The sequence below is a fragment of the Lontra canadensis genome, unplaced genomic scaffold (assembly GCF_010015895.1).
Source record: "Lontra canadensis isolate GAN:19392208 unplaced genomic scaffold, GSC_riverotter_1.0 scaffold19, whole genome shotgun sequence".
Taxonomy (NCBI): Eukaryota; Metazoa; Chordata; class Mammalia; order Carnivora; family Mustelidae; genus Lontra; species Lontra canadensis.
Genome location: NW_022631013.1, coordinates 6,816,391 through 6,888,479, shown reverse-complemented (window position 1 = coordinate 6,888,479; position 72,089 = coordinate 6,816,391).

Sequence of the window (72,089 nt, the reverse complement as noted above, 5' to 3'; positions counted from 1 at the left end):
GATCATCCATACAATGTTGCTGGAGAAGGCTCTTGTCCTTCTTGTCTGAGGGAATTCCTATGACATATATAGGACACAGAGTTCTGGAGCATGTAATACCAGAAAAAAACAGTCCTCTTGGACTGAAGGAGATAGCTTGGGAATATGGCAATGGAAGCAGAGGGAAAGAACCCAGTGGGATAACAGAAGCAGAGGTCAGAGCCATGAGAGATCACAAGACAAAGAACTTGGGCAGTCTCTCAAACCAGAGAAGGGCAAGGACACAAATGCTCCTGTAGAAGTTCAGGGAGGAACCAAGTGGCAGCTTAATTTTAGACCTACAGTCATTGTGAATTCATGACCTGCCGAACTCTAGGATCATAAATGTGTTGTAAGTCACTAAGTTTGTGATCAGGAGTCTTTTGTTAGTCATTTTCCTTTAGGTTTTCCACAACTGCTTGTATCTACTGTGAACATGAACACTTGAACACAAGTGATCAGTAGTTTACTTTTCAGATGTTAAACCAACTTTATATTACTGGAATAGATACCACTTGTCCAACTAACATTTGTATGTGGCTGGATTTACCTTGCTGATTTTTAGGTAAAGATTTGTGTCCGGATTCTTAAACAGTATCTGTCTGTAGTTCTTGTTTGTTGTGATATCTTTGTCTGGTTTGGGTATTGAGTTGGGAAGTATTACCTGTGTTTCTTAGGAGAGTTTATGAATAATTGTTCAAAAATTATTTTTTTAAAGATCTGGTAGATGATAGCCCTGAAGCCTTCTGGGTCTGAGATTCTCTTTGTGGGTTCATGATGATGGTGATGATTGCTAATTCAATTTCTTCAGTTTTTTTAAGCCTATTTGGATTGTTACTACTTTGTAAGTCAGTTTTGGTAGTTAATGTCCTTTTTAAAAAGAAAACCCTTTCCCTGTAAGTTATCTAATATTTGGCATACAGCTGTTTCATGTTCCCTTCTAATCTTTGATTTCTCTATGGTCGGTAATAATGTTCCTTCATTCATTTCTGATAACAATCATTTGATACTTCACTTTTTCTTGATCAATCAAGCTAAAAGTTTGTCAATTTTGTTATGTTTTTTTCACTATAAGTTTTTGGACTCTTTAACTTTATTGTCCTTCTATTCTGTCTTTAGTATTTGTGCTGATCTTTATTATTTTCTTCCTTATGCTTGATTTTGTTTTAGTCTGTTCTTTTCCCCCATGTCTTCAGATGGAAGGTTAAGTTTTAATTTTTTTCAACTCAGGAGTGCCTGGGTGGCTCAGTGGGTTAAAGCCCCTACCTTCAGCTTGGGTCATGATCTCAGAGTCCTGGGATCAAGCCCCACATCGGAGCCTGCTTCCGCCTTTCTCTCTGCCTGCCTCTCTGCCTACTTGTGATCTCTGTCTGTCAAATAAAATTAAAAATATATACATTTAAAAAACAATTTTTTTCAACTCAATAGCAAAAAAGAAAGAAAAGAAAAAGATTAAAAATATGGGCAGAGGATCTGAATAGATATTTCTCCAAAGAAGACCTAACAGATGGCCAATAAGTACATGAAAAGATGTTTAACATCACTAATCATCAGGGAAATGAAAATCAATACCACAATAGAATATTAACTTACACCTGTCATTATGGTTATTATCAAAAAGACAAAAAATAATAAATGCTGACAAGGATGTGGAGAAAGGGAACAATTGCACACTGTTGGTGGAAATGTAAATGGACGCAGCCACTATGGTAAATAGTATTGAGGTTCCTCAAATTAAAATGAAACTACCCTATGTTTCAGCATTTTCTTTTCTGGGTATTTATTAAAAGGAAATGAAAAGAGTAGCTCAAAAGTACATCTACACCCCCATGCTCACTACAGCATTATTTAAATTAGTCTAGACATGGAAGCAACCTGTGTCCATTGACAGATGAGTAGATAAAGAACATGTAGTATATGTATATACAATGGAATATTAATCAGCTGTAGGAAAGAAGGAAATCTTGCCATTTGTAACAATATGCATGGAACTTGAGGGCAGTATGCTAGAAAAAAAAATTTAAAAACACATAGGGGTATAGCTATGAATTTCTCTGAAGATGTGTTACATTGCATTCTATTAAATTTTGGATATGTTCTGCCTTCATTTTTATATATTTTTTTAATTTTTATTAATTTAAATTGTAGTTAGTTGAGATACAATTCAGTATTGATTTTAGGAGTAGAGTTCAGTGGTTAATCATTTACATATAATACCCAGTACTTATCATAACAAGTGCCCTCCTTAATACCTATCCCCCATCTAGCCCATCCCCCACCCCTTCCCTCCCTCAACCCTCAGTTTGTTCTCTTTGAGTCTCTTATGGCTTGTTGCCCTCTTTTATCCCCTCTTCAATGTGTGCATCCATTTTGTTTATTATGTTCCACAAATGAGTGAAATCATATAGTATTTGTCTCTCTCTGACTTATTTTGCTTAGCATAATACACTCTAGCTCCTTCCATGTCATTGCAAATGGCAAGAGTTCATTCTTGCCTCTGCTGAGTAGTATTCCTGTGTGTGTGAAACATCACATCTTTATCCATCAGTTGTTGGGCATTGGGCTGAGTAGTATTCCATTTTATGTATATATGTATATAGACACATATACATGTATGTGTGTATGTATGTGTATTCATGCATATATGCATGTGTGTATGCGTGTGTGTATGTCTATGTACATGTGTGTATCTATACGTGTGTGTACATATACCACCTCTTCTTTATCCATTCATCAGTTGATGGACATTTGGGCTCTTTCCATAGTTTGCCTACTGTTATTGCTACTATAACATTGCAGTGCATGCACTCCTTCAAATCGGGTAAATACCTAGTAGGGCAATTGCTGGATGGTAGGGTAAGGTCTATTAACTTTCTGAGGAACCTGGGTACTGTTCTCCAGAGTGGCTGCACGAGCTTGCATTTCCCTCAACAGTGCAAGAGGGTCCCTCTTTCTCCACATACACAGCAATACCTGTTGTTTTGTATTGTTAATTTTAGCCATTCTGACAGGTGTAGGGTGGTATCTCACTATGGTTTTGATTTGTATTTCCCTCATAATGACTGATTTTGAGCATCTCTTCATATATCTGTTGGCCATTTGTATGTCTTCTTTGGAAAGGTATCTATTCATGTCTCTGTCCATTTCTTAACTGGATTATTTGTTTTTGGGGGGTTGAGTTTGATGAGTTCTTTGTATATTTTGGAAACTAACCCTTTAGCAAATATGTTTACAAATATCCTCTCCTATTCTATAGGTTGCCTTTTAGTTTTGTTGATTGTTTCCTTCATTGTGCAGAAGTTTTTAACTTGATGAAGTCCCATTACTTCATTTTTGCTGCTGTTTTCCCTGCCTCTGGTGAAGTGTCAAGTAAGAATTTGCTGTGGCTGAGGTCAAAGAGGTTTCTGCCAGGGCACCTGGGTGGCTCAGTGGGTTAAGCCTCTGCCTTCGGCTCAGGTCATGATCTCAGGGTCCTGGGATCGAGCCCCACATCGGGCTCTCTGCTCAGCAGGGAGCCTGATTCTCCCTCTCTCTCTGCCTGCCTCTCTGCCTCCTTGTGATCTCTGTTTAAAAAAAAAAAAAAAAAAAAAAAAAAAAAGGTTTCTGCCTGTGTTCTGTGGGATTTTGATTGTTTCCTGTCTCACATTTAGGTCTTTCATCCATTTTGAATTTATTTTTCTGCCTTCATTTTCATTCATCTCAAAGTTTTTTCTGATTTGTTTTTATTTGTTTCTCATTAGTTATTTAAATAACATTACTAACAGTATGTTCTTTAATATCCACATTTGTTAATTTCCCAAATCTTTTCTTTGTGGTTTGTAATTTCATTCCATTATGAACAAAGAACATACTTTGTATTTCTCTGCTTTTTAATTAATTGAATTTTGTTTTATGAAGGAAGATATGGTCAGTCCTGGAGAATGTTCTATGTGCACTTGAGAAGAATGTATATTTTATTCACTGGAGTATTTTATAAATGCCTATCAAGTCTATAAAAATGTTAAAAATGGAGCTTTGAAGTATGCAACCATTATTTCTGAATTGGTATCTCTATTTCTATCTGCTTTTTTGGTGTAAATTGGCATTCTGTTATAAGGTGCATGTACTTATAACTTCTTTCTTTTGTTGGCTTTACCCTATTTATCTTTCTATCATTACCCTCCTAATCTGTAATAAAAACTGGTTTTAACGTCTGTTTGGTATTTATATAGACACTTCACATTTCTTGTGTTTGCTATTTGTATATATATCTTATCCATCTTTTTACTTGAAATTTATTTATTTTTTAATATTTTTTATTAACATATAGTGTATTACTAGCCCCAGGGGTACAGGTCTGTGAATCACCAGGCTTACACACTTCACAGCACTCACCATAGCACATACCCTCCCCAATGTCCATAACCCCACCATCCTCTCCCTACGCCCCTCTCCCTGGCAACTCTCAGTTTGTTTTGTGAGATTAAGAGTCTCTTATGGTTTGTCTCCCTCCTGATCCCATCTTGTTTGATTTATTCTTTTCTATTTATATTTTTAAATCTGAATGTAGTAGAGAGCATATAGGTGAATTTTTTTAAAATTAGTGTTAAAATCTTTGCCTTTTGATTGGATTTTAGTCCATTTACATTTCATGATACTGCTATTATTGGATTTCTGTCTATTAAACATCATGCTTTCTGTGTGTCCCATTTCCTTTGTATTCCTCTATGCCTCCTTTAATGTTTTCTTTTGCATTAAGTGAATATTTTCCCATGACAAATTGTACCTTATATTTTTTACACTTTATGGAGTCATTAGTGGTTGTTTAAGGTTTATCATACATATCTTCACTGACTAGAATTAGCATCTGCTCACTAGCAAATTATCTGCTAATTAACTAATATCTGCTAATATAATAACTGCTAGAATTAGCATTTATATTACCTTAATTTTCAGTGAGAAATCTTATTTTTCATAATATTTTTGTGACTTATATATTATACCTATTAATATTATAAACTCCTCCCTGTTGTTTTTCACCACAACCTCCAATGTTCAGTGAGTATCCTTAGGCTTTAACATCTCTAGGTCCTATTGAAAATTAAACTTAATATATTTTTTTAATTAACATATATTGTATTATTTGCTTCAGGGGTACAGGTCTGTGAATAATCAGTCTTACACAATTCACAGCACTTACCGTAGCACATACCCTCCCCAATGTCCATAATCCATATCCCGTCCCTCCCACCCACCCCCCAGCAACCCTCAGTTTATTTCCTGAGATTAAGAGTCTCTTAGGGTTTGTCTCCCTCCCCAGTCCCATCTCATTTCATTTTTTTCCACTCCCTTCTCCCCACACCACCCCCACGTTGCCTCTAAAATTCCTCATATTGGAGAGATCATATGATAATTGTCTTTCTCTGATTGACTTATTTCACTTTTGGAAACATATTAGGAGCTATCTTGTTTTTGTCCTGCTTCTTACCCCGGGTGAAATCTCAGATCCAAGGCTGGGACTTTGGAATTAGGCACAATGGCATACTTTTCTTAGAGAGACAGACCCTCTTTAAATATTAAATGTTCAATTGAAAGGTGAACAAAAAAAAAAAAAAAAAAGAAAAAAAAGAAAGGTGAACAAAAGCCTGAGGTCTTTGTGGCTCACCTTTCCTGCCATGGAACTACTACTTTAGAAGTCAGGACAGGGTGCTTAGGGATCCAATATTCTCGTTGACATGAGTAAGATAGAGTATTCCATAAAGGGAGGCTGGGCAGGAGGAAAGAATTCCGTCTTTCAACCATGCTCACCTAGAAGTTAGCAACAGCAATAGGAAACAGAAGGCATGTTGAGAAATGCTGATGTTTGCTCTTCCCAGGAATAAAGCCCTATGTTTGGGAGTTGGCAGAATAGGGAGCCCTGCATTCTTGGATACACTAGTGTGAAGTCTCCACCTTGCTGAGCTGGGAGGTGGAAGGAGAAAGTTCTCTTGGTTTAAATACTACAGGTTCTCAAATATTACTGAATTTTCATGAAGTTTCTTGAACAGAGGTTTCTTCATTTGCTGTTTTAGAAGTATTTCTAAAGACCTTAAATCATTTTCTTTTGTTAAAAAAAGAACTTTCACCACTTAACTGTAGAGTTATCAGCTCTAAGTTGATGTAAGTAAAAGTTCTGAACTTCCATTTCTAAAACAATAAAACTGTTCCAAAGCCATTAGTTCCATATGTTTTTTGACCCACAGCTCATTTTCCAGCCTGGAGACCTAGTTCTCTATTATCTATTTGACTATGGTTTCATTTCCTTATTGACATTTATATTTCTATTAAGCCCTTGAGTAAGACAAATACTTGTATTAAAAGAAAATGAGAAAGTATAGAGTGACTCCAATTAAATTTAGTAAGGTTTTTCTATTTCCAATCGTATAAATCACTTGAGCTTTATACCATTTCTTGAATAAAGTAGGAAATAAGTCATTCCATTTGCCCTCATTTTTTCTTCATGAAATAATTCCATAATGAAAAAGAAACATATTATGTATCTGATTCATTAAATTAGGAAATCTGGTGTGGGTTTTTTGTTGTTGTTTTGTTTTGTTGTTTATTTTGTTTTGTTTTGTTTTAAACAGAGGTGAAAAATGTCTATATTACAGATAGGCTAAAAATGCCAGACTTCTCATGATGGACTTTTTTTCCTTACCCAGAGGCCTACCTCCAATGTACCCACTCATAGAACCATGATCTTCAGTACAGAGTTTTAGGATGGCAGCCAGTTTTCAGTTTAAATACTGAATTAAAGACAACTCAAAGATTTTCTAATCTCCTATGACTTGTTCTTGCCAAATTTGTTAAGGTGTTAATTTTGTTTTTTTTTTTTAATTTTAAGAGGCCAGGGTAGTTATTTTTTGTCGTTGCTGTTCTGCTTTTGAAAAACAATAAGGTATGCAATTCCAAATAGCTTTATCCAAAACAACATAGGACTTAATCACCCAAATAAGGAAATTGGGAAAGCTTTACTCTTTTGTAACAATAACTGAGAAGTATCAGGCTTTCCTTTTCCTTACTGGCTTTTGTTCTTAAAACTGTTAGTCATTAGGTTTAAAATGGTCAAAACATGATGTAAGATCAAGCAAAAGAATCACCAAAGAGAGAAGTGATAAACTTTATCTAGTTGTGAGTACTTTTTACATAATTATGCTTTCACTTTTGAAACAATTCTAAACAGAAATTCCATCAGAATAATAACTCCTAGATAAAGCTTACTAAGATACATCAATTTCATACCTTCTTACTTTTTCATACCTTCCTCCTCACCCCTCTTTGTGTTTGAGTATGCAATGCATACATCACCTTTTTACCCAAAAGTGAACACATGACCCTGAGAACAAAAGAAATCAAATTTATCAAATGTTCATTTATCAAATGAACAAGAATTGCAGCTATCAAATTCAGGAATTTAATACAGATGCCTTTTTTTAAATTTTATTTTATTTTATTTTATTTTTTTAAAGATTTTATTTATTTATTTGACAGACAGAGATCACAAGTAGGCAGAGAGGCAGGCAGAGAGAGAGGAGGAAGCAGGCTCCCCGCTGAGCAGAAGGCCAATGCGGGGCTCAATCCCAGGACACTGGGATCATGACCTGAGCCAAAGTCAGAGGCTTTAACCCACTGAGCCACCCAGGCACCCCCTGATGCCTTTTTTTTTAAACAAAATTATACCCTATATTCCAATTTGGTCACTTTTCCCAATAATGTTCCTTATCCTTCTTCTATTATAGGATCACTTACTTTTTTCCTCTAATGACATTGACCTTTGCCACATTTTTAAAGATTTGGTTATGAAATGGTGAATATAAATATTTGAAGACTTACTAGCTGCCAAGTCTGAACAATGAGTTCTAACTAACAGCACATGGTATAATGTATGGATTGTAAGGGCCTATTTAGCCAGAGTAGCTCCATCTGGTTAAACAGTGATTTTGTTGTTTATGCAGTAAAACTTAAACTGACCCTGCCACCCCTCAGGGAACTTACTTAAAAACAAGTGCCAGAGACCAGTCCCAGGTAACAAAGCCCAAATACAAGGGTGGGTCAGGCCAGGTGGAGGCATCCAATCAGTGGGGGTGCATACTGTCTCCCTAGCTACCAAGGAGTATGGGCCCCACCCTTTTGGTGACTTTTGGGCACAAATTCTGACCAAGGTGATGGGCTGGTTCAAATATCTACTACAGGGTAAATTGTAATTCAATTGGCCACACGTGTGTGACCTAGTAGGACTGTGCAGCTTTCTCTGTGTTACAATCTCATTGGCCACCTGTGTGTGGCCAGGCCCAACCACATGGCCCTTGCCCTTTAGAAGTTAGTCAGTAAGGCAGGGAGGGGTCGCCTCTTTGCAAGAGACAGCCAAACAGTTGGTTTGATTCTCGATGCTTGGTGCGAAATAAAGCTTTGCTTGACCTTTTGCTTTGTATCAGTCTTGTTCCTTTGATTACGGACCAAACATGGATAAGGTGACCAAACTAGACTTGGTTACTGCCTTGCCTTAATTAGATGTGTTTCTTCTCTATCAAGACCTCAGGAGATACAAAGGGAAATTTAGACAACAAAAATAAAAAACAAAATTAAGTGTATCCCTATTATGCAAATTTTGGCATGAATATAATTAAAAGACTTTATTAAAGTTACTGAAGCTACAATGACTGCATTTATCAAATGATAGTCATGACAAAGAACTTCCTTACAAACAAAATTACCATTATTTAAACCTGCTAATTTACCTGTTAACATTCTTGTCTCCTCAAATAGAAGAATCAGAATGTCTATACAGGAAACTTCCAATCTTGGTATTCAAACTTTGATTTGATACTGCATTTTACTTGGATTTTGTGTGTGAAGGATAGAAAGCTGCTTTTGTAAACAAATTGTGTGAGATTTAAAAAGCATTGTACATAAAAAGGTTATTGCTTGGTACTTAGTACTAAGTAGCACTTGATCTCTTTATCGTTACTTATTTTTTTTTTATATTCTGTCTTTATTTCTAAGAAGTTTTATCTTATTAATTGTCCTAAGTGGGTATTTATTTTCATTCCTTTTTCCATTGTTTGCCCATAAGACCAGTCCTATTTTGCAAAAGATGCCCTGTTTTACCATAAAACTGGTAATTTATCACAGGGCATTCCTTTTATCTGTCTGACCCTTCCACTCAGTTTAGGAAGCAGAAAATTATTGATAAGGTTAAATTAAGATGTCCTTTTAAAAAACCTGTCACAGTATATCCAGCTGGAATTAAGCTTCCCCCAATCCTTCTACCCCAACTGCACTTCTAAAATAGTTTTGATCTGTCAAGCAGTAAATCTTTTGGTATCAATGTTCTTCTAAAATCACACATATTTAGGAATAAATGATTCATTTCTATGTTCGTCTTCCTCACTCTGGTTTTGTTTCTTGAGAGAAGGAACTTTGTATCCTCCATGGTGTTACTCAGGTCTATACATTGTAGCCATACATATATACATACCTGTGTACATAAATAAATATATATTGAACTCTATTTGCTAGTGTTTTACCTACACAAGAATAGGAGACTGCAATGCTTGCCTCCTTGAAAGAATTAGCTATACTTACAGACCTATTGACCTAGGCAGTCAGGGGGTTCGAGTCCCCCTAGGCAGCCAGGGAGTTCAAGTTCCCCCAGGTGGTCACTGGGGGTTTGAGACCCCTAGGCAGCCAGGATGTTTGAGTCACCCTGGACGGCCAGAAGAGCAAAAGTCCCCACCAGTGGCAGGTTCTGGGTAAGAACTGCTGGGCCTGTGGTTGTCTTTTTCTTGTCTTTTTGTTGTCTGCTCTGCTGTTTGTTGTGTTTGGCTTTTAATGGCTATAACAGGACTTTTAATGGCTATAACTGGAGCCAACTGGGGGAGTCTAACTCGAGAAAGAGACTTTAAGGAATATTCCCAAGCAGCTGCTGAAACAACTTTGTTTCAGGGACATTCCTTGCCCTCTCTGGCCCTACAGAGACTGCCTAGCTCCTCCCCCTTGCTGGTAGGAAAGCATGACGCCTGCTCCTCTCTTGGAGCTGATGAGCCCTAGAACTGGGAACCCTTTCTCTTCCTTCTGGTGGCACCTTGTTCTGTTGTGTTCTTCACTGTCGGGAACCAAGAAGAACGCCCCCTGGACCTAACACCCCCCCAACTCTGGATCTTCCCACCTGGGTCTCAGGTAAACATTCGAAGTGGAGTGGGCCCAGGTGGAATGTAAATCAGTATTTGAACTAAGTTAAGTTTGTTGGGTTAATTAGGATAAACATGTCTTTTGAGTTAACAGTAGTAAATGTGAAACTTCAGAGTTTTTACTTAAAGTCAAGTAAGCTCGTGTTATTTGTTAAAAGCTGTTGAAATCTATTAGCAAAGAGATGACTAGTCCCGATTTGTTGCTCATTCACACCTCTGTCAGAGGGTAAACACAGGAAATACATGAAGCAGTCCAATTCAGTCCTTATTATGGACTCAGAAAAACATTTAACGAAAAAGGATGTTGAATTTTATGGGATGTATAAAAGTAAGTAGTTCCTTTCAAAAGTCAGCTCCTTTAAAATTGTAATGAGTAGCTTATTAATGTTGTAAGACTATATTGAAGAAATAAATGTATACTAAATCTCACAATACTTGGCACAGAACAACAGTATTACAGCTTCTGAAGATACATAAGGTCATATATTATTGAGATTACTATTTATAAAATCCAAACAAGATTAGAATAGATTAATATGACCTTTTACTAAAGTGATAAAAATAGTATAAAGCTATTTGTTACCTGTTATATCTCACAGTGAAAATTTTCAACATTTTGAGAACTATTGACTGTGTTAATACCCAGGCAAGTATTCCCTATAAATGATTCCCACTACTGCTAATATTGTTATCCATGGACTTTTCTTTGGGCAATTTTAGGCCTCTGTAACCAATTACTCTGTACTGACTTGCTAGGATAGCAAGTAGTATTTTCCCAAGCTTGACTTTTCTGAAAATAATATTGGCACTATTATTTTTGCCCTCAAGATGTCAAATTGACTTAGAAAACAGATTCATGGATACTCCTATCCGAAGTGAATTAAATAGAAGTCAAATTGTGTTGTAAAGTTCTTTTGAGATAGTAAACTTTTGAAGCATGAATTTGGAGGTTGAAATGAAGTATTAATAAGCATATTTTGGCAAGTACTCTGAATCTAAGGCAGATGAATTTTAGGGGGAATGAATTTTAAAAAGCTTATTATAAATTGATAAAGACTACTTAAAGACACAACTTTCCCATGCTAGTGAGATGGCGATTTGGCTTTTAATGGTTTTAGGTCTACTTGCTGTAATAAGCAGTCTTCCCCTCCAGCTATGCTCTAAAAATGCTATTTCTGCTAATAGTAATTCCACCTGAATAGTAATAGTAACTGTGAACAGTTTACTAGTGCTATTACATTCCAGAAATTGTCTGAAGGGTATTACATGTATAACCATGTTAGACTTCTCAGCAAGGTGCTGTTACTTTAAATAGGAGAAAACTGAGGCAGAAGGTTAAGTAACATGTCTTTTACTTGTGTTACTGTGAGAGATGAGGGAGGTGTGAGATCTTGCACTGAAGATCTTGCAAGTTCCTGCCTGTCCCCAAAGTTCATCCTCCCCAACTACCCTTACTTATTTTCACATCTTTAAAATGTGGTAAAATACCCATAAACATCACTGTCTTAAGTGTACAGTTTAGTAATGTTCAGTATATGAACATGGTTGTGCAAACCAGTCTCCAACAACACTTTTCATCTTGCACAGCTAAAACTCTAAACCCATCAAACAGATCCTGTTTCCTTTCTCTCTCCAGCTTCTGGCAACAACCACTCCACTTCTTATTTCCATGAATTTAACTACTGCAGGTACATGATAGAATCAAACAATATTTGCCTTTTTGTGACTGGTTTATTTCAGTTAGTGTAATATCCTCAAGGCATGTTGTAGCCTGTGTCAAAATTTATTTTTTTAATGCTGAGTGATACCCCATTGTATATGTAAGCCACATTTTATTTATCCATTTATTCATAAATTAATACTTGGGTTTCTTCTACTTCTAGTAATTGCGAATAAGCTGGTGTGAAAATGTCTTCTGAGACTCAGCTTTGAATTTTTTAAAGATATGTACCCAGAAGTAGAATTGCTGGATCATACAGTAATTCTATTAATTTTTTTAAGAAACATAGTAATTTTCCATAATAGTTATACTACTTTACATGCTCAACAACAGTGCACTAGAGTTCCAATTGCTTCACATCTTTAGCCATATTTTCTGTTTTCTGGTACATATGTTCTATTTATTTCTGCTCTTTATTTTAACAGTAGCCATCCTCAACGGTGTGAGACAGTATCTTTTATAGTTATTTTCCTTATGAGTGATGTTGAACATCTTTTCATGTTGTTTAGCCACTTGTATATGTCCTTTGGAGAATCTCTATTCAAGTCATCTGCCCATTTCTCAGTCATGTTGCATTGTTGAATTTTAGGAGTTCTTTATATATTCTGGACATTAATCCCTTATCAGATACATGACTGGCAAATTCTTACCCTTAGGTTGTCCTCTCACTCTGTGGGTTGTATACTATGATGCACAGATGTTCTTAATCTTGACATAGTACAATTTACCTATTTTTGCCTTTGTGGCCTACGTCTCCCTATAAACTCCCTACCCACTCATGCATATGTCTGGAGTCATTCACTCCTTTTTTCCTTCCCTGTTGATAAAATTTTAAATACCACCAAATGGCTGACAATAAGAAAAATTCCTCCCTCTCCAGAGAACTTTGACCAACTAATCCTAAACAACCTCAACTCTGCTAACCCCTTCCTGCTAAAGCCCTATAAAAAATTTGACTTTACTTGCCCAAGTTGTTGGGCTCACCCAGCCTTATGAACTGTTGAAACATAGATTTGAAACCCAATAAGGCTGATCATAGAGTATATTATTTTAACCTGTACCCACTGCAAGTCTATCTGTAATCAGCATTGACAAGAATTACTGTATTACTTTCAAACCTACAACTTAAAGATATTTTGTATAAAGATGCTACTAAATTCTTTAATTTCAATTTATAGCTAATACTGAATTAAAACACAACTAAGTTCATATATACTTTATTCAATAAAATTAAAAAACATTTAGACCATTGATATGTAATTTCATGGAAAACTAAGACAAATGTTTGAGATGATTTGAAGCTGGCTGATGTCTCAGTACTTCAATTCTGTGTGTTTAATTTCCCTTTGGAAATAAACTCTAACTCATCATTCTGATAGAGTGGCAAAAAAATCATAATGGACAGTTTGCAATAATTAACAACCCATTGTCTATTACTTCCTGTGAAAGCATGCATTAAAATTGTTTTGATATAACAATTTTTAATTTTGTCTGCTACATACCCAGTATTATGAGGTAATAGTAGCAAAGTAATAATTCTTTTAAATTTATGCATGCATGTTATCTTAAAATGCAATTTTTAAAATTTTAATTATCCAACATATAGTACATCATTAGTTTTTGGTGTAGTAGTATTCAATGATTCATAAGATGCATATAACACCCAGTGCTCATCACATGTCCTCCTGAATGCTCATTACCCTGTTACCCCATCCCCCCACCCACCTCCCTTTCCACAACCCTCAGTTTGTTTCCCAGAGTCAAGAGTCTCTGATGGCTTGGTTTCCTCTCTGGTTTCCTCCCACTCAGTTTTCCCTCCTTTCCCCTATGATCCTCTGTGCTATTTCTTTATTACACATGAGTGAAACCATAAGATAATTGTCTTTCTCTGACTGACTAATTTTGCTTAGTATAATACCCTTCAGTTTCATCCACTTTGATGTAAATGGTAGTTATTCATCCTTTCTGATGGCTGAGTAATATTCCATTATATATATAAACGCCATCTACTTTATCTATTCATCTGTTGAAGGACATGTCAACTCCTTCCACAGTTTGGCTATTGTGGGCATTGCTTCTATGAACATTGGGGTGCAGGTGCCCTTCATTACATCTGTATCTTTGGAGAAAATAGCCAGTAGTGCAATTGATGGGTTGTAGGGTAGCTCTATTTCTAACTACTTTAACTTTAATCTCCATACTGTTTTCCAGAGTGGCTGTACCAGCTTGCATTCCCACCAACAGTGTAAAGAGGGTTCCCCTTCCTCCATATCCTTGCCAACATTTGTCATTCCCTGTCTTGTTATTAAAATGGAATTCTTTTAAGAAACAAAAAAATTAATTATAAATCATTTTATCCTGTGAAGTGCCCTAAGTAAAATATGCCCAAACTGAATGTGTTAAAATGAATTATCACATTTGTATTTTACTTAAAGAACTTATGGAACACATATGGGTATATAATTTTACATGGTAAGGGGCATTTACTGAAAGGCTCTCCAGGAGAAATATTCCTGTATTAGGGATGTGCAGTATACAAGAAGAGATGGAACTGGTATTGCACATGATTTCTTCAATCCAGCTCATACCATCAATGACTTAAGTCCAACCTTGTAGAAAACAAAAGCAGATCTTCCTAAAGTTCAACTAAACATGAATGAAAGCAAGATCACCAAATACTCCCTTAAAATTCATAAACCTCTTACCTTTTAGCTAATGTAACATTTTAATCAAGAAATAATTAAAATAACTTTAAACAATTAGGCTCTACATTGGAGAACCTGAATACTTCACTTGGTAAAGGAGTGTAGGTGCCTACCATTTACCACCCCCCCACCAAAATCAGAATAAACATGGCCCTTTATGTAGCTACCCTTTGTGGATTCCCCCTTGAACTGAGATCTGGTTTATGGTTGCTTCATCTGAACTCTTCCCCTTAACATAAGAGCCTTTTTAAAATAAGAATTCTGATTGTTAATGGTTTCAGATGTTATTTGGAATAAGAAACTCATATAATTTGTATACAAATATTTCAGTTTAACTGTGAGGAGCAATCTCTTAGTAATTTTCTTAAGGTTTAAGTTGAGCTCATAAATTAGTGGCAAATGACTTAACGAGATTATCTTCAGGTTCCAGCCCTAGTTTTTGTATCAACTATCTGTGTTAACAATTAGTCTCAGAGTTCCAGGTTCCTCAGTCATTACATGGGCATGTCAGTCACAAGTTTCTTATCTACCTCAGGTATAGCTGGAAATTATTGGAAGTCTAACATGGGCTAAACATCTTACATATAGTGTAAGAGTTACTTTAATTCCAAAAATAACCTGATACTGTAGGTATTATCCTCATTTTACAAATCTGTCAGAGGACAACCAAGGAAGCATGGTTATTGATAGAACAGTCATTTCTATATAGAACAAAATAACAGATTTTTTTCCCCCAAATTTTCTTTCCACAGTGTTAGGGCACATCTTCATGATTGTGAGAGTCAACTTTACCAGTAACTTTGGCAACACTTTTTAGCCAGATGGCTAATACCTTTACTTCTTTATACTTGTCTGATAGTAGAAAAGAAGTAGCCTGTTAAAATAGAGCAAAAGAGTGCTGGGGTAGGGATTTGAAAATCTATGTGCTACTCCTGTGTACTAGTTTCCTATGGCTGCCATAACAAGTTAGGACAAAATCAATGACTTAAAAAAACTTAAAATTATCCTTACAGTTTTGCAGATAAAAAGCAAGTTGTCTACATGATCTGCTCCCCTCTGGAGGCTTGAGGAGAGAGTCTATTTCCTTGTCTTTTTTCAGCTTTTAGAGCAGGATTCCTTAAGTTCCTTGGTGCATGGCCCCTTCCTTCTGTAAGGGCCTATTCATCCAGAGGGGCCCCACCCCGGTTGAACTGCCATTTTGCTGTAAAGCTTAAATTGACCCCCCCTCCCCCAGGGGAACTTATTTAAAAGCAAGTCTGGGAAACCAGTCCCAGGTAACAAAGTCCAAATACAAGTGTGGGTCAGGCCTGATGGAGGTATTCAAACAGTGGGGGCGCATACTGTCTCCTAGCTACCAAGGAGTATGCGCCCCCCCCCCCCGTGGGAGCCTTTTGGCACCAATCCTAACCAAGGTGTGATAGGCTGGTTCAAATGTCTACTAGGGTAAATTGTAATTCAATTGGCCACCTAGCATCACTGTGGAGTTTCCTGTGTGTGTTATAATCTCATTGGCCACCTGTGTGTGGCCAGGCCCAACCACATGGCCTTTGCTCTATAAAAGTTAGTATGGAAAGCAGGGAGGGGTCGTCCTCTCTGTAGGGGCGGCCCTGACCGGTCTGTTTGGCGGTCGGTCTGATTCCTGATGCTTGGCCCGAATAAAGCTTTGCTTGACCTTCGCTTTGTATCAGTCTCGCTTCTTTAATCACGAACCCATTATTGGGGTACCCAATTTTGGGAGGACCCAACACTTCAACACTAAAAACCAGCAGGATAGTATCTTGCTGCAGTAGTAACATCGTCTCTTTTTGTGCCATATGTCCTTCTGCCTGCCTCTTGTTAGGACCTTTAAAATTAGACTGGATGCACCTTGATAACATAAGGAGATCTTCCTGTTTCAAGATCTTTAATCACATTTGCAAAAGTCCTTTGGCCATATAATGTAATTTTCACAGGTTCTGATCGTGAGGACATGAATATCTTTGGGGACTATTATTCAGCCTATTACATTCTGATTCTCACATGCTGCACAAAAGTTACTTACATTCACTCAGTTTTTCTATTAATACATTCCCCACACTTTGCAATGCTTTGATATTTTTGGAGATACTATACGGATACTATCATAAGACCTCTTACTGTATCCTTTCTACAGTCAAAATTGCTAAAGACAAAATAGCAATGGAAATACCACTTTAGAAATAAGTACTGCTTTTTGCACATATTGCATGGAGCACTGGGGGGTGGTGCATAAACAATGAATTTTGGAACACTGAAAAAAAAAATAAGTACTGGGGTGCCTGGGTGGCTCAGTGGGCTGGGCCTCTGCCTTCGGCTCAGGTCATGATCTCAGGGTCCTGGGATCGAGCTCTGCATTGGGCTCTTTGCTCAGTGAGGAGCCTGCTTCCCCTCTGTCTCTGCCTGCCTCTCTGCCTACTTGTGATCTCTATCTGTCAAATAAATAAAATCTTTTTAAAAAATTAAGTACTGCTTTAAGTACTCAAACCTAGATTGACTTCTATGAATACTTGGTTCATTTTATTATTTATTATGATTATGATTATTAGAGCAGAAAGGAGAAAGGGAGAGAGAGAATGTTGAGAAGACTCCATGCCCAGCCTGGAGCCCAACACGGGGCTCCATCTCTGAACTCTGAGATCATGACCAAGCAGAAATCAAGAGTCTGACACTTAACCAACTGAGCCACCTAGGCACCCCTTCATCTGTTTATTTTTTAAAATGTGGTTTTTGTAGTCTTAGTAAAATGAATGTGTTGGATTCAAATCAATATGAAAATAAGCAAGATTGGCACAGAAAGGTAGTTGTACCTTATGTTATCGAACACCACCTGGATCCTGGCTAAAAAAAACAAGTGGTACTTGGAGACCTTGGAGGATCAGAGGTTTATTTTATGCCAGGGCCCAGAGGAGAGTAATCTCCAGGACTGAGGCCTGAGCAAAACAAAGGGGGTAGTTTATACACCTTTTACTTCTGTATCTGTGCCACTTTTGGGGCTGTACTCAGTGGGGCTAGGGGAAAGACTGGAATGGCCCTGGGGCCAGGACTGGGAATTTTCTGCTGGATTGGTTGGCCACCTAAGAACACAGATTTTGCATATAATTCCCCCCTCTTATGCCCTTTTAGATACCTGGTTTAGAGGGCATCATCTTTATTATCTATAGAGCAATAGTGAATAAGGAGCATAAGGAGGGGGCCAATGAGGGGTGCAAACCAAGGGAATCATTTGCCAGTAAAAGTAATGGGAGTGTCGTGTCCCCACCCTCCCCTCCCCCACACACTCAGGCAAGCTGAAGGCAGTGAGGAGGAACAGCACACCAGGTAGCAGAAGACCAGGACTGATTGCAGTCAGGAAAACCATATGAAATGGGCTTAGGAATAGACAGTAGAGGGCCAATAAAAGTGACCTTAAGAGAAATCTCTTTTGGCCTCAGAGACCAGTAAGTACAGAATTCTATCTTGTCTATATGGAATATTCTCTAAGAGAGACCATATGTTAGGCATACAGCGAGTATTCACAAATAATCAGTAGCATTAAAAACACAGAATATTTGTTCTCCAATTTAAAAAAAAAGAGTTAAATTAGAAATCAACAGAAGAAAATTTGGGAAAGGCACCAGTATTTGGACGTACAAAAATAATTTTAACAGCAGCATTAAAAAACCTTTAAATTCTGAAAGTTCTAAAATCTTGCTGAGAGAAATTAAAGGTCTAAATAAATGGTATCTCACTGAGGTTTCTTGTTTGTTAAGCTTTATTGACAGATAACTGACAAACCAAATTGTAAACTATTAAAGTATACATCAGGATAATCTGATACTATGTATACATTGTGAAAGGATTCCTGCTATGTGGTTAATTTACACAACCATCACTCATATTTCTCTGGGTGAGAACATGTAAATTACACTGTCTTTGCAAATTTCAATTATCCAGTACATTGTTATAAGCTGCAGTTCCATGTTATATATTAGAGTAGATCCTTATCTTACAGCTGCAAGTTTGTTACTTTCCATCAGCCTCTCCTTATTTCTACCACGCCCCACCCCAGCCCTTAACAACCACTTTCTACTATGTTTCTATGAATTAGACTGTTTTTTAGATCCCACATGTAATCATATCATAAAATATTAATCTTTATCTGTCTGACTTCAATGATCATAATGCCATCAAGGACCATTCATGTTGTCCCAAAAAAGCAAAATCTCCTTCTTTTTCATGGCTGAATGATATTTGTGTGCGTGTGCGTGTGCGTGTGTGTGTGTGTGTGTGTATCTGTGTGTATAAACACACACATCTTTATTTTTTTTTTAATTTTATTTTTTATAAACATATATATTTTTTCCCCCAGGGGTACAGGTCTGTGAATCCCCAGGTTTACACACTTCACAGCACTCACCATAGCACATACCCTACCCAATGTCCATAACCCCATCCCCCTCTCCCAACCCCCCTCCCCCCAGCAACCCTCAGTTTGTTTTGTGAGATTAAGAGTCACTTATGGTTTGTCTCCCTCCCAATCCCAACTTGTTTCATTTACTCTTCTCCTACCCCATTAACCCCCCATGTTGCATTTCCTCTCCCTCATATCAGGGAGATCATATGATAGTTGTCTTTCTCTGACTTATTTCACTAAGCATGATACCCTCTAGTTCCATCCACGTTGTCGCAAATGGCAAGATTTCATTTCTTTTGATGGCTGCATAGTATTCCATTGTATATATATACCACCTCTTCTTTATCCATTCGTCTGTTGATGGACATCTAGGTTCTTTCCATAGTTTGGCTATTGTAGACATTGCTGCTATAAACATTCGGGTGCACATGCCCTTTCGGATCACTACGTTTGTATCTTTAGGGTAAATACCCAGCAGTGCAATTGCTGGGTCATAGGGTAGTTCTATTTTCAACATTTTGAGGAACCTCCATGCTGTTTTCCAGAGTGGTTGCACCAGCTTGCCTTCCCACCAACAGTGTAGGAGGGTTCCCCTCTCTCCGCATCCTCGCCAGCATCTGTCATTTCCGGACTTGTTAATTTTAGCCATTCTGACTAGTGTGAGGTGGTATCTCATTGTGGTTTTGATTTGTATTTCCCTGATGCCGAGTGATATGGAGCACTTTTTCATGTGTCTGTTGGCCATCTGGATGTCTTCTTTGCAGAAATGTCTGTTCATGTCTTCTGCCCATTTCTTGATTGGATTATTTGTTCTTTGGGTGTTGAGTTTGCTAAGTTCTTTATAGATTCTGGACACTAGCCCTTTATCTGATATGTCATTTGCAAATATCTTCTCCCATTCTGTCAGTTGTCTTTTGGTTTTGTTAACTGTTTCCTTTGCTGTGCAAAAGCTTTTGATCTTGATAAAATCCCAATAGTTCATTTTTGCCCTTGCTTCCCTTGCCTTTGGCGATGTTCCTAGGAAGATGTTGCTGCGGCTGAGGTCGAAGAGGTTGCTGCCTGTGTTCTCCTCAAGGATTTGGATGGATTCCTTCCTCACATTGAGGTCCTTCATCCATTTTGAGTCTATTTTCGTGTGTGGTGTAAGGAAATGATCCAATTACATTTTTCTGCATGTGGCTATCCAATTTTCCCAACACCATTTATTGAAGAGGCTTTTTTTTTTCCATTGGACATTCTTTCCTGCTTTGTCGAAGATTAGTTGACCATAGAGTTGAGGGTCTATTTCTGGGCTCTCTATTCTGTTCCATTGATCTATGTGTCTGTTTTTGTGCCAGTACCATGCTGTCTTGATGATGACAGCTTTGTAATAGAGCTTGAAGTCCGGAATTGTGATGCCACCAACTCTGGCTTTCTTTTTCAATATTCCTTTGGCTATTCGTGGTCTTTTCTGGTTCCATATAAATTTTAGGATTATTTGTTCCATTTCTTTGAAAAAAATGGATGGTACTTTGATAGGAATTGCATTAAATGTGTAGATTGCTTTAGGTAGCATAGACATTTTCACAATATTTATTCTTCCAATCCAGGAGCATGGAACATTTTTCCATTTCTTTGTGTCTTCCTCAATTTCTTTCATGAGTACTTTATAGTTTTCTGTGTATAGATTCTTAGTCTCTTTGGTTAGGTTTATTCCTAGGTATCTTATAGTTTTGGGTGCAATTGTAAATGGGATGGACTCCTTAATTTCTCTTTCTTCTGTCTTGTTGTTGGTGTAGAGAAATGCAACTGATTTCTGTGCATTGATTTTATATCCTGACATGTTACTGAATTCCTGTACCAGTTCTAGCAGTTTTGGAGTGGAGTCTTTTGGGTTTTCCACATATAGTATCATATCATCTGCGAAGAGTGATAGTTTGACTTCTTCTTTGCCAATTTGGATGCCTTTAATTTCCTTTTGTTGTCTGATTGCTGAGGCTAGGACTTCTAGTACTATGTTGAATAGCAGTGGTGATAACGGACATCCCTGCCGTGTTCCTGACCTTAGCGGAAAAGCTTTCAGTTTTTCTCCATTGAGAATGATATTTGCGGTGGGTTTTTCATAGATGGCTTTGATAATATTGAGGTATGTGCCCTCTATCCCTACACTTTGAAGAGTTTTGATCAGGAAGGGATGCTGTATTTTGTCAAATGCTTTTTCAGCATCTATTGAGAGTATCATATGGTTCCTGTTCTTTCTATTATTAATGTGTTTTATCACATTGATTGATTTGCGGATGTTGAACCAACCTTGCAACCCTGGAATAAATCCCACTTGGTCATGGTGAATAATCCTTTTAATGTACTGTTGAATCCTATTGGCTAGTATTTTGGTGAGAATTTTTGCATCTGTGTTCATCAAGGATATTGGTCTGTAGTTCTCTTTTTTGATGGGATCCTTGTCTGGTTTGGGGATCAAGGGGATGCTGGCCTCATAAAATGAATTTGGAAGTTTTCCTTCCATTTCTATTTTTTGGAACAGTTTGAGGAGAATAGGAATTAGTTCTTCTTTAAATGTTTGGTAGAATTCCCCCGGGAAGCCATCTGTCCCTGGGCTTTTGTTTGGAGATTTTTGATGACTGTTTCAATCTCCTTACTGGTTATGGGTCTTTTCAGGCTTTCTATTTCTTCCTGGTTCAGGTGTGGTAGTTTATATGTCTCTAGGAATGCATCCATTTCTTCCAGATTGTCAAATTGGTTGGCATAGAGTTGCTCATAATATGTTCTTATAATTGTCTGTATTTCTTTGGTGTTCGTTGTGATCTCTCCTCTTTCATTCATGATTTTATTGATTTGGGTCCTTTCTCTTTTCTTTTTGATAAGTCTGGCCAGGGGTTTATCAATCTTATTAATTCTTTCAAAGAACCAGCTCCTAGTTTCGTTGATTTGTTCTATTGTTTTTTTGGTTTCTATTTCATTGATTTCTGCTCTGATCTTTATGATTTCTCTTCTCCTGCTGGGTTTAGGGTTTCTTTCTTGTTCTTTCTCCAGCTCCTTTAGGTGTAGGGTTAGGTTGTGTACCTGAGACCTTTCTTGTTTCTTGAGGAAGGCTTGTACCGCTCTATATTTTCCTCTCAGGACTGCGTTTGTTGTGTCCCACACATTTTGAACTGTTGTATTTTCATTTTCATTTGTTTCCATGAATTTTTTCAATTCTTCTTTAATTTCCTGGTTGACCCATTCATTCTTTAGAAGGATGCTGTTTAGTCGCCATGTATTTGGGTTCTTTCCAAATTTCCTCTTGCGATTGAGTTCTAGCTTCAGAGCATTGTGGTCTGAAAATATGCAGGGAATGATCCCAATCTTTTGATACCGGTTGAGACCTGATTTAGAACCAAGGATGTGATCTCTTCTGGAGAATGTTCCATGTGCACTAGAGAAGAATGTGTATTCTGTTGCTTTGGGATGAAATGTTCTGAATATATCTGTGATGTCCATCTGGTCCAGTGTGTCATTTAAGGCCTTTATTTCCTTGTTGATCTTTTGCTTGGATGATCTGTCCATTTCAGTGAGGGGAGTGTTAAAGTCCCCTACTATTATTGTATTGTTGTCAATGTGTTTCTTTGATTTTGTTATTAATTGGTTTATATAGTTGGCTGCTCCCACGTTAGGGGCATAGATATTTACAATTGTTAGATCTTCTTGTTGGACAGATCCTTTGAGTATGATATAGTGTCCTTCTTCATCTCTTATTATAGTCTTTGGTTTAAAATCTAATTGATCTGATATAAGGATTGCCACTCCTGCTTTCTTCTGATGTCCATTAGCATGGTAAATTCTTTTCCACCCCCTCACTTTAAATCTGGAGGTGTCTTCGGGTTTAAAATGAGTTTCTTGTAGGCAACATATAGATGGGTTTTGGTTTTTTATCCATTCTGATACGGTGTGTCTTTTGATTGGGGCATTTAGCCCATTAACATTCAGGGTAACTATTGAGAGATACTAATTTAGTGCCATTGTATTGCCTGTAAGGTGACTGTTATTGTATATTGTTTCTGTTCCTTTCTGATCTACTACTTTTAGGCTCTCTCTTTGCTTAGAGGACCCCTTTCAATATTTCCTGTAGAACTGGTTTGGTGTTTGCAAATTCTTTCAGTTTTTGTTTGTCCTGGAAGCTTTTAATCTCTCCTCCTATTTTCAATGATAGCCTAGCTGGATATAGTATTCTTGGCTGCATGTTTTTCTCGTTTAGTACTCTGAATATATCATGCCAGCTCTTTCTGGCCTGCCACGTCTCTGTGGATAAGTCTGCTGCCAATATAATATTTTTACCATTGCATGTTACAGACTTCTTCTCCCGGGCTGCTTGCAGGATTTTCTCTTTGTCACTAAGACTTGTAAATTTTACTATTAGGTGACGGGGTGTGGACCTATTCTTATTGATTTTGAGGGGGGTTCTCTGCACCTCCTGGATTTTGATGCTTGTTCCCTTTGCCATATTGTGGAAATTCTCTCCAATAATTCTCTCCAATATACCTTCTGCTCCCCTCTCTCTTCTTCTTCTGGAATCCCAATTATTCTAATGTTGTTTCATCTTATGGTGTCACTTATCTCTCGAATTCTGCCCTCGTGGTCCAGTAGTTGTTTGTCCCTCTTTTGCTCAGCTTCTTTATTCTCTGTCACTTGGTCTTCTATATCGCTAATTCTTTCTTCTGTCTCATTTATCCTAGCAGTGAGAGCCTCCATTTTTGATTGTACCTCATTAATAGCTTTTTTTATTTCAACCTGATTAGATTTTAGTTCTTTTATTTCTCCAGAAAGGGCTTTTATATCTCCCGAGAGGGTTTCTCTAATATCTTCCATGCCTTTTTCGAGCCCAGCTAGAACCTTGAGAATCGTCATTCTGAACTCTAGATCTGACATATTACCAATGTCTGTATTGATTAGGTCCCTAGCCTTTGGTACTGCCTCTTGTTCTTTTTTTTGTGGTGAATTTTTCCGCCTTGTCATTTTGACCAGATAAGAGTATATGAAGGTGTAAGTAAAATACTAAAAGGGTGGCAACAACCCCAGGAAAATGTGCTTTAGCCAAATCAGAAGAGATCCCAAATCGTGGGGGGGGGGAAAGGGGGAAAAAAGAGGTTCAGAAAGAAAAAAGAAAAAAGAAAAAAGAAACAAATAAAAAAAGAAAACCAATAATGGAAAAAATATAAAAAGGAAAAAAAAAATATATATATATTAGATAAACTAGTTAAAAAATGTTAAAAAGAAAAGGGTAAAAAGTTAAAAAAATTTAGCAGAAGAAGGAAAAAAATTGAAAAAGAAAAAAAAATTAAATTAACTGCAAGGCTAAAGAATCATGGGGAGAAATCCATGAGTTCCGTGCTTTGCTTTCTCCTCCTCTGGAATTCCGCTGTTCTCCTTGGTATTGAAACTGCACTCCTCGTAAGTGAACTTGGTCCTGGCTGGGTTTCTTGTTGATCTTCTGGGGGAGGGGTCTGTTGTAGTGATTCTCAAGTGTCTTTGCCCCAGGTGGAGTTGCACCACCCTTCCCAGGGGCTGGGCTGAGTAATCCACTCGGGTTTGCTTTCGGGAGCTTTTGTTCCCTGAGCGCTTTCTGTAGAGTTCCAGAGGACGGGAATGAAGATGGCGGCCTCCCAGTCTCCAGCCCGGAGGAGCCGAGGGCTCAGGGCCCCACTCCTCAGTGCGCCCTCAGGGAACAGTGCCCAATTACTCCCGTCTGCCTGGCCTCCGGCCGCGCTCCGAGCTCACCGAGCCTGCGACCGGTTCAAGGTAAGCCCGAGCTGTGAGCTCACTCCTCGGCTCCGTCTCTGTAGCCGGCTTCCCCGTTCTAATACCTGTAAGCTCTGTGACACTCAGACACCCCGATCCTTCTGTGACCCTGCGGGACCTGAGGCCACACTGGCCCCGCGTGGGCTTCACCCCGGTTAAGCCTCTGGAGCGATGTCCCTCAGCAGAACAGAATTTTAAAAGTCCTGATTTTGTGCTCTGTTGCTCCACCGCTTGCCGGGAGCCGGCCCCTCCCCCCGGGGTCTATCTTCCCGTCCCTTTGGATTCACTTCTCCGCCAGTCCTACCTTTCAGAAAGTGGTTGATTTTCCGTTTCTAGAATTGCTGTTCTTCTTCTCTTCGATCTCCCGTTGGATTTGTAGGTGTTTGCAATCTTTAGATAAGCTATCTAGCTGATCTCCTGCTACCTGAAGTAGTCTCAGCCTGCTACTTCTCCGCCATCTTGACTCCGAACACCACACACATCTTTATTCACCCACTGATGGACCTTTAGATATTTTCCATTTCTTGGCTACTGTTAATAATGCTGCAATAAACATGGGAGTGCAGGTATCTTTTCCAGATAGTCATTTCATTTCTTCATTTCCTTTGGATATATGAACAGAAGTAGAACCACTTGATCATTTTTTAAGTTTTTTTTTTAATTTTTAATTTTTTAAATTTTTAAAAAAATATTTGTTTGAGAGAGAGCATTCATGACAGGGGGAGGCGCAGAGGGGGAAGGGCAGGATAAGCAGACTCCTGGCTGCACACAGAGCCCACGAGGGGCTTGGCCCCACAACCCTGAGATCACAACCCGAGTTGAAGTCAAGAGGTGGTTGCTTAACTGTGCCACAGATGTGGCCCACTGGGTATTTCTATTAGTTTTTTGAGGAACCTCCGTGCTGTTTTTTGTAATGATGGAACCAATTTACTTTTATACCTACAGTGTGAAAGGATTTCCCTTTCTCCACATCTTTGCCAACACTTGTTACCTCTTGTCTTCTTGATAGGCATTCTATCGCATGTGTACTGATAACTCATTGTGTGTGTGTGTGTTTTTCATTTGAAATATATTTGGTTTTATTTCTCTTTCCATTTGAAATATATTTTTATTTTTCAGGTTTTTCCCTGTCTTAGTTGCTCTTATTATCATTTATTAGTAGCTATGGTATTAATATGGTTTTAAATTACAACTCTATGCAGAACTGTTCCCAGAGAAGTGTCACTCCCCCTCATTCCTCTACCCATTCTACCCAGCCCTTGTGGGTAGTCAGTCTTACTGGCTTCTGTATATCTTTCCTGTGTTTCTTTCTACAAAAACATGCAGTGATGCATGTTTATTGACAGTGCTAAGGAGTAAGTTTAGTTGGAGGACCAACAGCTGAGCCCGGGTCAGTCTTATATATAGGGAGGAGGAAGGAGCCAGCAGGGGAGGAGAGAAGGAACACTGCACAAAGAAGGTGTTACAAGGAGAAGGGAATAATCAGCAGTGCTAAATGCTGTTGATGGATCAAATATGATGACTGAGAATGAGTTGGCCATAGTAACGTGAAGGCCACTGGTGACCTTGTCAGGGACAGCCTGTTGGGAATGAAATACTCCACGAATGAAGAGGGTTAAAGAGAGAACGGGAGAAAAAGAACTGAAGACTGCAGGTATGGGCAACTTTTTAAGAGAATTTGATTGCATTAGTAAGCTAGGGGAAAGTTGGAGGGGAAAGTGGCATCAATAGAAGGCCCCCACCTCCACAATGGGGCAAGTATCAACATGTTTTGTATGCTAATAATGATGTAGGAAAAATGTTAAGATTTGAAGCTCATGGCCAAGAAAGAATTCTTGAAACATCTTTGGTACAAAAGGTGATTTCATGAAAGCATGGGGACAAGACCTGTGGACAGAAAGAGCTACACTGGGTTCATGAGGAGTGGCCCATTATATACTCTTAAGTTGGGAAGGGTTAGGGATAGCCTAAGTTTCTAAGGAAATTTGGAAGCAGGGTTTCCAGCACCTTGAGGGGCTAGCTGTTGTTGGGAGAAAGTCATTTATTACCACCTAATAAAACCTTAAATCATCAGACCCTTCAGATATGTATACTGGTGGGTCATATGCTTGGAGGATGATTGCCAACACGTATCTTGGAGGGGTAGAGATAAAAGAAGTTTCCAAAGGAATTTTTATATGTTAAAGTAGACTTACAGGATCCTATGGGTTGGGCTAAGATTGTCCTTTGCCCTTAGCAAAATATTCAACATCCAGGAGTTTTTAGAGGAATGTTGTTCTGCCTGTTTCAAGGACTTAACAGTGAGCTATAGGTATTAAGGAAATTTAATTTTTCTTTTGCCCTTGTTTCCCACATCAGTAGGATGGTCCAGTAGAAAGGGAAGTAGTATTGGTAGGATGTCCTTGAGTAGACAAAGGAGGATCTGATTCAGCGCCTTTTAGAATCTCCTTTAAATCTCCTCTATGGCATAAAGTTCCTCCCCACAGGCAGGAAGCAGAGCACGTATTTGCAGGTACCCACATAGGAGCCTGTTGACATTGCCTTCCATTTTCAGCCAAGAGTGAGGATGAGGAGGAGGTATTGGTGTTGAAAAAGGAAAAGCCATGAAACTTTTGTTGAAGAGAGTGGAGAGTAGTTAGGAATGTGTGGTATAATCACATGTAGCTTTAGGTCTCACTTCAGGTTCACCCTCAGGGGCTTGAAGTCAGACTGCTGTGTGTTTGATCTTCATTTCCCTGGTGGTTAGTGATGTTGGGTATCTTTCTAGGTACCTCTTGGCCACTTGTATATTGTCTTTGGAAAAATGTCTATTCAGGTTTCCTACCCATTTTTTACTTATTTTTTTGTTTACTTGTATGAAATTTTCATGTTTTAGATATTAACCTACCAAGTATATAATTTGCAAATATTTTCTCTCAATCTATAGGTTGTTTTGTTTTGTTTTGTTTTGCCAGTGTAGAATCTTTTTACTTTTTGCATTTTCTACCTGTGCTTTTGGTCAAAAACTAATTGCCAAGAAAATAATAATAAAAAAATTCTCATTGCCAAAACCAATGTTGAGATTCTTCCATATTTTTTTAGATCTATTTATTTGAGAGAGTGAGGAAGAAGGGGAGAGAGAGAGAGAGAATCTTAAGCAGACTCCATACTGGGTGTGGCCCCACAATGCGGGGGAGGGGGGGCAGGATATCACTACCCTGAGATCACAACCTGAGCTAGAACCAAGAGTTGGAGGCTTAACTGACAGTGTCACTCAGGTGCCAGCCCCTTCTCCCCATGTTTTCTTCTAAGAGTTACACATTTTCACATCTTAGGTTTAAGTTTTTAATTTTTCTCAAGTTATTTTTTGTGAGTTGTATAAAATAGGGGATTTATTATTATTATTATTATTTTGCATGTGACTGTCCCGTTTTCCCAAAACCATTTATGAGGAGACTATTTTCTCATTGTGTAGTCTTGGCTCCTTTGTCAAAAATTGACAATATATGCAAGGGTTTATTTCAGGGATCTCTAATCTGTTCTCTTGATTAGTGTGTCTCTTTTTATGCAACAGTGTTGTAGTATTGTTTGACATCAGGAAGTGTGATACTTCCATCTTTGTTCTTTTTCTTCAGGATCGTTTGACAATACTTGGGTGCTATACCAATTTTATGACTGTTTTTCCTATTTCTGCAAAAAAAAAAAAATCCATTGTAATTTGATGGGAATTGCATTGACTCTATACATCACTTTGGGTAGTATGGACATTTTAATAATTTTTTTTTTCCAGTCCATGAGCACGAACTAGATTTCCTTATATATGTGTGTCTTCTAACAGTCTTTCATTAATGTCTTAAAGTTGCAGTGTGCAGATCTTTTACCTCCTTGCCTAAATTTATTCCTAATTACTGTATTTTTTTTTTGTTAAAGATTTTATTTATTTATTTGACAGACAGAGATCACAAGTCGGCAGAAAGGCAGGCAGAGAGACAATGACCATGTGTATGATCTTTTCTCTGTATTTCTGGATTTAGCTCAGGATTTTTGTGTCTATGCTCTTTAGGGATCTTGAACTGCAATTTTGTGCTTTTATTTTTTTTTTTTTCCTTGTAGGAATTTTGTCTGGTTTTAGTATCGGGGCAATACTGGCCTCTACAAATGAGTTTTGAAGTTTTCTCTCTGGCAGTTTTTGAAAGTTTGAAGGACTGGTGTTAATTCTTTAAGTGTTTTGTAGAATTCATCTGTGAAGCCAGACATATTTTAGGGAGGTTTTGGATTACTGATTGAATCTCCTTACTAGTAATAGTTTTGTTTACATTTTTTGTTTCTCATGATTTTTTCCTGATAGGTTGTATGTTTCTAGGAACTTGTGCTTTTTTCCCCAGGTAGTATTATTTGTTGGCATCTAATTATTTATAGTAGACTCTTAAGATCCTTGTAATTGTGTGGTATCAGTTATAATGTCTCTTTCTATTATAATTTGAGTACTTTTTTTATTCTTTGTGATTCTAGCCAACAGTATTGTTTATCTTTTCAAAACACTAGCTCTTAGTTTCATTGTTGTTGTTGCTGTTTTTTTAATTGTCTTTCTAGTCTCCTTTTCTTCTATGATTTATATTTCTTCCCTTCTACTAACTTTGGTGTGCGGTTTTTTTGTTTGTTCGTTTGTTTTGTTTTTCCCTCTGGGTTTTAGGTTAGGGTGTTTCTTTCAGACCCTTTTTTGTTTGTTCCTTTTTCCTGCTATAGGCATTTATCATTACATTATGAACAGCTTTTGTTGAATCCCAATAGTTTTTGTATATTGTTTATGTATTTTCAAGATTTTCTATTGTGTTTCATTGATATTTGTGTCTGTTTGTATGCCAGTACAATACTATTTTAATTGCTCTGGTTTTGTAGTATAGTTTGAAACTGGAAAGTGTGAGACCTCCAGCTTTGTTATTCTTTTCCAGGATTGCTTTGACTATCCAGAGTCTTTTGTGGTTCCATACCAATTTTAGAAATTTTTTTTTATTTCTGTGAAAAATGCCATTGGAATTTTGCTAGGGAATTCATAAATCTAAAGATGGCTTTGGGTAGTTTGGACATTTTAACCATATTAATTCTTATCCATGAACACAAAGTACCTTTCCGTTGGTTTAGGTCTTCAGTTTCTTTCACGAGTGTCTTGTAGTTTTCATTGTACAGATCTTTCACTTCATTGGATAGAATCAGTCCTAAGTACTCTAATTTATTATTTCTTAAAAGATTTTAGAGACTGTGAGTTGGGGGAGGGGCCACGGGAGAAGGGAGAGAGAATCTCAAGCAGACACTGCACTGAGCACGAGCCCAGTGCAGGGCTCAATTCCACAACCCAAGGTCATGATATGAGCTGAAATCAAGAATCAGTTGCTTAACTGACTGAACCACCCAGGTGCCCCAGTATTTTATTATTTTTGATGCTACTGTGAATGGGGGAGTTTTCTGATACTGCCTTGTAGACTACAGATACTACACTGATTTCTGTATGCTGATTTTATATGTTGAAAATTTACTTCATTTGATTAGTTCCAATGGTGTTTTGGTCGAGTCTTCAGAATCTACTACATTATAAGATCACACCATCTGCAAATAATGATAGTTTTACTTCTTCCTGATTTAAGTATTATTTGTATTGTAAACTTCAGAGTTGCTAAGAGACTAGATCTTGTTTCCACCACAAAAGAGAAATGGTAATCAGGTAACAGAGGTTTTGGCTAACATTACAGTGGTAATCATATTGCAGTATAAATGTATCAAATTAGTGCATTGCACACCTTTAACTTATTTTAAATGTCAATTAGAAAAAAAAAATCAATGGAACTGATATGTAGTCCAGTATAGGTCTATACTTGCACAATTGTTTTTTTAAGAGGTCCAGGAAATTTAGTAGAAATTTTTTTTTATCAAATTATGTTGAATGACTGGACAGCTTATAAAAAACAAATGATTCCCAAATGTCATCTCACAAAATACAGAAATGGTAACTCATTATTAACATTAATCATAATTGTAAGTGTAAATCCAAAAATCTGTAAAACTTCTAAAATAAAACCTAGGGAAATGATCTGTGACTAGGTGAAGAAAGGCTTTAAGGTAGAAAAGAATATAATTTATAAATTGTGAAAAAAACTGTTAAATTGGACTTCAGTCAAATTGTAGTCTTTTTTGTTTAAATTGAGATACAAATGATACATAAAATTATTCAGGTATACAACATAAGATTTGATATGTGTGTTTATTACAAAGTGATCACAACAAGACTGGTTAACATCCATTATCACATATAATTAAAAGTTTTTTTAATTGTGGTTATGTTTAAGATCTACTGTCTTAGCAGTGTTCAACTATACACACAATATTATTAGATATAGTCACTATGCTGTACATTAAATCCCCTGGACCCATTTTATAACTGGAAATATATACCTCTTGACCACCTTCACCCATTTCACCTACCTCTATCCCCTCCCTGTTTCCAACAGCCACCAGTCCATTTTCTGTATCTGAATTTGTTGTATTACTTTTTTCAATTCCACTTAGGAGTGAGATTATACAGTATTTGCTTTTTTGGACTAAGTTCACTTAGCTTAATACTCTCACGCTCTATTCGTGTTGCCATGAAAGGAAAGATTCTCATCCTTCTTATGGCTGAGTAAACCTTTGTGTTGTGTGCATAGATGTGTGTAAACACCACATTTTTCTTGATCCATTCATCCATCCATGGATGTTTCAGTTACTTCTATGTCTTGGCCATTATTAATACTGGTGCAATGAAATGGGAATGCAGATAGCTCTTTAAGTTGTTGGTGTTTTCATTTCCTCTAGATAAATCCCCAGCAGTGGAATGGCCAGATCATATAGTAGTTGTATTCTTAGCTTTCGAAGAAGCTCCAGACTGTTTTCCACAGTGGCTGCACCAATTCACATTCTTACCAACAGTGCACAAGGGTTCCCTTTTCTTCACATCTTCACCATTGCTTGTTAACTCTTGTCTTATGACAGTAGCCATTCTAACATGTGTGAGGTTTTATATCCCATTGTGGTTTTCATTTGCATGATGATTTGATTTGATTTCTCTGATGATTAGTGATGTTGAGCACCTTTTCATGTACCTGTTGGCCATCTGCATGTCTTGTAAACTGAAGTCCTCTTCTTTTTTTTTTTTTTAATATTTATTTATTTATTTATTTGACAGACAGAGATCACAAGTAGGCAGAGAGGCAGGCAGAGAGAGGAAGGGAAGCAGGTACCCTGCTTAGCAGAGAGCCCGAGGTGGGGCTCGATCCCAGGACCCTGGGATTATGACCTGAGCCGAAGGCAGAGGCTTAACCTCGCTGAGCAACCCAGGCGCCCCCTGAAGTCCTCTTCTCAAGTGATAGAACTAAAAATATGTAATCCACAAATGGCTTGTTTTCTGAATATGTAAATAACTCTCATAACAATAATAATGATATAAATAATCTAAATTACTATAAATGATTTTGACAAAAATTTCATAAGTTAAGATTGTCAAATGTCCAGTAAATATATAAAAAGAGTCATAATGTCATTAATCATAAGGAATGGAGAAATTTAATCTATAAGATATCACTTAATACACATTTAAATTTTTGTACCATACCAAGCATTAGGATAGATAGCAACTGGAACTCTAATCACTTTTATTTATTTATTTATTTATTTATTTATTTAAACATAAATCACAGGACTCAGGAATTCCACTCCTGTGTATTTACTCAAAGAAAGAAAAATATAAACCCTATAAAAGACTTAAATAAAATATTCAGAGCAGCTTTATTCATGAGAACTAAGGCCATAAAACTGTCCGCATTTTTATCTACAGGTGAATAGATAATGATTATTCTTAAAATGGCAAGTATTCATCAAGAAAAAGGAAGAAACTACTGATACTGCAAAACCATGTAAAAAAAAAAAAATAAACTGAGCCAGATAAGCCAAAAAGAGATATGACTACATATATACAAAATTATAGAACTGAAAAATACAGATCATAGTGATCAAAATCAAATGCTACATATAGGGGCACCTGGGTGGCTCAGTGGGTTAAAGCCTCTGCCTTCGGCCCGGGTCATGATCCCAGGGTCCTGGGATTGAGCCCCACATCGGGCTCTCTGCTCAGCAGGGAGCCTGCTTCCCTTCCTCTCTCTCTGCCTGCCTCTTTGCCTACTTGTGATCTCTGTCTGTCAAATAAATAAATAAAATCTTAAAATAAAAAAATGCTACATATAACATGAGGCCATGGAAAAACTGATAGCAGAGTTTAAATGAGATGCCCAAAGACACATAGTTGAAACTTCCAAAGTGGTTAATTAAAATGCCAGTGATAATTCTGCCACTTCCTAGCCCATCTGGAATCTAATGTGTCAAAAGAATGTGGCTGTCCATTGTGCCCCACTGAAGAAGCCCTATATCTTTCATGTGAACTGGCTGAGTCTTGTTAAATTAAGAAATGAACCAGAATCGAAAGTTTTATGAAGCAGCTCAGAGATGTGAGTTCAGAATCTATTCCACTATTTTTAATGCTTGAGAATGAGGAGGCTTATGGCATAAAGTCTTTGATCATAATATAGAATTTTTTTCATAATAAACATAGAATTTGCTTCTATGATCCTGTTTGAATGTTACCGCTCTTTAACCATCAGCAAAAAAATCAGAGGCCAACTCATACTTATAACTGAGCACCTACTGTGATTTCAGCACCAGAATATAATCATCACTCTAGTTCTTATTCATTTTATGTAGTCCTTCACATGCTTGTGTATGACTAATATATGTTAAAGAATAAAAACAATAAATACAGAAGAAGAGTAATTCATGCTTTGTTTTATCTGCTCTGTGAAGTGTTTATTAAACCATTAAAAGCAAGGTTAGGGCACAGTTCATTTTAATGCTCTTATAAATATGGATTTCCTTTTAATTTTTTAAAACAATTTAACTCTCAGATACCATTATCTTTCCAATATGAAAAATAACCTGAACCAGAAAAGAAACAGATGCTTTAAATAAATGTACTGTTTTTAAAATGCTAAGTCTGTTTACACAGTGCCTTTAATGCTTTCTAAACTCTGGTAAAACTTTAAATTTTGTGGGTTTTAAAATTTATCATCATCATTATTATTATTAATATTATTATACTTATTCCTACACTGCAGTGTGTGGAGTCTTCAAAAGAAGAGAGTCATTCTTACCTAAATTTCTTAGCAAAAACTCAACACAGTTATAAAAAATTCAAAACAATAAATAATAATTAAAATTGAAAACCTGCTCATTTATAGGTCAGTGATTTCATAAATATGCATGTGGTATTAAATCTAATGATCTCTTTAGATATTTTGGCAAATGTCTGTCATGAAATTGTTTGTCATGGCCCACATAACCCAGGCGTAACATGAAGCCATTTGGAACCCATTAGATTTTCTAGAACTTTTAGACATACTGGATTGAATAAATCCAAGTCAGGCAAGATCAATAGAATTTCTGATGTTTGGTAAATGCTGTGGTTCACTGAAATGAGCCAAAATAATGGAATTCAAGTTCTGGTTCTCTCACTCACTAGCTGTAGTTTTTTAACCTCTCTGAACTCTCCTTTCATCATATGAAAAACAAGAGTAAGAAAAGAGAACAAAGGCTGTATAAAGAATTAAATAATATAACACCTAAAAATAGCTCTGAAAGCATCAGAATCCTATAAGGTTAAATGTATATAATGTCTCCGACAATGTTTCTATTACTCATTTGCTATTTACTTATATGAATTGTTTTTAATATAATAGGATCTAGTTTTTCTGTGTATAAGAATGAATTCATCTGTGTCTTTATATATTTTATTTCCTAACTTTTGAGTACTTTCTTCTTCCTATTTGCCATGTCCCTCAATCACAGATAGCACCCCTACTTTCTTCTTCCTATATCTATTCAAACCTCAACTGCAGAAGTACACTCTAATGTGTACTCCTACACAAAGTCATCGAAGTCCACGGAAATTCACAATAATATCTCTATTCTCTAAATTTGTAGCACTGAGTTGAATCCTTTGATTTAACTCATACAAGATATATCCATGCATTTTTCCTCTAAAAAAATGGTAACACTTAGAAATGTGACTCTGGGAGGTGTACAATAATAAATTAGATTGATTTATCGAAGCATAATCTGTCAATGGGTTAGTTCTAGCAAATCACCTTCTCATGTAATTTTTGTCCCCATGACCACTAATGAATGGGTAGTGGACCACATGTTTCTCTATGTACATTCAGTATGCCTTCCTGTATACTGTCAACATAGTCTGCTTTATGGTCTATTTGGCCTAATTACCTTCTGCCAAATAATAAGTAGCCAAGAAATTGATATAATGCATTCTTTAAGTAAACCAAAGTATGTAAACTTACATCTTAGACAATATTGTTCTATCCAAGAGCAGTAAGCAAGGAAAGTAATGTCAGAGCTATGGGTTTAAATAGCATCCATTCACTCATTCCCTAAACAACAATTTTTAAAAATAGACTCATGACTCCTAAGGTCCCCTATAGTTTCTAGCCTTCCTCTATTTCAGTGTAGCAATAAGAGTAAGTGTTAAAGTTTGGGGCAATGGAATATGAACAGAAGTGGTGGGTATTGATAATACACAAGCATTTAAATAGTGAACATAAGTTGTTAAACAACAGTTTAAACAGTGAACACTCCCCTCCCACTCCTTCCCTTTCTCAGAAGCTAATACATGGAAGTATCTTCCATGGGTATAGTTTTGGCTAGCATGTAAATAACATGCCTCAGGCGGTGACAGAGATATAAGATGGAACCTGAGGGTCGACATGACCTGAGGGAGCAGAGACCTCTTCTGACTTGGAATGCTCACTTTGGACTGTTTTCAAGGGGTGGGGGGATGTGAAATAAGTGTTATTTATTTTTTTAGTTCTTACTATCTCTTCCACAAGCAGATTGATTGTCCTTTGCTAAAATAAAAATCATGGTGAGTTATTATCTTGGAAATAGTAAGGTGTTGAGGAAGAAATTCAGAGCATTCTGTATGAAGTCTGTCACACCAGGAGACAGTATGAGGATCACAGGGGAACTGATATTGGAAGCATGCGCTGTGATGGAACAGAGGCCCAACAGTTGAGCAGTTGCCAAGAATCACTATTTCCCTTCTTCCAATCCCCTCATGCCCTAAAAGTTCTATCCTAGCAGCCTCACACATGAACACATTCTGATTTTTTTCCTCTCCTCAGATAAAGAGTTTATGCATGATTTCACATGCATTAACCCATTTATTCCATAAACCAGTCTTGGAAGTTGCTATGAGTACGAGATAACACTGATTGTCCCCTCCACTGGATCTATGCCCTGTTCAGCCAGAGGGAGGTGATGGCAGGAGCTTGGTGAGAGGAAATAGAGCAGTCCACGTATTCTTTTCCAATTCCATTCCTGCCTAGTCATTGAGTGTAGTATGTAGATGCACTCTTCCTTGAAATCAGCTTTCCCTGTGTGTCCCATACTTATAGTTCTGTTCTCCCTGATCTCCAGCTACATTATTTGTCTCCAGTGTTCTTTCAATCATAGTGATGGTAACAGTTTCGCTCTATGGTTAGGTTTTTTTTTTTGTTTGTTTCGGTTGTTTGTTTGTTTGGTTTCTCATCATCCTTTTCTTTTTTTTCCTTTTAAGCCTAAATATACCTCTACAAATAATCCCTTTATTATCTCTCCATCTGAGTCATCAGTCTCCTGCTGCTGTATACATTACCCTCAATTTATGGATGAGGAAACGCAAGTACAGAAAGATCAACACCCCAAGATCACTTAATAAATGATGTAATAAGAATTCGAAACCAGGCAGTCTCATGTAGTATCTGTGTACTTAAATGCTAGGCAATAGTGCCTCTATATATTAGCACATGGAGACTGCATAAATGATTCAGAAAGAACTTGGAAATCAAAGAAAAATATAACATTCTGAGAGTTTAACTTTAAATCATCACCATGTGAGTCAGAAAAGAGTTTTGAAAAATGTAAATGACCAGATACAGTGTCCCAATTTGAAATGGAAAAAAAAAAGTTCTCAAAGAATGTAGCAATCAAAAGTGGAAAGAGTGTGGTCTAACCAGGAAAAAAGCAAAAGGAGTTCAATAAAGGAAGTTATGACAGTGTCCAACTCCGGGTGTTCTGAGTAGTTGAAAGTTTAGCCCCATTGTTAAGATCATTCTAAGCATATAGGACAAATGAGGCTGCTTTATTCTGGTGCCATTACACATTTAATAGATCTCACTAAAGCCTTTTATTCTTGTTATGTGTTCATCTAGCAGCTTTATGATCTTGATTTGTTTTTGTTATTCTGTCTAGAGGAGAATAATGCACTAATTCATACATATTAAGGGTATGCTGTTTCTGTAGGTGTTTAAAATACTGGATAGAACGATATTTTGAATGTATATGTAAGTCCTGTGAGTTTGGTTAATGGTTATCTAGCTCTGTAGGGTAGAGCTCCTTTCAAGGATTTGAGGACATTATGTTTTTAAACCTTTAAAACCGAATGACAATCATTTTATTATAGAGAGCAGATCTCTTTTTCAATTTGAATACTGGAAGGGAGGTGGAATAGAAGGGCAATATGCTCTACAATTAGCTGAGAAACACGTAAGAAAAAAAAAATGCCTAGCTAAGAGAAAGATGTCTTAGAAGCTATCAATTATCGGCATCCTTCCAAAAAAGCATTTATGAAACAACTATATGTGTGCCAGTTCTCCCTAGTCACTCAAGTTAACAGACACAGTTCTCACAGGATTCAGACTTTATAGCCTAACACAGAATTTGTCATAAAAAATATTACAAACAAACATGAGTATTGAAGCCAGTTTGACAGTAATATTTCTCAGCATAAAATAATAAATTGTCATTCTAGTTTATAAACAAGTCTCTAGTAAGTATTATCGAGTCCTCCCTGAGGGAGCTCACTCCATCAGCATTTTTCTGAATCTCCAAAGCTGAAACCCAGATCCTGGACCCAGTATGGTGTAGATTCCCAGAGAAACTCAGTCCAGTAACTTCAGTCCATCTGATTCTGATACCTGTGGACAGTAAGTGGTTCTTAAGACACTGGACTTGGTAATCACACAAACCTGGATTTGACTTTCAATCTTGCAACTATCCAGCTGTGTGCTGTTGGAGGGCTCTTAGTTCATAAGGGGAGATACTAATGCCATAACCTAGGGTTATGACGAATGTGAGGTGAAATGGAACATGAGTCTGGGATGTGAACCACTCACAGCAATGCTTACCGTTCTTATCATTAGAACGCTGGTAGGCGCAATTTAAACCTGTCCTTGATTACTAGCAGTGTACTTCAGAAGCTTGTAGAGTCTAGAGTAAGCATTATGAATATTAATCTTGACATTACTACAAATAAGCTGATGAACAACAGAGATCTACAGTTAATAAATGTTAAATGAAGCAACTTTAGTAGATTTATATGCCTTTGTGAAACTTAGACTGGTGAGAAAGAGTTGTTACTAGTATATTTTTAAACACCAGATAATAGAGATAATAAAAATATTCCAAGGGGCACCTGGCAGGCTCAGTCAGTTGGGTGTCTGCCCTCGGCTTGGGTCATGGTCCTGGGGTCATGGGATCAAACCCCACATTGGACACTTGGCTAGGCAGGGAGCCTGCTTCTCCTCCTCCTTCTGCCTGCCTCTCCGCCTACTTCTGTACTCTCTCTCTTTGTCAAATAGGTAAGGAAAATCTTAAAATAAAAATACTTCAAAAATATCCCAGTGCAAAAGTAGTTTTGAGATTTGGGTCAGGAAAATTTCCTAAAATTATAGCAGACATATAGTGAACTATTTTAATTACAAATACTTAGATTATAATAGGAGATTTATAAAAATACCTTTTCTTACATTATTAGGGACTAGATAATGGCTAGAATCTGTCGATACAGAGACAAATATGAGGAAAAAGTACTACTAAGGATCTTACTTTGAAATACATTAAATCTACAACATTGTTTATTTCTTTAATTATTATGGATAAGTCACATAATTGCATAAAATTAAATGGGAAAACAATCTTGTTTTTTCTTTAGGTTTTTGTTTAAACTCTAGTTAGTTAACATATAGTGTTACATTGGTTTCAGGAGTAGAATTTAGTGATTCATCACTTATATTTAACAGCCAGTGCTCATCCCAACAAGTGGTCTCCTTAATACTCATCACCCATTTCCTCCATCACCCTGCACATCTTCCCTTCATCAACTCTCAGTTGTCTTAACTCTATAGTTAAGAGGCTTTTATGGTTTGCCTCGCTCTTTTGTTCCCCTTCTCTATATTCATCAGTTTTGTTTCCTAAAGTCCACACAAGTGAAATCATATGTATTTGTCTTTCTCTGACTGCCTTATTTCTCTTGGGATAATACCCTTGAGTCTTATCCATGTCATTGTCAATGGCAAGATTTCATTCTTTTTGATGACTGAGTCCTATTCCTGTGTGTGTGTATATGTGTGTGTGTGTGTGTGTGATCTTCATCTATTCATATCCATTCAACTGTTCACGGACATCTAAGCTCTTTCCATAGTTTGGCTATTGTGGACATTGCTGATATAAGCATTGGGGTGCATGTGTGCCTCCAAATTACTTTGTATCCTTTGGATAAATACCTAATAGAGGAATTTCTGGGTTGTAGGGTAGCTCTATTAACTTTTTGAGGGACCTCCATGCTCTATTCAATAGTGGCTGCACCAGTTTGCATCCCCACCAATAGTGTTTAAGAGGGTTCCCTTTTCTCACATAAACTTTGCCAACAACTACTGCTTCCTGTGTCATTAAATTTTAGCCATTCTGACAGGTGTGTAATTGTATTTCATTATGGTTTTGATTTGTATTTCCCTGATGATGAGTGATGTTGAGCATCTTTTCATGTGTCTGTTGGCCATTTGTGTATCTTCTTTGGGAGAATGTCTTTCCATGTCTTCTGCCCATTTCTTAACTGGAGTATTTGTTTTTTGAATTTTGAGTTTAAGTTCCTTATAGATTATTAGATACTAACCCTTTTTCAGATATGTCACTTGCAAATATCTTCTTCATTCTGTAGTTTTGCCTTATAGTTTGGTTGATTCTTTTCTTCACTGTACAAGAGGTTTTGATCTTGATGAGGTCCCAATAGTTCATTTTAGCTTTTGTTGCCCTTGTCTCCAGAGACCTGTCTACTAAGAGATTCCTAAGGTCAGAGAGACTACTATCTGTGTTCTCTTCTAAGATTTTGATGATTTCCAGTCTCACATTTAGCTCCTTCCTCCATTTTGATTTTATTTTCATGTATGGCATAAGAAACTGGTCCAGTCTCATTCTTTTGCACGTTACTGTCCAGTTTTCCCAACACCATTTGTTGAAGAAGGAGGCCTCCCCCCGCCATTGGATATTCTTTCCTGCTTTGTCAAAGATAAGTTGACCATATAGTTGTGGGTCCATTTCTGGGTTCTCTATTTGGTTCCATTGATCTATGTGTCTGTTTTGGTGCCAGTACCATACTGTCTTGATGACTATAATTTTGTAATGTAGCCTGAAGTCTGGAATTGTAATGTCTCCAGTTTTGCATTGTATTTTCAAGATTGCTTTGATTATTTGGAGTCTTTTGCAGTTGCATACAAATTTTGGGATTGTGTATTCTAGCTTTGTGTAAAATGTTATTGGAATTTTAATTGGAATAGCATTAAATGTGTAGATTTCCTGGGTATTAGACATTTTCCCAGTATTTGTTTCTCCAAACCATGACCATAGAATGTTTTTCCATTTCTCATGTCATCCTCAATTTCTTTCATAAATGTTCTATAGTGAAAAACAGATTTTAAGCAAGTAGAGATTTAATTATAAGGTAATTATGAGTTATTCATATATTTTATATATTTTAACCTAGTGATGCAAGAAAATCATGGAACTCTAATAAAATGATTTTATCAGAAGTGTGAGTTGGCTGGGCAATGTATATGTGGCAAGAAGTGAAAAGGAGAAGGGAAAAAAAATGACTATAAGCAAGGGGAAAGGTAGCTCAGAGGACTAACCCTGCATGGTGTATCTAAAGAACTGAAAGAAGTACTGGATTCAAAATAAAAGTAGGTAACAAGAATCTGGGGAGATGAGTAGGGTCAGATCACATGGTGCTGTATGAAGAATAGGCTCAATGAAACAGGATTTGCTATGGAAAGGCTAGGCCATGATCTACATAGGATTATGGTAATGACTTGGTTCAATGTATTAATGTAAATTCATAAATTTTGAGACCACAGAAAGAGATACATTTTAGGAATAAAATATTTGGGGATGGGATCCATGTCTTTTTTTAACATCTCTAACTACATTAGATAGATGGGAACCATGTTCCTTAATACCTCTAACTAGATTAGATAGATATTTAAACTCAACTATGACTCACTTAAATTGTAAATAATTTTTTTTATTTTTATTAGTCTTTTAGAAAATTCCAGGTCGTTAGATTGTAATGTTGAATTCTTACATTTTAAAATACTACTACAAAACCAAAAAGGCAAGGAGAATCCTGGAAAAAGAAAAAAAAAAAAATGAAAAAGAGTCTAACTCGAAAAATCATCCACTGCAGGAACCAGAGGAAGAGCACAGAAAACTCTCTTACCTAGCAGAATTTAAGAAAGCAGTGGATCTTTGTAGCAGGGTAGGAATCATTGTAAGAGGGCAGTGATGGGAGAAACTGGAGAGTGGATGAAGACTTATCAGTTGCATGATATGCCTTTAGTCCAAAGATGAAAGTAAAATTGACAAGTGGGGAAAATAAAAATGAGACTTGACAGTGCCAAAAACTCAACTGGATATATGCCTCAGTTACTTAAAGATCTGCTGAAAAAATGCATATTTGTTTGTAAAATTTTTAAGTGTAGAAATGAAATAGATCACACTGCCCCTATATTCTTGCAAAGAGAGAAATTCTAGTATGACCCACACAACCAGCCTCTGACTGAAATAGAAATTTATTCTGGTAGTCAGCACCATTTTACTTCCCTTATTGTAATAAGGATATAAGTCCCTTCAACTATCCAATATTTTAACTCTCAATGAAAGTGACTTAACTATGTTTTATAAATGACATGTATCTTCAACTGGTCTAAATACTTAAATCCACCAGACAGACTATAACAGACTTTGAATGTTCCCAAATACTGGTAAGTGATACTCTACAGAATGTACCAAATTTTTTAAACTTGGGATTTATTATTGTACTATGAAGGCAGAGAAAAGATCTAGAGTCATTCTCTAAAAATTAATGCTCTAGTTCATTCAATCACACACACACACACACACACACACACACCTTATGGCTAAGGTCCAATCATCATCCCAGAAAAGTTCAGTCTGCCTGGCATAGTGATGACAGAGCTACATCAAACCAAAATAAATGGTGATCACTATAGAGTGACTACTAAGGAAATCATAAATTCAGTCAACAGCTAAATGTTTAAAACACATTCTATGAATATAACATACAGTGATTTTGGTATACATAGTGGTAATTAAATGTGTTTAGAGAAAAGTCTGAGTCCATCACACAATTATCTGGATTGAAAATGTTCAACAGTAGCTTATATTACTAGAAATAATAAGAAAAGCTTTGTATGGTCTGTTGAAGTAATTCATAATGTTTCTGAAATAAAGGTGGGCCATTAAAATTTAGATGAATAATGGTTCATGGCCTTGGTTTCCATGATGTCCAGCATGGTGTCCAGCTGTAGTATCTTCTAATCACTACAAATGAGGCTAGTCTATTTTCTCATTTTAGGGCAAGAATGCTTCAAACCATCTTTGAGATGGATGACCTGGAAAAAAGATACACACACACACACACACACACACACACACACACACAGGCAAAAAGAGAAAAGAGAGAAAAGAGAAACATATACAAGGTCTAACAGAAGCGGTAAAGGGTACTTTGTGAGAAAATTAAAAAGCCCCAATTCCACCATCTCCCCACCATCATACATGCTTCTCACAGGCACCTCGCTTTTATTATTGGGATTCACAGCTCTTTCATTGCTTACTTCCATGTTGCCGTCTATTCTTGAATTAAAACATAAGCTGTTCTCTAATTAAAAAATGAGTTGGAATTCACTGCCTTGTTCCTCAGCATCCACTACCTTGTTCCTCAAGATTGTAATAGTTTTTCAGTCATTTTCATGTAGTCATTCATATTTTCAGTGTTTCCATTTTCCACAGGAGGAAGGAAGCAGCCTTGAGCTGATTCTCTTCTTCACCTAAAAGCAATAGTTAATAAGAATGGGAATGAAAACTAATTCCCCCAGTTGACACCATGAGTGAGATGGAGGCAGGGAATTTCTTGAAAGTCCCCATAAAATGCAAGTAATCAGGAAGAGTGGACTATCCAGGCCTAGGAACATTATTGCAAATAGCTGGGATAGTATAGCAGATGCTGTGGAGGAAATATAGGTGCTCAGGCGGCCCTAGAGGAAGCTGTAGCCAGAAAACACCGTAACTAGGACTAAATGTCTCTGTCCTAGACTGAGAGCATTCACTGCCTCTCCCCAGAGAAGACTGGCTTAATCAATTCTAAGAACAGTAGGGTAACAAAGGAGTGCTGAAAGCTCAGGGGAAAGGCAAAGGTGCAGAAAAAGAATCACTGGAGATCCTCTTGCATGTCATGGGAACAGTAGAAAAGAGTTGTGGCCATATTTAAACTTCTCCCCTTCTCCTCAAAGGGATTTAGGAAAATCCAAAACATGTGAATGTTGATTTGGTTAAATATGAATACTAATTTTAAAAACATTGATGACCATATAAAGATTTTTGCAATTAAGTAAAAATTTAGATTTTGACCAGGAAGGAAAAACACAGAAAAAGACTAAAATGAAGGTAAAAACAGCAACACACCATAACTTATTTAAAATATATATACATTGGAACGATGACAGAATGCCAAGAATCTAAAAGGAACTCAGAAATGGCCAGATAACTAGAATGCCCATTTTAAACATCTTTGTTTATATGACAAAGGTATTCTCAGTTAATAATAAAATAATAGTAATAAGAAAAATTCAGAGAGTGAGCATTTTCTTTTTTTAATGTTTAAGTGTATAATCATTGTTGTAAAAAGTAATAACTAATATAAATGTTGAAGGTACAAGAAATATTTCTAAAACACATTAATGAACCTGTCTTAATGAAAATTGAAAGGCTGGGGCACCTGGGTGGCTCAGTTGGTTAAGCATCTGACTTTTGATATAGACTTAGGTCATGCATGATCTTAGGGTTGGATTATACAACCTGCTTAACATTCTCTCTCTCTCCTTTTCCCAGCTGGAACTCCCCCACTCCCCTCCACTCATGCTCTTGCATGTGTGTACTCATTCTCTCACCCTAAAATAAATAAGTTGTTAAAAAAGTAAAAGCCAGACACCTATATATTAACCTGTTATAGTAATAATTCCTGTTTGCAAGCTTTAACTTCTGCAAATTGGTCAAGGATCTTTACATACTCATACTTATTAGAATAATATGTAAACTATATTTTCTATCTTTATTCACAGTTGATCAAAGAACATTTTGAAATAAGTTTAGCATTGTTTTTTAACATCAAGCAACAGATACACAAATGAATAGGGAAATCTTATCATAAAAATGTGTTTGGCACAAGATGAAACCAGAGAGGGAGACAAACCATAAGAGACTCTTAATATTAGGGAACAAACTGAGGGGTGGGAGGGATGGGGTGGCTGGGTAATGGACGCTGGGGAGAGTATGTGCTATGGTGAGCACTGTGAACTGTGTAAGACTGATGAAACACAGACCTGTACCCCAGAAACAAATAATATATTACATGTTAAAAAAAAATTTTTAATGTTTTTGGCAGAGATTCCTTCAAATTTCATAATAAATTCTAGAAACTGTTATGTCTTTACCTATGTCAACATCTGTGCTTCTGGATTAGTTCTCTTGGCTTTTATATATCAACAGTTTATAAAAATCTATCAATAAAGTAAACTAAAGAAAGATGTTATTTAGAAAATCATAAGAAACAGAAATACACTTATTGTGCTATATTTTATCAAAAAAAACACTGTATAAGTGGACCTACAAAATTCATATATGTTCAAGGGTCATATGTATGTATATACATATGAAATAATCCTATACATACATGAATATATATAATTAAATATCTTGTTATTATTTTGAACAAACTATTATATGTTAGAACGATTAAGAAAAAAAGTTTGAATTTTATTTTCACTTGTTCCTTCTCCAGTGCTCTTCCTTTCTTGATGTAGAACAGTGTTTGTGCTCTATATAGTTTTCTTTCTCTTTAAAGAACTTTTAACATTTCTTGTGAGGCAGTTCTGTTGGTAACAAATTCACCCAGTTTTGTTTGCTGTGATAGTCTTCATTTATCCTTCATTTTTAAAGGATCATTTTCACAGGGTAGAGAATTCTAGATTGATGTTTTAATTCTCTTAATACTTGAAATATTTCAATCCAGTCTCTTCTTGCTACGTGATTTCTGAAAAGTTAAATGTAATTCTTTGCTCCTCTTTTGGTAAGGGTATTTTCCCCCAGATTTTTTTCCTCAGGATTTTTTCTTTATCTTTGGTTTTCTGAAGCTTGAAAATGTTATGTGTAGGTGTAGTTTATTTGACATTTACTTGGTCTTCCTTGAGCTTTATAGATCTGATATTTGGTATTGGACATTAATTTGGGGAAAATTATCAGTCATCATTTCTTTTTTTTTTTTTTTTTTTGTTTTGCAAGTGATTTTATTTTATACTTTTAACACAATGTTTATTAGTTTCAGGTGTACAAAATAGTGATTCAACACTTATATACGACCCCTGGTGCCCATCACAGCAAGTGCCCTCCTTAATCCCCATTACCTATTTAACCTTTCCCCCAAACTACTTCCCCACTGGTAACAATCAGTTTGTTCTCTATAGTTAAGAGTAAGTTTCTTGGCTTGCCTTTCTCTTTTTTCCCCCCATTGCTTGTTTGTTTTGTTTCTTAAATGTCATATATGAGTAAAATCATATGGCGTTTGTATTTTTCTGACTAATTTCCCTTAGCATTATACTTTCTAACTCCACCCATGTTGTTGCAAATGGCAAGATTTCACATTTTAATGACTGAATGATATTCCCGTGTGTGTGTGTGAGTGTGTGTAGGGGTTTGTGTGTGTGTATGTGTTATATATCCTCCACTTCTTCATCCACTCATCAATTAACAGATACTTGTATTTTTAAAATATTTTGAACTGAATAGAAATGGAAATGCAACAAAATATGTAGATACAGTGAAATCAGTAAGTAAGAAATCTATAGAATTAAATGCATATGTTAAAGAGAAAAAGATCTAAAATCAATTACCTAAACTTTTACCTTAGGTAAAAATAAAACTCTATCATATCTTAGAGATTTTTAAAAAGTTAAGTGTTTTTTAATTTGTTTTTGGAAAAACAAAAAGCCAGAAGTGGCTAAATAATAGAAAACACAGAGATCACTTGATGTGAAATTTTAAGACAAGCATCCTTCACTGTTTGTTTTTTCTTTTGGTATCCTTATTTGAAATTTGATTTTTATTTTCTATATTTAAATTCCTCTTTCTTTTGTTGTTGTCATTGCAAAATTAATGGTCTTCTACACAATTTCTTCTTTCCAGGAGCAATGTTAAAGCTTGATATTTCACTGTGAAAGGCTTTTCTGGCTGCTTGTAAATGTTATAAAACTTTAAGGAAAAAGTAGTAACTTAGAAAAGCAAAATCACATATAGAAAATAGAAAAATCTGAGCAGATTTTTTTTGTATCCCCATTTTCTTTTTGATAACACAGTACTTCAAAGGTTGAGATTAACTTCCCCAAATTTCTTTTTATTATGCTCACAGCTTGACAATGAGCAGCACCTCACTTTTGTGGGAAGGTCTTTTTACCTTCACACCAATATTCTGGAACAGTCACATTGCAGAACAGCACTGGAGTAATTCTCTTTAGCTTTGCAACCACTACACTCATTATATATCTCAATTTGTGGTTCACACATGCGGCTATGTCATACCAGCAGAAGCAGAGACACAAACTGAATCAGAAGAAAGTTAGAAAGATTTTTGAGCCATTACAAATTTACTCTTAATAGGATCATGTGTAGCTGAGTCTGCGTTTTTCCAGGCTAGTTCTAAAATAGAGTTCTCCAAAGCAACTTCCAAGTATAAAATAACTTCTTAAAGATAAATAATGTTTATGTGCTAATATGAAGTATATTTTTATGTGTCTAATTTAAACTCAATAATGTGGCAAATATTTGGAAATTAGACAAAAGATTTGGAGTTAATTCTGGGAGTTAATATTACTGACAATATTAAAATTGCTGGCATATAATGATAACAAAAAGAAGATCAAGTGCTAATAAATGCTATTACTGAATTGGAATGCTCTGAAAAAAGAGGCATCCCTTTACTGACTGTACCCAGATTTGACCACTCCCATTATACTGCCCTTGGAATTGACTGAATGGAATGAGTTCTAAGAATTATAAAAACACAGATTTTATACCTACTCCATTTTATTGTTTGTAGTAATAACAATTTTTATTTTAAAACAATTCTAACAGTGAATAAAGCAATTATGTTAATTATGTTATGATTGAGTTCTAGCTTCAGAGCATTGTGGTCTGAAAATATGCAGGGAATGATCCCAATCTTTTGATACCAGTTGAGACCTGATTTAGGACCCAGGATGTGATCTATTCTGGAGAATGTTCCATGTGCACTAGAGAAGAATGTGTATCCTGTTGCTTTGGGATGAAATGTTCTGAATATATCTGTGACGTCCATCTGGCCCAGTGTGTCATTTAAGGCCTTTATTTCCTTGTTGATCTTTTGCTTGGATGATCTGTCCATTTCAGTGAGGGGAGTGTTAAAGTCCCCTATGATTATTGTATTATTGTTGATGTGTTTCTTTGATTTTGTTATTAATTGGTTTATATAGTTGGCTGCTCCCACGTTAGGGGCATAGATATTTACAATTGTTAGATCTTCTTGTTGGACAAATCCTTTGAGTATGATATAGTATCCTTCCTCATCTCTTATTATAGTCTTTGGCTTAAAATCTAATTGATCTGATATAAGGATTGCCACTCCTGCTTTCTTCTGATGTCCATTAGCATGGTAAATTCTTTTCCACCCCCTCACTTTAAATCTGGAGGTATCTTTGGGTTTAAAATGAGTCTCTCATAGGCAACATATAGATGGGTTTTGTTTTTTTATCCATTCTGATACCCTGTGTCTTTTGATTGGGGCATTTAGCACATTAACATTCAGGGTAACTATTGAGAGATATGAATTTAGTGCCATTGTATTGCCTGTAAGGTGACTGTTATTGTATATTGTCTCTGTTCCTTTCTGATCTACTACTTTTAGGGTCTCTCTTTGCTTAGAGGTCCCCTTTCAATATTTCCTGTAGAGCTGGTTTGGTGTTTGCAAATTCTTTCAGTTTTTGTTTGTCCTGGAAGCTTTTAATCTCTCCTCCTATTTTCAATGATAGCCTAGCTGGATATAGTATTCTTGGCTGCATGTTTTTCTCGTTTAGTGCTCTGAATATATCATGCCAGCTCTGTTAATTATGTTATGAATAAATAGATTCAATATAAGAAAAGAGATGCAATTATAAAATCAAGTGAATTAATTGAAAATACCATTATGTTAAAGTTTAACTGGAAATATGAAATATTCTCTTAAATATTGTCTTAAACATTTTATCAGTAATGGTAAACACTGTTGGTACCATATTTAAATCTTTAAGACAGTTACCCACTAAATGCAACCTGGAATTCTCAGAAAAATTCCTGATTCCAGATCTAGAACAGGGAGAGTAACAAGTGACCCTGATTAGCAGAAATAAGCAAGAAGAATAGCAGAAAGAAGCAAGTATTTAAAAGAAAAGAAAAAAAAAAAAAGATCATGAAAAAAGCTTCAGGAGTCAGCCTGAATTCATGTCTACTAAGCAGAACTTCATAGGAGAAATCCTTCATAGGGAAGGATGGTATCAATGCCAAAAGCATAACCTTGGTTTGAATATTAGAACTTCTGCTTATTTTGTCTGAAGGCAAATCATGTATCATACTTATCGGTGAATGAGGATAATGATATTTATTTCAATGGATTATTGAGAGGGTTGCAAACAAACAACATTTAACTGATGTTAGGCACACCCTAACTCTTAGATCACTTAGATACCCATATAGCTCTAGAGATTTTAAAACAAATTCTATCCTACAGAGTCTACAAGCATTTTAAACAAAAATGTAGGTTATTCAGACTTGTCTCGATCTATGGATAATCTCCATTTCATCCACTATTAGAACCAGTGATATTTTCACCATTGGCCAACATTCTGGTTAAGATTATTATTAAGTGTTAACTATGAATTCTTTGCACTCTGAAGCAACAGAAGAGATAAAAACAAATTTTTAAAACACAATGCAAATAGTGTTTTATTCTTTTGAGATCACCCCAGAGCCCATGAATTAGGTTTCTTTAAATAGAAGTCAGAAATGTGGCCTATATTTCTAGAGTCAGGAGAGTACCATCTTGGAATAAACTTCTTGTTTTTATTTATCCTTTGTCATTTTTTACTTACTTGGGAATCAAGGTCACTTAAACTTCAATTGATCCATCTTCCCAGCAATATGTTAGCTTATGACAAAGCAGGGTTTTATGGAGCTTTTGATCTATAGAGTTCTCTTTGATTGTGGAAAGCCCAAACTTCTGTTAGGAGTACAGGTTAAGAGAGGTAAAAAGTCTATGAAAAGATAAAAATTAACTATGGAAATAGTGCTGTGTATTTGCAGTTGCAAATAATCCTTTGTAGAAAAATTATACAATCACAATTTAAGAACTAATTTTACACATGGGTAAACTTTCCCAGTGTCATAGTATTTTTTTTAAGATTTTATTTATTTATTTGACAGAGATCACAAGTAGGCAGAGAGGCAGGCAGAGAGAGAGAGAGAGAGAGAGAGAGAGAGAGGAGGAAGCAGGCTCCCTGCCGAGCAGAGAGCCTGATGCGGGGATCCATCCCAGGACCCTGGAATCATGACCTGAGCTGAAGGCAGAGGCTTTAACCCACTGTACCACCCAGGTGCCCCCATAGTATTTTAAAATATTACTGCTTAAATAGATTTTTAGGTTATAACATTCGATCCTTAACAACAAAAACAACATAACTTAGAATAAGTTATTGAAGCCTTCTAATTTTCCTGTAACAAAAAATGGTGATTATAATAGTAACTTACTGGGGCGCCTGGGTGGCTCAGTGGGTTAAGCCTCTGCCTTCGGCTCAGGTCATGATCCTAGGGTCCTGGGATCGAGCCCTGCATCGGGCTCTCTGCTCAGCAGGGAGCCTGCTTCCTCCCTCTCTCTCTGCCTGCCTCTCTGCCTATTTGTGATCTCTGTCTGTCAAATAAATGAATAAAATCTTTAAAAAAAATAATAGTAACTTACTTCAAAATGTTGTTGTATAGATCAACTGTGATGATACAAAAAAAAAAATCACTTGGAAAAGTGTCAGTAGTAGCAGCAGCAGTAGTAATAGTATTAAGTTTTACCTAGTACTACTTTTAATTTAGTATTGAGTTTTTACTCTATACTGTGAGTAATACACATGGATATGTATGTATATATGTGGTATACCTGTAGATATATGTAGATACATAGCTGTATCAATATAGATATATATCACAACTTCTTTATTAATTCCTTCATAGACACTTTATAGACACTAGATAATTTCCATGTCTTGGCTATCATGAATAATGCTTAATAAACATGGGGGTGCAGATATCTCTTGGATACCTGTTCTCATTTCCTTTACATATATATTCAGAAGTGGGATTGCTGGTTCATATGGTAGTTCTAGTTTTCATTTTTTGAGGAACCTCCATAATGGTTCCCCTAGTGAAAAACATTTACATAGCTACCAACAATGGAGTTCTTTATCTCCACATCCTCTCCAACATTTACCTGTTTTCTTCTTGATAGTCATTCTAACAGGTGTGTGGTGATATCTCATTGTTGTTCTGATTTGCATTTCCCCTGATGATTAGTAATTTTTGAGTACCTTTTCATGTACTTGCTGGCCATTGGATGTCTTCTTTGGAGAAACATCTGTTCCTCCCCCCATTTTTAAAGTCAGATTTTTTTTTTATATTTAGTTGTATGAGTTTTTAGATATTTTGGACATTAATGCCTTGTCTAACACTTGATTTGCAAATATTAATCCCCATTCTGTAGATTGCCTTTTCATTGTAATGTTTTGCAGTTTTGTTGTTTTGTTTTGTTTTGTTTTGTTTTTCTGGGCAGGATCTTTTTAGTTTTGTGTGACCCTATTTGTTGCTTTGCTTTTGTTGCTTGTGCTTTTCATGTCATACATTTTTTTTTTAAGATTTATTTACTAATTTGAGAAAGCAAGAGAAAGAGCAGGATGGGCAGAGGGAGAGAGAGAGAGAAAGAATCCCAAGGAAACCTCACATTGTGCACATAGCCTGATGCAGGGCTAGATCTCACAACCCTGGGATCACGACCTGAGCTGAAACCAAGAGTTGGGCACTTAACCGACTGCACCACCCAGGCACCACTCCTATATTTTAAAATAAATCATTGCTTAGACCAATGGGAAGGAGCTTCTTCTCTATGTTTTCTTCTAGAAGTTTTACAGTATCTAGTATCTACAGTATCAGTTTTAAGTCTTTAATCCATTTTGGGTTAAATTTTGTAAGTGGTAGAAGATGGGTCCAATTTCATTTTTCTGCATATGGCTATCCAGTTGTCCTAGCATTATTTCTTGTAGAGATTATCCTTTCCCAAATGTTCCTTAACCATATATGGAGTATTTATTTCTGAACTCTCTATCCTGTTCTGTTGGTCTATGTCTTTTGTTATGATAGCACCATACTGTTTTAATTATTATAGCTTTGGGGCGCCTGGATGGTTCAGTCATTAACCATCTGCCTTCGGCTCAGGTCATGGTCTCCAGGTCTTAGGATCAAGCCCAGCATCAGGTTTCCTGCTCAGCAAGGAGTCTGCCTCTCAATCTCTCTCTCTCTCTCTTTCTTCCTCTTTCTCCTTCTGCCCCTCCCCACCTCTTATTCTCTCTCTCAAATAAATAAATAAAATATTAAAAAAATAATTACTGTGGCTTTGTATTATACTTTAAAATCAGTAAGTGTGATGCTTCTGGCTCTTCTTCTTTCTCATTTCTGCTTTAGGTATTCCAGGTCCTTTGTGTTTCTACATAGATTTTGTTGTTTGTTCTGTTCATGTGAAAATGGCTTTGGAATTTTGCTAGGGATTGCATTGACTCTATAGACAGCTTGTTAGCAGAGACCTGTTAACAATATGAATTGTAATTAATTAATATTAATTTTTTAATCCATTAATACAAGATGTCTTCACATTTGTTTGTGTCATTTTCAGTTTCTTTCATGGAGTTTGTAGTGTACATATCTTTCCCTTCCTTGGTTAAACTGATTCCTAAGTATTTTTATTGGTTTGATGCTATTGTGAATGGGATAATTTTATTTCATTTCCAGATATTTTGTTAGTGTGTAGAAATGGAACTGATTTCTCTATTGATGTTATATTCTGCAACTTTATTTTTTAGGTAGAGTTTTCAGGATTTTCTACATATATGATTATATCATTTGTACATAACGACAGTTTTGCTTTTTTCTTTCTGATTCAGTTGGCTTGTATTGCTCTGTCTTGCCTAATCTCTTTGTCTCGCTTAAGTCTATTAGAGCTTCTAGTATTAACTTGAAAAAGAGTGGTGAGAGTTGTCACCCTTGTCTTGTTCCTGATCTTATAAGAAAAGCTTTCAATTTTTCACCATTCAATGTATTAGTTGTGGGGTTATCATAAATGATATTTATTATGTTGAATTCTATTCCTTCTATACTCAGTTTGTTGAGATATGTGTTGTCAAATGTTTTTTCCACAACTATTGAGAAGATGATGTGATTTTATCTTGGATGCTATTAATGTGGTAGATCACATTTATTGATTTATATACATTGAATGCTTCTCATGTCACAGGGATGAATCCCACTTGGTCATGGTATATAACCCCTTAAGTGTGTTGAATTCAGTTGGCTAACTTTTGTTGAGAATTTTTGCATCAGTATTCATAAGGATGTTGAACTCTATATAAGTTTTCTTGTAATGTCCTTCTCTGACTTTAGTTTTAGGGTAATGTTACTAAGTAAACAACACTACCTTGAACAACCATGGTCAAAGAGGAAATTAAAGAGAATTTTTAAAATATCTCATGACAAAGAAAAGCAAAAGTAAACCATACTAAAACATGTAGGATGTAACATAAGCAGTACTAAGAGGGAAGTTTACATGATTAAATCCCTAAAAAAAAAAAAAAAAAAAAAAGTACCCTTGTATTAGAAGAAACTTTATATCTTAAAGAATAAGATAAAGAACACTTGAAGCCCAATGTTATGAAAAGAAAGAAAATTATAAAGATCAGAGCAGAAATAAATGAAAAGTTTAATCTTTTCTATTGTTATTCTAGTATCTAAGTATTGGTTACTGGACAAAAAGAATTAACAAATCCTCAACTAAACTAAGTAACAAAAAAGAGTAATGACTCAAATAAAATTCTAAATGCAAAAGGGACATTATAGTGGTTGCCTCAAAAATTAAAAGTATCATAAGGAATGATTAGGAACTTATTATAATATACCAACAAATTGGATAGCTTAGAAGAATTACATAAATTCTTAGAAATATACACCCCATAACAACTGAATCAAGAAGAAATATAAAGACTGAACAGGTGAATAACAAGATTGAATCAGTGAACAGAAACCACCAAAAAAGAAAAATCCCAGGACCAGATGGCAAAATGGGAGAATCCTACCAAATATTTAAAGAATAATACCAATCCTTCTTAAATTCTTCCAAAAAAAAAAATGAAATGGAGGTAATTCTTCCAAACTTATTTTATGAGGCCATCATTACCAGGAAATCAAAATCAGACAAAGATGCCACAGCAAAATTATGGACCAATATCTCTGATGAACCTAGATACAAAATTCCTCACTGAATAACTAGCACATTAAATTCAATAAGAAATTAAAAAGATTATACACAATGAACAAGTAAGATTTATTTCTGACATACAGTGGTGGTTCATCATAGTCAATCACTCAAAATGATACACCACATTAACAGAGTGAAAGGTAAAAAAACACATGGTCATTGCTACAGATGCAGAAAAAGCATTTGTTAAAATTTAACATCTGTTTATGATAAAACAAACTCTCAACAAAATAGGTAGAAAAAGAAGATTCTTCAACACAACAGATGTCATTTATGGAAAAGCCCACAGCTAGCATAATCAATGATGAAACACTGAAAGCTTTTCATCTAAGATCTTGTACAAGGTAAGAATACCCTCTCTCACCACTTGTATTTAACAAAGCAACTTATATTCAACATGGTCCTAGAAATCCTTAGAGCAGTCAGACCAAAAAAAAAAAGTCATCCAGATTGAAAAGGAAAAAATAAAATTATGTCCATTTATAGAGGACCAGATTATATAGATATAGAAAACCCTACAAATTATCCCAAACATTGTTAGACCTGATAAATTTAGTAAATTTGCAGGATAGAAAAACAACACAAAAATAATCAGTGACGTCACTACATGAAAACAATGAACTATCAAAAAAAAAAAACTAAAAAAAAAAAATCCCATTCACAAAGGCAACAAATATAAATAAAATACCAAGGCACAAACTTAACCAAAGATGTGAAAGAGTTGTACACTTAAAACTATAAAACACTGTTGAATAAAGCTAAAGAAGTTACAAATACATGGAAAGACACCTCATGTTCATGGATTGGAAGAACTCCTGTTAAAGTATCTAAAATGACTACAGATTCATTGCAATCCGTATCAAAATCTCAATGGTAATATCTTCCAGGAATATAATACAGTATCACAACAAGGATACTGGTATTGATACATTAAAACACACAATTCCAAATTCATTAAGATCCATCATGTTACTCTTCTAGAGCCATAACTTCATTCTCGCCTTTAACCCATGCTTAGGTAACCACTAATCTCTTCTTCATTTCTATAATATTGGCATTTCAAGAATGTTATGCAAATTGGATCATTCAGTATATCTTAGTTTTTCCACAACATAAGTGTCTGAAAATTCACAGCATTAATACTGTGTGTGTGTGTGTGTGTGTGTGTGTGTGTGTGTGTGTAAAGGATTTTATTTATTTGAGAGAGAAAGAAGGAGTGGGAGGGAGAGAGGAAGAGAATTTAAAACAGACTCCACACTGAGCTCAGCATTGGATGTTGGATGTTCGGCTCCCTCCCATGACCATGAGACCACGACTGGAGTGGAAACCAAAAGTCAGACACTTAACAAACTGACCTGTTCAGGCACTCCAATACTGTACTTGTTTTTACTAATGAGTCATATTATATAGATGCAAAACTATGCTTAACCATTTTCCCATTAATGAATTTCTGGTTAGTTTCTGCTTTGGGGCTATTAGGAATAAAACATAAAAATTTATGAACAGGTTTTTATGTGAATGTAAGCCTTTGTTTCTCTGGGAACATTGCCCGGAAGTACCTTTGCTGAGTTGCATTGTAATTTTATGGTGAGGTTTTGTTTTTTGTCTTATTTTTAATAATTTCCAAACTGTCCAATGTATTTGTATTAATCTCCATCCCCCCCACAATGTCTCCTAAGTGATCCAGTTTCTTACTATCTTTGCCAGCATATATTATTCTCACAATTAAAAAAATATTTTTAGCCATTCTGGTAGGTGTGTGATATTTCATTATGGTTTTAATTAGAATTAAATGGTTTTAGTTAGAATTTCTCTAATGGCTAGTGATGGACGTATTTTCATGGGCTTATTTTCCATTTGTTTATTTTCTAAAATGTCTGTTTATGTATTTTTCGCATTTTCTAATTGGATCATATGCTCTCTACTATTAAGTTTTAACAGTACTGTATGTATTCTAGACACTAATACTTAGTCAAAAAATGTGGTTTGCAATTTCTTTCTCCCTGTTTGTACATTGTGCTTTTATCTTAGGAGAGCCTTTCAAAGCAATTATTATTTATTCTTAATTTAATTTTTAAAATTCAGGGAACTTTTTTTTTTTAATTTTGATGTAGTACAATTTATGATTTTCTTTTATGGATGATACTTTTGGTGTCAGGTCCAAGAATTATTTACATAGTTTTAATAACAAAGATTTTCTTGTATGTTCTTTGCCAAAAATTTGTATAGTTTTATGTTTTACATTTAAGCTCATGATCCATTGGTAAGTAATGTTTTAATCTTGACTTTTTCAAATAATGCAGCACAACATTTCTGGAAAAAAAAAAAAAAGGTTAAGCATGTTTCACTTGGTCTCTTGTTACACTGACCTATATACTTCTCCCTCACCAACACATACAGTTTTGGTTAATGAACTATGAATAGTAAGTCTTGTAATCAGGCACAGAAACTCCTCACATTTTATTCTTCCTTGCCAAAGTAGTTTGGGCTATTTTAGTTATTGTGCCTTCTCCCATATGTTTTTAGAAAAATCTCTTCTACATTTAAATAATTAGGGGGCACCTCCGTTAAGCATCTGCTTTTGGCTCGGGTCATGATCCCAGAGTCCTAGAATTGAGCCCCATGTCTGATTCCTGGCTCAGTGGGGGAGACTCCTTCTCCCTCTCCCCACTGCCTGTACTATCTCTTGCTAGCTCTCTCTCAAATAAATTAAGAAACATAATTAAATTGTATGTGTGTGAGAGAGAGAGAGAGAGAGAGAGAGAGAGATTGTGGGATTTCAGTACTATTTTAAGCCAGTCTATCAGTTTGGGGACAATTTCATCTTCACTCTACAGAGCCTTTCAAATCATGAACATATGATCTATATTTATTTTCTTTTCTTGCTTTATCTCTCTGGATAGACCTCTGACACTATGTTTAACAAAATGGTGAGAGAGCACATCCTTGCCTTGTTCTCAATCTAGAGGGAAAGTATTTAGTCTTTTATTATCAAGTACAATGGTAGTTGCAGGTTTTTGGTAGACGCTCTTTATTAGCTTAACAAAATTTTCTTCTATTCCTATTCTGAGGTGTTTTTTTTAATCATTAATGAGTGTTGAATTTTATCAAATGCTTTATCTGCATTATTTTATATAATCATATTAGTTTTGTTCTTTAGCATGTAAATAGAATGGATTCCATTGTTTGATTTTTAGTTACTAAATGAACAGTTCATCCTTGGAATTCATTCCCACTTGGTCATGGTATATAACTCTTTTTTTATGTTGCTGAAATCTATTTGATAACATTTTTGTTAAGAAATTTTGCATTATATCCATCATAAGTATTGGTATATGGGGGGAGTTTTGGAATTTTTTTGTCTGGATTTGGTAACAGGGTCATAAGAATTTCATGGAATGAATTGGGATTTGTTCCCTCATGTTGTTGTGCCTAAGAGATTATGTAGAATTGGTGTTAATTTCTTTTTGTTTGGTAGAATCTTCCAGTGAAACCATGTGGGCCTCCAGATTTCTTCACTGGATATTTAAAAATTATGAATTCAATGAACTTAATAGTTATAAGACAATTCAATTTCTCTATTTCATATTTCATGAGTTGTGGTAGTGGATGTTTTTTGAGAAACTGAGCTGTTTCTTTAAGTTGTTAAATTGATGCATTTAGAGTTCATAGTATTCTTTTATCCTTAGATGTATTCAAAATGTATAGTAATATCTCCTATTTTATTTCTAACACTGGTTACTTTCATCTTTTTTTTTTTTTTTTGGTCATTCTTGCTAGAGTCTTTGTCAGTTGTACCAATATATGCAAAGAGCCATTTTTAAGTTGATTTTTCGCTATTGCTTTTCCATTTTCAGTGTTGTTGATTTCTTGTTATTTTATGTCTTTTGAGTTTCTTTTGCTCTTCATGTTCTAAGTTCTTGAGGTGAGAGCTTAGATTATTGTTTTATAACTTTTCTAATGGGTACATCTATTATTGCTGTAAATCTCCCTCCCCAAATTGATATAACTGTGCCACACAAATTTTGATATATTTCATTTTTACTATCATTTCAATATATTTCTTTTCCCTTGAGACTTCATCTTTGAGTCCTAGATTATTTCTAAGTATGATGTATAGTTTCTAAGTATTTGGAGTTTTTCCTTTTAACTTTGTTGTTGATTTCCAGTTTGGCTGTATTGTAGTTGATAAAACATTCCATATGATTTAAATTATTTTGAATTTGTTAAGTTATTTTGTGATCCAAAGTATGGTCTATCTTGATATATGTTCTATGGACACTTGAAATACCCATTTTGTTGTTATTGGATGGGATGTCATAAAAATGTTGATTATATCCAATTGGTTGATAAGTTGGTATTTTTTGAGTTCTTTTATATTCTTCTTGGTTCTCTGTCTAGTTGGTCTATCAGTTTTTGAGAAAGAAGTGTTAAATTCCCCATCTGTAATTGTGGATTGGTTTATCTCTCAATTACCTAAGTATCTGTTCTCATTTCCAAGTTGCCAGCTTGCTGAGGCCCAAGTCTAAGTTATATGCAGCAAAAACAAAACCTGTAGAATTCATTATCATGTTAGCCCTTGGATTCTAGATTCCCAAGACAGTCATTTCCTTTATCAATCTTTTACAGTTATTTTGCATTTGTTTTATATATTATGTCCAGGGTTTTTAGTTGCATTCAGTGGGAGGAATAGGAAAAAGTATGTCTACTTCACTTTCCTGAAGAGAGTATTTTTTCTATTTATATTCCAGCTCTGGTGTGCAACAATCTCATAAAATTATATTACTGTCATCTTAAGGTAGTACTTCTCAACTGTGTGCAAATTAGAATCACATGGGGTTCTTTAAACATTACTTATATCCTGATAACACCCCTAAATATTCTGGTTTATAGTTTGGGGTTATTCCCTGAATATTGGGATTTATAAAAGCTCTCCTTGAGGTCAAATAATGAGGAAAGGTGGAGGATCACTATTGCAAATAAATATTAAGTAATTTAAAGATAGGACCATAAGTACCCTGACGTGATCTACCCTCTTGATCAAACCAGCTGAATCTCTCCCTTCCATGAGAATCTAGGTTAATGTCTGAATTAACAGAATCTCACCACTTATCCTGAGCCACTAACATATGATGACATACATGCTGGTATATCACTTTCATTCCTGAGAGGAAAATATTTATATAAAAATCTATACAGAGAAACATCAGCAAAGTGGTAGAACTAGAGGATACACACTCTCCCTACTCCCATGAGCACACCAAATATTCAACTACACATAGATGACTATCTCACAGAAATCCAGAAATCAGTTGAGTAAATTCTACATATCTATTGGGCAACTGAGAAAATACCCACATTGAAATGGGTAGGAAGAACTAAAAAACACTCAGGCCATAAATCTCACCCCTTGCACAGTGCCTTGTGATCAGAAGGAAATCCTTAACTCCCAGCTCTTCCCTGAGGATCAAGGGTTTTGAACCACATATCTAGTAACACCTCAGAGACTGGCTTCTAAATCATCTACCTGAGAGAGGAGTTTGGCATTTTGGGATCCTGGAGCACCATAGAATATAAATGAGCTGTTTTTAACCATATTGTCAGAGAAAATATAAAACTGTCATAAGTTATATGAAAAAATGCTCAATATCACCCATCATCAGGGCAGTGCAAATCAAAATCACAATGAGGTATATCTCCTCATACCTGTTCAGATGGTTGTTTTCAGAAAGACAAGACCTAAACATTGGCCAGAATTTGAAGGAAATGGAACACTCTAGCACTGTTATTAGGAAGGTAAGTTGGCATAAACATTATGGAAAATAGTCTGAAGTTTCCTCAAATAATTAAAAATAAAAGTAGCAAATGAATCTGTGATCTCACTTTTGAATATATATCCAAAAGAAGTATGGTCTATCTTGATATATGTTCTGTGGACACTTGAAATACCCATTTTGTAAAGTAAGTAAAATATATAATATATAAATATATAAAATATAATATAAAAATATGTAAGTAAAATATCACTATTTCAGTTAGATATGTGCGCTCTTATGTTCATTGCAGCATTCTCAGGATAGCAAGATATGGAAATGACCTATATATAAACAATATATCTAAATTATATATTATGTAGATCTATGTGCATATATACATGTATATATATGTGGGTGTGTGGAATAATATTCACCCTTAAAAAAAAAAAAAGGAAATCTTGCTAGTTAAAACAGGGATAAACATGGAGGGCATTATGTTAAGTAAAATAAACCAGACATAGAAGGCAAACTTCGAATGAACTTGCTAATATGTGGAGTATTAAAAGTATTTAACATGAGCCAAACTCATAGTAACAGATAGCAAAATAGTGGTTACCAGAGTCTAGAGCAGAGGAGGAAAAGGAGAGATTTAAAAATCTGGAATGTTTTCTAGGGCCTGATGGGAGGAAGTTATAGGGATTTATTGTTCATTGGGTACAAAATTTCAGTTTTGTAATACGAAAAGAACACTAGAGGAGGATGGTGCTGATAGCTGAACAAAAGTATGAATGTCCTTAATACCACTGAACTTTATACTTAAAATGGTTAAGATAGTTTTATGTTCTATGTATTTTGCTACAATATAAAAATTCATATGAAAATATACAAATTCCTTTGTTCTAATTTGATACTTATTTTGGTAACTGTAATTTTCCTAATAATATTTCTGATAATTGCCTTTAATTTTTAGAGATAAATGTGTAAATTTCTGAGAATACAGGTTATTTAAAATGCAAAATCTCAGCTAAATGAAAATTCTGTTTCCATCATCTTTTTTTGATGTATCTGCTCAGTAGCCAAATATTCATTGCTCTTTACACTCTGATGCCTTTGGTACCCAAAAGATCTTTTGAAGTTAAAATGTTAATAGCAAGACTTTGATCCTGTTATCATATAAATGTCCTATAAATGTAATGCTCCTGGGCTCTGAGGTTGGGAATGTGTAATAAAAATCTTTTATTCTTGATTATGTTTTGGTAATGTTGGCAGTATTTTTCTTTTTCTTTTTTCTTTTTTTTTTTTTTTTGCAAAACCCAATGAATAACTTGGTATTCATAGTGAATGTGTAGTCTATACGTTTGAATAAGCAGTTCTATATATTTAAAATTGTTTTCTTTCTTTCCAATTGGAAAATAATCAGTAACATTTATTCAGATTTTATGTAAGCTAAGCTAATGCTAGTAATGCTAGATAATAAAACAGAAACTTTGAAACCTATGTGGCTTAAAAAAAAAATTGAAGTTCATTTTCTCCTAATGAAGTCCCAATTTTGACTCTGCATAAGACAGTCACTTAGAGACCCAATCTGATAGCAGATTTGCCATTTTCACCATGATAGATTACAAGGTTCCCTACACCAGGAGAAAGGGGAAGAAATAGTGGAGAATTAGACTGGAAATTGTATTTAATAAGCTGATCCTGGGAGGGTATACATTCCCCATACCCACATTCCATTGCTCAGAAATCCTAGCTACATGCCCAGACTTAAATAAGTGTATTTAATTATCAGTGAGTCAGTGTCTAACTTGTCCTCATATATTGCCTAATGTAACATTCAAAACAATCTAGTAAAATCATATTTTATAGATGAGTAAACTGAAGCTTTGAAAGATTAATCCCCCGCACTGTATAGCAATTAGAAATAGGGTCTCAAGATTTTCTTTCTTTCTTTTTTTTAGGATTTTATTTGTTTGAAAGAGGAAGCACAAGCTGGAGAGGGATAGGGAGAGGCAGAGGGAAGCAGACTTCCCACTGAGCAGGTAGCCCAATGCAGGGCTCATGACCTGAGCCAAAGGCAGACACTTAACTGACTGAGCCACCCAGGCACCCCAGGATTTTCTAATTTTAAAATTTATAGTATTTCAGGTACAAAATGAAATTCCATTTCCAAAGTCCTTTAATCAAAGAAAAATAAAACAAGCCAAAAGAAGTTATTCAATAATTTCAATTCACTGAAAATAGGAAACTGTTTTTTTTTGTTTTGCCATTGTATAATAATGAGATTTATGTGGTGTTTCACTAATATTTCCTTTTTAATGTGATAAAAGAAATCACTCTTAAGTAAAACTATAACCTGCATGCAAAATTATTCTCCATGTAAAAAGTCCTGAGGCTGTGTTGAAATTTTCTGGCTTTTAAAACACTTGGTTGCCTTTAGTCAATCAAAGCAAAAATCAAGGCAAGTGAGAGGCACTTAAAGTATTGAAATTTGCCAAACTCATTTTCATCCTAAGATGAAATAAAACAAATATACATGAAGAATAAAAATAATATAAATTCCTTTAGTTAACATAATGTGACATTCCAATCTCTATTGGAATGGTTAGAAAAAAAGTGCTGAATATAGTTCATTTGTTATTGCTAATAAACAATAACTCAGTTATTTGTGGCAATTCAGGAGAGGTATAAATATAATTATTTGCTCACTCTGCTCAAAATTCAGTAAGAAGTTTATATTCACAGCCTAACTGTGAAAACATTGCACATAAATGTTGAATAGAAAATGTGCACTATACTAGATACAGTGGGAAAGAATGACTTGCAATTTTCTTCTATCAAACAGAAAAGGAAGGCATTTGAGGGTGAGGTGACACCCTTCTCCTAACAACATTCCTATAAAATACTCCAGCAATTCTATGAAATCAGCCACAAATAAAACTTTGGAGTAAGTAAATGAGAACTGATTGCAAACTTTTTAACATAGCCCAAAGTTATCATTTTTGAACCTTTTCTTCCTGCCTGCCTGCCTGCCTCCTCCTGTGTGAGGGGGAGACTTCATGTTACATTTAAATGTCTTTAGTTTAATCAGTCAGTCTGTTTATGATCGAATATTGAACTCAGGTTACATGATATTGAGGGAGAGAGAGACAGGCAGGAAACCAAATAAAATATGTTAAATTCATTTCCATGGAGTTCTAGATAAAAATTAGGTCACGTCAGGATCTTACTACTTTTCATAAGAGAAGAAATAAATTACATAGTTGAAACATTTGCAGTTTCTTTCAGAATTCTAATTTGCAAGGAAAATTCTTACATTGTACCACCTGTACCCTTTATACCAATATTGGTGGTTTATTTGCATATTTAAATGGACAAAAATGAAACCTCATAAAATATTTTATGAAATGATTTTTCACACACAGATAGTTAAATAGGTCAAATGGGAGAAAAATGGCTAGGTAAAAATTTAGCAAACAAGACTAAACTAATGCTCAACTAATATTGTGGCTGCCACGAATCCAAGTCTCTATTAAGTGTTTTGAGATTAAAAATAAAGCAAAACAAAAAAGAAAACCTAAAACTTAAAATAGTTATTTAAAAAGGGAAGTTGAGTATAAGTTCACTACTTTGGTTTCACAGGTTCATATTTTTCTTGAAGATTTTGTTAATCTATAAAATTAGCTTGAAAAATATGGATAACATGCATATCACCACAAGGACTAGCATGGCCTTTATTTTAATTCTGTGTTCTCAGTATGTTTTCTGTCTCAAAGTGTATACATAAAATAATAGTCAATTAGTTTTTATTCCTTTCTCATAATTCATAAGTTTAAGAATTACACTTCTTGGAAAGCTACCTTCACATTTCTAATTTCTTTAATTTTCTGGGAAATGAGTGATTATAACATCAGTTTTAACGAATTTTGAAAGAATCAAAACATTTGTTGAATACTAAAAAGTTATCTAGCAGTGTGGAGACTCCTCAAGAAATTAAAAATAGAGCTTCCCTATGACCCTGCAATTGCACTACTGGGTATTTACCCCAAAGATACAGATGTAGTGAAAAGAAGGGCCATCGGTACCCCAATGTTTATAGCAGCAATGGCCACGGTCGCCAAACTGTGGAAAGAACCAAGATGCCCTTCAACGGACAAATGGATAAGGAAGATGTGGTCCATATACACTATGGAGTATTATGCCTCCATCAGAAAGGATGAATACCCAACTTTTGTAGCAACATGGATGGGACTGGAAGAGATTATGCTGAGTGAAATAAGTCAAGCAGAGAGAGTCAATTATCATATGGTTTCACTTATTTGTGGAGCATAACAAATAACATGGAGGACAAGGGGAGATAGAGAGAAGGGAGTTGAGGGAAATTGGAAGGGGAGGTGAACCATGAGAGACTATGGACTCTGAAAAACAACCTGAGGGTTTTGAAGGGGCGGGGGGTGGGAGGTTGGGGGAGCCAGGTGATGGGTATTAAGGAGGGCACGTATTGCATGGGTATGGTGCAAAAACAACGAATACTGTTACGCTGAAAAGAAATTAAAAAAAAAAAGTTATCGAGCTAAGGTTTTATTACCAAAGGAAAGTGAAAATAGGATGAATTTTTTTTTTTTTTAATTTGACAGGCAGAGATCACAAGCAGGCAGAGAGGCAGGCAGAGAGAGAGGAGGAAGCAGGCTCCCCGCTGAGCAGGGAGCCCAACACGGGGCTCAATCCCAGGACCCTGGGATCATGACCTGAGCTGAAGGCAGTGGCTTTAACCCACTGAGCCACCCAGGCGCCCCTGGGATGAATTTTTTAAAGTAACATTGTAACAAACAGAAAAAACCGAAGGAATACTGAAAGAATTCTGTAACAAAGAAAGAAATTGTGAGTCTAATTTCTCCCCAGCTTCCAAAAGAGGATTTGAACATATAAAGCATAAGAGAGAGGTGAAACTCCAGTTTGTCTATTCACTTACATAGAAGATGAAAAGAACAGTGAGAGATTTAAAAATGCAGGGCAAAGGACAGTGAATTTTCATGTATGTCTATGTGCATTTTCTTGAATGATACAAATGTGTATCATGGGTTTATTCAGATCACAAAAGTTACTCACAATCTGGTGGATACACCACAATTGTCCCTTACAGGCCTTACCTTCTAAGGATATATATAGTTTACTAAGTCTTTTGTCCGTTTTGGAATGGAATTTTCTCTCTCTCTCTCTCTTTTTTTTTTTTTTTACTTTTGAACTTCAGAATTCTTTCCATATTCCAGATACTCTTCCTTTGTAGGATATGTAGTTGGTAAATATTATGCTCTAGACTGTATCATGACTTTTGATCTTCATGGGGTCTTTTACGGAGCAAAAGTTTTTCAGTTTGAGGTCCAATTAATACTTTTTTAGGGACATTGATTTAGGTGTCAAGTGTAAGAACTATTTGCCAAACCATTGACCTGGATATATTTCTTGTTTTCTTTACAAAATTTTACTGTTTTTATATTTGGTCTGTGATTTATTTTGTGTTTATTTCCACATTAGGTATAAGATTTGAATTAGATGCTTTTGTCTATGGATGTCTAATTTGTCCAGAACCATGTTTTGAAAAATTCCATTTTCTCCATTGAATTACTTTTAGACCCTTGTCAGAAATGAGTTGGGGCTATTTGTGCTGGCCAGTTTTGAGTTTGCTACTTTATTCTATTATCACTCTCTGTAATCTGCCAGTGCCACAGTCTTTTTTTTTTTTTTTAAGATTTTATTTATTTAGGTGACAGAGATCACAAATAGGCAGAGAGGCAGGCAGAGAGAGAGGAGGAAGCAGGCTCCCCACTGAGCAGAGTCCAATGTGGGGCTCTATCTCAGGACCCCGGGATCATGACCTGAGCTGAAGGCAGAGGCCTTAACCCACTGAGCCACCCAGGTGCCCCCAGGGCCACAGTGTTAATAGCTATAGCTACCCAGTAAGACTTAGTATCTGGTAGAGTGATACTCCCTATTTTATTCTCTTCCCAGGTTGTTTTAGCTATGCTACAACTGTACCCTTCCATGTAGGTTTTGAAATAGGATGCTTATGTCCAAACAAAACAAAACAAAAAACACTGCCCCCAACTTGTGGGATTTGGATATTATATTAAACCTACAACTTAATTGGGGAAAAGTTTACATTTCCACCATGCTGGTTATTTCAACCCACAAAATTGACCTATACATTTATTTAGTTCTCTTAAGTGTGTAATATTTTTCTTTCTTTAGAGTTTTTTAAAATGTCCTGTGTGTTTTTAAATTCACTATGTGCATGTTCATTTTCAGTAGTTGGAAATAGAACTTTTGTTGGATCTTCTATCATGCAATCTCGTTGAATTCTTTCATTTTATGAATTATGTTGGTAGAGTTCTTGAAATTGTTTACTCATGTCACATGAGAACAGGGAAGTTTTCTTTTGTCCTTTGCATCCTTTTACCTTTTATTTATTTCTTCTCCCTTATTTCACTGGCTAGAATTCTCAATAAGATGCCAGAAGTGATGAGAGCAGAGATTCTTGCCTTGTTCCTAATATTAAGTGGAAAGCATTCAGTCTTACACATTCAGTATGATGCTAGCAATAGATATTTGGAGGGTTTTTTTTTTATGTTGAGATCATTTACTTCTAATTTGCTAAGATGTTTTATTGTACATGAGTATTGGATTTTCTCACATGTGATTTTTGCATCACTTGATAGTATCACATTATAGTTCTACTTCCAGCTATTACCATCATGTCTTAAGCTGGTTAATTTAAAAATGTTGAAGTAGCGGTAGTTTCAGATCCTCAGGGATCAAGAGGCTTCCCAGGCCAGGCCACCTGTTAGAGAGTTAAGTGTTGTTCTTTGGCAAGTTATGCTGGGAGACCCTGTGTCTCTGGGTGAGTGATAAGACTCTCAAGTCCATGGAGACAAGGAGGCTTTCTGTGCTGAGTATTTGTTGTACTAGATTACCCTTTGACACTGCTGCCACCCATCCTGGTGTCTCTCAGTGAGAAAGGAGAGTGTCAGACCCACCATGACAAAAACTCACAGGGAGGCTTTCTTGATCACATGCCAGTTGTGGAAAGTGCTGCTAAGTTCATATGCATTCATTAGTTTTCAAAAGCATTACAGTTCAGTCTGGTGGAAGAATAAGCCTACCTAAATTCTCTTTAGTGGCTAGGTTGGGTCACTTTATTAGGTTTCAAAAGATGTTCTGCTACTGTGTTATTTATGCAATTCTGGGTTCCTACAAGTTTTCTTTTCTCTATCCTCCTTTGCTACTTCTTCGTGGTTGCCTCTTGAAGGTTATAGCTGAACTTGGAAGACAAGAATAGGGTTTCAATGTTAAGAATCAACTTTAGTCCAATTTTTAATGATTTGAAGAGCTGGGGAGTAGCTTCAAATAAGTTTAGTATGGATAAGGCTAGGATTTTAGCCTATATAGACACTGAATTTTATATTAATTATGGTTACAAATCAGTGAAGAATCAGAAGCAGAGATATAATTTAATTTCATTTACTTATTGTTTAAAAAAATTTTGCCCTAATAATAGTGTAAAGAATAAATTGCAATATAGTAAGTTTAGAAACAGGCTGACAACATATTGGAGTGTTGGGTTAGTCTAGAAGGAAGATAAGGGTGGTTTAGCCTAGAGTCATGGTGGACATGAAGAGAATTTGACAGATGTGTTTATTTTAGAATTAAGTTTGATCTACTCTCTCTCTCTAATAAATAAAATCTTTAAAAAGGGGGAGGGGGCACCTGGGTGGCTTAGTTGGTTAAGCATCTGCCTTTAACTCAGGTCGTGATCCCAGGTTCCTGGAATTGAGCCCAATGTCAATGTTCTGCCACTCAGCAGGGAATCTGCTTCTCCCTCTGCTCTCCCCTCCCTGCCCTGCTTATGTTCTCTTTCATATAAATAAATAAAATCTCAAAAAAAAACCCATAATTTTGATCTAGCTAATAAAAGAGGCACTATTAGAACTTGTTCTGGAAATAAATCTTGTGAATACTAATAAAATGTGAATACAATAAATTAAATAGGTTAAAATTTTAAAAAAATTTATTTTGGTGTCAGTACAAAAAATTATTACCATGATCCATGTCAAGGGGCTTACCATCTGTGTGTTCTCCTTGGAGTTTTAAGATTCCAAGTCTTACATTCTAGCTATTGGTATAAGATAGTGATCCAGTTTCATTCTTGTGAATGTGTCTGTCCAATTTTCTCAGCACCATTTATTGAAGAAATTTTCCTGTCCCCATTACATATTTATAGTTCCTTTGTCCTAAATTAGTTGACCATATATATGTGGGTTTATTTGGAGGTATCTAGCCTTCTCTGTTGATTTAAGTGTCTGTTTTTATACCTACCGATGCCATATTATTGTGATTACTATACCTTTGATATACAATTAGAAATAAGGAAGTATTATATCTCCAGCTTTGTTCTTTTTCAAAACACTTTGGTTATTGAAGGTCTTTTGTGGCTCCATACAAACTCTAAAATAGCTTGTTCTAGATAGTGAAAAATGCCATTAGAATTATGACTGGGTTTGCATTGAATATGTAGATAACTTTGGATTGTATGGATATTTAAATAATATTACTTCATCCAATCCATGAGCATGGAATATCTTTCCATTTATTCATGTCATATTTAATTTCTACCAGTGTCTTGTAATTTTCAGTGTACAAGTTTTTCACCTCCTTGGTTAAATGTGTGCAATTGTAAAAGAGATTTTCTTTTTCTTAATTCATTTCTCTAGTGGTTTATTATTAGTATATGGAAATGCAACATGTTCTGTATCCTGCAATTATGCTGAATTAATTTAATAATTTAATAGTTTTTTGCTGGAGGCTTTAATGTTTCTTATATATAATACCATCCCATTTACAGAGACAATTTTACTTTTTACTTTATGATTTGGGTGCCTTCTGTATATTTTTCTTGACTAGTTGCTCCAGCTAGGATATCCTGTACTATGTTGAATAAAAGTGGGAAGAGTGGGCATCCTTATTTTATTCTTGATCTTGGAAGAAGTTTTCAGATTTTCACCATTGAGGATGATGTTACCTTTGGGTTTGTTGTATATGCCCCTTATTATATTGGGTATGTTCCCTTTATACCTCCTTGGTTGAGAGTTTTTATCATGAATGGAGTTTGTATTTTGCTAAATGTTTTTTTTCTGCATTTATAGAGATGAACATGGATTTTCTCCTTCATTTTGTTAATTTGGTGTGTCCCATTGATTGACTTGGGGATGTTGAACCATCTTGCATCTATAAAATAAATCTGATCTGATCATGATATATGGTTTTAACTTATTGTTTAATTTAGTTTGCCAGTATTTTGTTGAGGACTTTTGCATCTATGTTTATCAGGGATATATATATATATATATATAATATATATATATATACATAATATATATATATATATATAATTTTTTTCACTCCTGTTTTAATAGTTTCTGGAAAGTTCCATAAAGAGTTAAAAATGGAAATATGCATACATTCACTAGGAAGTGTTGGAATGGAAAAATAGGTGCATATATCTGTACTTATGTACATAGTTACCTCTGACTTGATGAGAAGAAACACAAAGTCTCTAATTGGGTTAGTGGAAACCTAACTTTGGTGCTATCTTCTCTTATAAGGAAGCATTTTCAAAATCAGTATGCTGTGGTGTTTGGGAGAATGACTTTTCCTCATTTAAATTTTTTTCAACTTTTTTGTGTGTGTGTGTCAGTAAAACGGTCATTTGGATTTCAAAGATTTAGTATGTAAGGGAGGAGTGGTAGTTTAATCAATCTGTGTTTAAAAAAAAAAAAAATCAATGTCAATATTGTTAGGCTCTAAACCTGGCTAACCCTATTGGTTTTATGCTTACTCTCACTTCCTCCTACATTGTCATCATTGTGTGATTTTATGAAAAACACTACAAGTTTAAAGTTCTCCATAAAACTACCTTAGTTTTTATTTCTGAGACAGCAAGTTTAGGTCATCCAGCTCTCTTCCCACCTATTCTATCTACTCCTGAAATTAAGTATTAAAGGAAATAGTAAAAACACTGCCAATCAAATGAACCATAAACCTAGGTTGTCTTAAATATCATGTAAGACTGGAGTCCTTAACACTGTGGGAAGTAAACATAGAGATTTCATCCAAAGGATACTACTACTGTTTTGGGTGCTGATTCCAAATGTGGCTGTGATAAATGGCATTTTATTTAAGTTCAAATGTCCTGTCTACCTTTGTTAAGAAATTCCTCTTTTCTTTGTCCTATGATAAGGCAAAATAAAAGATACTACAAATATGAAGAAAATTGTTTGTAAAAACGATGTTATTCAAATCAATAATTTTTTTTTACCCTCTATGAAAGATTCAGAAATTGAACCACATAAAATCAATTTAAAATATATTGTTTAAGATAATTCTATTTTAAAGTAATCTTTCTCCTCAGGAAGTATTAAATAATTTCCTTTTAATGTCAGATGTTCTCTTTTCATTCTCTTTAATGTCACTTTCTCCATATATTTCTTCTAGGCCCTCTTGAATCCACACCCCTCACTTCTTTTTCCTATATGATATGTATAGAAACTGAGTTCCTATTAGGAATTTTGACTCAAACTTCTTTCCTTTTAGATCTTTGTATTCTTTCTTGCTATTTGATGTCATTTTGATGACATTTTCACATTCACAATAAATTCCCATTCTATTTGTGTACCCCTGTGGCAATCAGCAGACTCTTTATTGTGCTAGTTTTGCTTATTCTGAAATAATCTCCTTCATGTTACCTTGCCACCTCTTTATTTAAACTTACTCAGGATCAAAGTTGTTCTTTGCCCTTTTCTATTATTCCTGACTCTTCCCTAATTGTTCTCTTGACTGCTAGATCCTGGGACTGTCTCTGTTTATTACTCTCTTTTTCCATTTAGAAGATATTTATTTACAATTAGGCAGCATACTAAAAGCTCAGTAACAATAGTCCTTTCAAGTCTGGTATGATTAAATGTCAGTTCCTAACAAATTCTATCTTAGGAAACTAAGAAATGGAGAATGGGGTTAGTTCCAGAGCATGGTTCATTATTAGTCAAGTACCACAACTAAGGTCTTTCGATTGTCCCAGAGTAAAGAACATTCAGCTATGGGATGTTCCTGAATCTCTAACTGCATTCTTAAAGTCACTAATAAATGCTCATCATTTCTACTCCTCAGTATGGAATTATTTACTGAAAAGACAAAAAATGTTAGTGATGCAGCAGTTCCCTAATGAAAGAAAGCACAATAGGTTTCATCTTCATACAGATTTCAGTCAGTTTGTCGTGACCACATAGATTGTAATGTTAGGAAGGAGTCTGAGGTCACAGTGAATAGCAGCCAAAGAGATTACTGTGATTATCAGTGATACTTGCCTTGAACATAGGAACTGAGACTGATACCTAAGTGCTGTCTTTGTTATCATTGATCTAACAAAAAACTCCTGAGGTCCTTTTGAGGGGAAATAGTGAATGATGACACCTATGAATGAAATTATCAATGATGTAGACAATTGAATGCCATACATACATATGAATTCATAGGAAATGCATAGAAAGAGAACTCCGTTAAACACAGATGTAGAAGATGTTTTATATAAGCTCACTCAATTCTGTTCTAATTCTCTTGTATATTAATATATGGAAAGCAACATTTCCTAGACTGCTGCAGTTCAGATTGTGCATATTTTCTACATTCAGCCAAGCTAAAGTACCAGCATTTGATTTTGAAGGTAAAGAAAATAGCAGGAAACAGAGAGAGGACTCCTCTGGCAAGCAAGACTATATTATGTTTCTCTGTGTGAACTGCACCAGAAATCGAAAGTCAGGAACCTAGTTACATGCCTATGGAGAGAGGCAAGGCCAGTATTTTGTTGGCCCAGTTCATAGCAAACACAGTATGGTCCTGGAGTAAGAAACAGTGATGGTAGTGTCTTCATTCTCAGGCATCCCAAACATCACAAACTCATATCTACCTAGTGGTTTTAATTCAGCAGTCTTGTTCAGGGAATTAGTCAAGAACTGCTTACCTACTTTTTTCAGTGATTTTGTAAGCCATGTAATAATAGGTCATAAATAATAAATCAACTTCTCCTTACCCTACCTAGAAGGTATCTGATGGTCAACAGCTAAATCAATTATTTGTGTTTTGTGGCCTTCTGAAACTTTAATAAAATAAAAATAAAGAATGTTTAATTATAAACTTACAAAGAGAAGAGGAGTGGAAACAGGATGTTAACAAACTTCATGATAGAATGTGGATGAGGCATCAGCAGATACAGAAAGTTGATTTCAAATATCTGCAGAGGGTAATACAAATGA